At 46.0% G+C, this 60,744-nt stretch overlaps 2 protein-coding genes and 1 long non-coding RNA gene across 4 annotated transcripts; all 3 read left to right on the plus strand.

Annotated features, from left to right (window-relative positions):
- Positions 1-26,945: 26,945 nt before the first annotated feature.
- On the plus strand, positions 26,946-27,488 carry LOC120695828. The gene is made up of 3 exons (XR_005683912.1): positions 26,946-27,037; positions 27,124-27,321; positions 27,409-27,488. It is a non-coding gene; the product is annotated as an uncharacterized LOC120695828 (long non-coding RNA).
- Positions 27,489-33,473: 5,985 nt separating this feature from the next.
- Positions 33,474-35,338, plus strand: LOC120695829. The gene is made up of 2 exons (XM_039979059.1): positions 33,474-33,659; positions 33,792-35,338. The coding sequence occupies exon 2, from the start codon at positions 34,040-34,042 to the stop codon at positions 34,862-34,864; it is 825 nt and encodes a 274-aa protein (XP_039834993.1). The 5' UTR covers positions 33,474-33,659; positions 33,792-34,039; the 3' UTR covers positions 34,865-35,338.
- Positions 35,339-48,598: 13,260 nt separating this feature from the next.
- On the plus strand, positions 48,599-50,735 carry LOC120660694. Of its 2 annotated transcripts, none has more exons than XM_039939325.1 (2): positions 48,599-49,054; positions 49,214-50,735. In XM_039939325.1, exon 2 carries the CDS (start codon positions 49,240-49,242, stop codon positions 50,416-50,418), a length of 1,179 nt encoding a protein of 392 aa, XP_039795259.1. In that variant the 5' UTR covers positions 48,599-49,054; positions 49,214-49,239; the 3' UTR covers positions 50,419-50,735. The 2 variants fall into 2 exon arrangements, with proteins under 2 accessions (XP_039795259.1, XP_039795253.1); XM_039939319.1 differs by having other exon boundaries at positions 48,858-49,054; positions 49,217-50,735.
- Positions 50,736-60,744: the final 10,009 nt, after the last annotated feature.

Here is a 60,744-nt window from a genome sequence, read left to right on the forward strand (position 1 = left end):
CCCTTGAATCTGTAGCACAAGATCTCATAAATCCTTCTCAATCCTTAACCCTAGATCGAGAAAGGGAGGGGACCAAAGAGAGGAATTGAGAGGGAAAAGCAGGGGGTTACTGCAATTGGTCGACCAAGTTGGATGGCTGCCCATCTCCCTCTTCTTAGAGCAACTCCAACAGATTGATCTTCCCCTTTTCTTTTTCTCACCATATAAGGAATTCCCCTTTCTCAATTTCAACATATAAGGAAGAAGTGCTCCAACAGATTGATTTTCCCCCTTTCTATATGGAAAGGGAGATGTGATGTCTCCCCTTTCTATTGGGGATTGGAGAGAAATTATTGGGGATTGAGAAAAAATAAAGGGGAAAGGGAGATGGAAAATCAATCTGCTAGAGTAGGTTTTTTCAACATCAATCCCCTATATTGAGAAAAAATGGAATGGGGAAAGGGGAAGATCAATCTGTTGGAGTTGCTCTTATCCTCCAAGTCTCCTCCAGAAGACACAAATACCTCTACGTTATTATTTACAATAACCGCCCACGTAGGGGCAAATTTGTTCATCTTTTTACTGGAGCCTCGGACAGACACGCCGCCTTCATGACTTCGCTTCTCCTTGACGCAAGCTTCGCGATGACGCCACGTGCCCTCCGCCCGGACCTTGACCGCGCCAAGTCCGCCCCCGGTTTTGAGGCCAAAACCGGTCAAACCCGTCTCCTCTGGTTTTGAGGTCAAACCGGTCAAATCCTCTCGCACGCCGCCACACGACGTGATTGACTCCCCGGTTTTGAGGTCAAACCGCCGATGTCGACGCATGTCCGACCTCCTGCCGAGCCTTGACGCCTTCGAGTCGTTCGCCCGCGCCCGCCGCACGGGCCGCCTACTTGGCTCGCCATCGTCCTCGCCGACTTGGCCGACGCCGTCTTCATCACCATGTACTTTTTCTCTTTCGTGCACCGTGTGGACTGCCCATGGCTCCGCACGACCTCCTCGGATCCCTCGGTCCAGGCCTACTCACATTCACCCTTCACCGTCTTGGTCCCTCGGCATGAAACTTTCGCTTCTCCTAGCCTACTCGAGTCCATCCTTCACCACGGTCCTTCAGCATAAATCTTTCGCCTGACCTTCACCATGCGCCGTCGACCGCCATGTCGCATCCTACACCTGCACATCACGAGCCAAGAGATACATCAAATCCACACGATGTTGTCAATCACTCATCATCCAAGGGTGACCACCATTGGTCCTCAGTCTCCAACTATCTCGGTTGCATAACTCTCCTGCTGGTCCTCAACCATGACATGAGGCACGTAGCCAACTGTCACCTCCAGAGGTGGCTGCCGATGAGTCATGATGCTTGTGCTAGTTTCATCAGATGAGCTACACATGCTGAGCTCTACTGCTGGAATGGGACATGTTATACTGAAAAGAATAACTTGCTCTGTAAATCTGTGTGATAGCTCTGACAAGACAATGCTCCTAACAGAAGGTCTCTTTTCATCTTCCTTGCAACATACTGGATCTGGGCGCCAAAACTGAGTACATTCGGTATGCAACTCTTGCATGCCTGCCATTGGAGGATCACATGATTGGGACATGTCATGTAAATTAGCAAGCAGCATGAGTTCCCCTGTTGCAGTTTCTGCTGCAAGCAGGTTGAACAGAGATGTTAATGACTCCAAGCATTTAATAGCAATTCCTACTAAGTCTGTGCTTTCTGAGATCCGTAAAATAAAATTTGTGCTGAAACTTTTCTCTAATCTCTTTCGATCCATATACAAGTATCGTAGTTGCGCTTCCACACCTCTCTCTTCGAAACATATGGGCCATAAATGCAGGGGCGGGCCCAGGATTTGAGACTTGGGTATTCAAAATTTTCAAAGGATAAAATTTGTACTGATGCAATTTTTTTTCACAGTGTTAAAAGAAAGGATTCATAACACAAATTTGAGTAAAAACAACACTAATTTATAAAATTAACCATAATTTGGAATTGTTCAATATAAAGATGCACTAAATAATCAACATATCAAGTGGCAATATCTAAAATAAGTAGAGCATGAAATAAGAAACGAGAAGAAAACATATTATTTCTAGATTAACTTTTGGATCCTTACTACTTTGGAAATAAGTGATGATATCCTTATGACCAAACAGTCATTCAAACAAATTTTGAATCCTATAACGACTTGTATTTTGGGACGGAGGTAGTATCTTCTAAGCCGAAAGCAAAATAACGCTGCAAGTGATTTAACAGACCACGAGACTTCGATATATAGCAAAAGGGGCCTATAAGGAAATTAAGTAAAATTTGTCCCACCTGTCTTTTATTTCTAGGTTGGACCAGGCCAGTTAAGAACAATGCAGTGCCACAATAGCTAAAATTTACAGGCATATATGCTTAGCAACTTGTTCTGTTCCATTACTTCTGGTCGAGTTGCAAAGCGTCCGAATTAGTACTAATGCGTATCACATGCTCAACTATAAATTCTATATATAGCCATAGGTGATAGGTGTTTCGAGTTGAATAGCTGATGAACCGTATGCATGGTTCCTTTCCTTTAAGATAGTTGTGGCGAGTAATGACTTACCTGTTCTCCAATCTCAAATTAATCGGAGATGGCTAGAATCGAATCAAGCAGAAAATGTAGGGAGAGATGGGGAGTAGGACACGGGTGTTCACCTCAAGCAAGCGCACGGCCTCCCATCTCTGATTCTTCATCAACCGTGCCGCGGCTTCACCTTCTCCGATCCTCATCGTCGCACCCGCACGGTGGTCCGTAGGGGTGGCAATGGGACGGGGGTCGGGTGGAGTGTCTGGGCACCCAAAACCGAATCATGAACTTAAAATCCGAACGCGCCCGAATACCGATTCGGATAAAAATTCATTTCCAACATTAAAACCCGCGGAGGCCCAAAACCCGACCCGAAACCCATTTTATATGGCAACATAGCAAGAGCAATAAGTACTTCCTATAAACATATACATGAAATATAAATAGTAAATAATTTTCTAAGAATAGTCTAAATAAACAAATTCATTATTAAGTATAGTACAAAACATAAGTTTTTATTCCAAGTAGTTATTCATTGGATATCGACGGGTGAAAAAACCAAACCCAAAAATTGTAGCTAAAAAATTATTCCCGAATCCAAATCCGCGGATATCCGACCTGAAACTAAACTGTTGCCCTCCTTAATGGTCCGCCACGGCCCACGGCGAGTCGTCGAGGATCGCCGCCGCGTCCCTGCAGAACCGGGCCTTGAAATTGAAGCACCTCGTGCAGGCCCAGGTGAAAAGTCGATGCTGTTGGCCCGCAACGTGTCAATGATCTATGGGCCCGCCCGGACTTTGCTGGGCCAAGCCGATCTAATGTTTGCTCTCGATGGCCTTCTGTGCGACTTTTTTCTTTTTTTATATTTAAAAAAATACAAAATTTCAAAAATATATGGCCGTTTCAAGAATTTCAAAAATGGACCCCTGTCGCCCATGGGGGGCGACATGCCCCCTGTCGCCCGCCCAGGCAACAGTGTAAGGATCACCGGGGTGCCCGACCCTAGAGGGGGAGGGGGTGAATAGGGTCGCTAATCGCTTTCTATCCTAGGGCTCAATCTATTTGCATGAGATAAACCTAACACGTCCTACACATGTTAGTTATGACTAAGGTTTATCTATGCTACTCTCTACTTACCCCTAAAAGACTTGCAACCTATAGTCAATCCTAATCAAACTAAATAGGAAAGTAAAGGCACGCAAGATAGAGTAAATGCGGAAACGTAATACGGTAAGTAAAGAGGTAAGGGAGAGAATATGCAAACTCCCGTGAAGACACCAAGACACACGATTTAACGTGGTTCGGTTAGGACACCAAGTCCCTCCCTACGTCCACGGCCACTTGTCCAACAAGAACAAGTGTGATGCCAAGTCTCTTCGCTTGATCACCGTCTTGCGTTCGCCACCAAGGCTCCCGGCAAGCAAAGGCTAAGTGACCCAAGTCACCAAGACAAGGCCACCGCCACCGTCTCTTTCGAAGCGTTACCAACGGCACCGTCTTCACTATTAGAGCTTCTCACCAAGAGGGGTCTCCTTCCCCGCACAAAGTGTCGTTGCCTCTCCACACCAAGTCGGAGGGTCACACGACGAGTACACAAGATGCTTGCCGCAGCAAGACTTCTCTCAAGGGAGCTCTCGCAAGAACTAATCCCTATTACAAGCACTAAGCACTCTCACAAGTGTGCTTAAGCCTATATGATGTACAATTAAGCTCTACGGTGGTTGGAGGTGTTCTTCAAGTGTTATATGCTTTCTTAGTCTCCAGCAACCTCAAATGACCCGGCCTTGGGAGTATATATAGCCCACACACTACAAAAGTGCCGTTGGGAAAGGCTGACAAAATTCCTTAACGCCGGTTAAACCGACGCTCTAGTTTTGTCACCACCGGTTTAACCGGTGAGTGTACTTTCCCTTCTTCTAGCCGTTACAGTCTTCCAACGGCTACTTGATCAATCGACCGATGCTCTTGAAATCACCGTCGGTTTAACCGGTGAGTGCATGCTCAGAAACCCCCGAAAAATGGAGTCTCTGGACAACTGCACCGACGCTCAATTTTGAACATCGTCAGTTTAACCGGTGTTAAACCCTAGCCTCAGCTTCCGGGTCCATTGCACCGACGCCTTTATTTTTCCTGTCGTCGGTTCAACCGGTGCACTCTGCTGACTTGGTCTCCACTGAGCCCATTGCACCGGTGAGTACAATTTTCCTATCGTCGGTTTAACCGGTGATAGCAAATTGTCTCTGTCTTGATTTCTTTGACATGGATTTCTTCACGGCCGCAACCACCGTAGGGGCGGCCCTTCGGGCCTAGCTACACCTATCTTCTCTTTGTCATCACTTGAACCTAAAAGCCTGAGAATGGTCATCTTAACAATCATATTAGTCCAAGTGTTGTGTTGTCTATATCAATCACCAAAATATTAAATTGAAATATGGCATGAGAGGCCATTTTCGCTACAAACAGACGACTGGGACCTTTCTGTAATTTTTTTTTCCAAACTTGTTTTTCCAAACTTGCAAACAGGTCCCCGGCGGGGGATGTGGTGCAGGGGGGGCCTGTCGCCCCCCCCCCACTGGGCGACAGGGTCCCCCCCTCTATATAACGCCTTCCCTCTCATTCCCTCCTCATTTGAGCCAAAAAATTCCACCAAAAATCCAGAAAAAAAGAGAGGGGTGAGGAGAAGGGAAGCGGCGAAGCCCTGCCGGATTGCGCACTTGTGATCTGCAGATAATTATATTTGAATCCATTGATATTGTATAGTAATTTAATTTAATTAGTGCTATAGTAGAACAATTTAAGTACGAGTTTGAGGATACCTTAGTTGCGTAGTGCGAAATTAGATTTGGTGCTACAGAACAATCGTTTCGTATTACAATTTCAGTACTATTACATACTTGTTTTTAAATTAGTCATGAAGTAGAATAGAATTAATTTTTGGATAGTGCAATATAGAATTGTAAACTTATAATGACAGTACCTTATTGATATTGCAGCACAAGGCAATGGCTGCCTCCAATTCTGGAGGATTTTCATGGACCGAAGAAAAATCTAGTATAATACTTGATATCATGACACATCTTGTAATCAGTAAGAAGTTGGATCCATTAGCGGATGATACGATAAGGATGGTGTTGTCCAATGTAGTAGAATTTAAAGATTTCACAATATTTCGAGGTATTACAAAGCAAGATGTAAAGGGACACCTGCTAGAACGTCAGAATATATACATGAGAGTATGTGAACAAGCGAATCATCCTAATGTCATTGGATTCTTACAAAGTTCTTGTAAGATATGGATGCAGCCAGAGGTGTATGAGATGCACATTAAGGTAACTCTCATTCAGTTCTAATCCCGTCCGTCATTTGAAATCCATATTTATGAAATAGTAAAATTGTTGTTTAATTATATGTTAGGATTACCCCGAGGACACGGAGGTGATTAACAAATCGATACCAAATTTCCGTAAATTGGTATGTATCTTCGGTGGACTTATGACGCAAACTAGACGAAGGAGTTGGAGAAGATCTTCGGGTGATAGTACTTGGCCTCCGCAAGAACAGATGACCGGAGGTTCGTCAAGTCATGGTGCAGCACCTCAAGCACCAACTTGTGTTAACTGGGATGACGACATTGATGACTTCATGCCGCCCAAACCATGGCCTCCAACACATGATGTTCCTCCCCCTGTACATGAACCTAGAACCAGAAAAAAGAGAAAGGGAAAGGCAAGAGGTTCGTCAAGTCATCCTGCATCACCTGCAGCACAAACTTGTGTTAACTGGGATGACGACCTAGACGACTTAATGCCCCCCCAAACCATGGACTCCAACACATGATGTTCCTCCCCCTGTACATGAACCTAGATCCAGAAAAGAGAGAAAGGGAAAGACAAGAGGTTCGTCGAGCCATACTACACCACCTGCAGCACCACCATCAACTGGGATGACGACCTAGATGATTTCATGCCATGATCTATAACATATGATGTTCATCGGTCTAGATTGTACCTAGAAGATTGTCTAAGATGTATTCGCATTTAGTATTATTAATGTTGTATTATGCTTGTATGTATGTCCCGTACCTAACTTGCATTGGCTCCCACATGGCTGTGTGGCTAATTAAACCACTAAAGTGAGGCATATTGCATATATAGTCTTTTTGTTGTTGCATTTTATGGTCATTGGTATAAGTTTGTTGGTTCGTTTCGAACCTTTGTTTCAGTCACTGGACATGTACATAATGTCGAGTTTGAATCGTAGTTAGTCCTAATGGAGCATCGAAGCATAAACATACCATCTATCGTATGTAATGGAAAATACGAGAGTGAACAGAGGCGAACGTTGAAGTTTACAAATAAGCGGTCCACAGCTATATCATTACAAATAAACATCAGAGATACAAACATCGGATATATCTAACAACCCCTATGCCGTCGGACCCTCTTAGCCCTCTGCTGGGCATGGACATGGCCCTCGGAGTAGGTGTGACGATCCGGAGACCTCACCTGTCACTCAGGACGCAAAGGGGGCTGCGGTGTTTGCTGCTGAGAGATCCCAAGTGGTGCTCCTCCTAGCTGTGAATACCCCCAAGACATCGGAGTCACCGTGCTCACCAGGTGAGTCTGGAGTTAAGCTGCCGAGTTCGTCTAAGGTGATGCCCTCGTTATCTGGAACGAACGTACTCGAAACAAATCCTGCGTAACATATAAATGTAAACCAACATATGTTGTGTGGTAAATTAGTGAGTGTATTGAGAGAGTGTTTTGTACCAGGTCGAAAGGAGGAAGAAGGTCCGGCGCCCGCATCGGGGTAGAATCCTACGCATAAAATGCAGACATTAGCGTACGCTCGTGTCTGTCGTCATGACATGTAGAAACCGAAATACGAAACATAAACTAACCTGTGTAGGCCGGTGTCTGTGGCCCCGGTACCATCCCTGAGTACGGTCCGCCAACTGGTGGTGCCCCTCCAAACATTCCAGTATGGCCGAACACAGTTGCGGGATTGTATCCTGTTTGTGATATTAGTAAATATATAACAACAATTAATATGATTTTGAAGAGATATCTACGTTACCTGTAGTTGTGTAGTACTGAGACGTCGGCTGGTATTGAGACGTCGGCTGGCACGCGGAAGCCGCCACCACACGCGGACCTACAGCCTCCCCGACGATAGGGAGGCCGAGGAGGTAGGCCACGTCCTGCAGTGTCGGAGCTATCTCCCCACATGGGAGGTGGAACGTGTGTGTCTCCGGCCTCCATCTGTCAACGAGCGCCGTCAGGAGGGATTGATCGAGCTGAACAAGCCCACCCTCGGCAAGACGGCCCAGAGTCAGTAGACCGGACTCACGTAACCTGCAATAAACAAAAATGTCGAAACAAAGAAAGACCAACGAATACACAAGTGATAAATAATAATATTTCAGTACACACCTGGCAACCCAATCGTGGTGTATAGAGATCTGCTCCCCAGGTGGACGAGGACGTAGCACTTCGAGGGAACGGTGCTCAATTGCTGCAAAGAAAGACCTGTGGCTCGAGTCGATAACTAGGTCTAGCAAGGAGTCCATACCTACACTCAAAAATATAATAAGTGTTGGATCATATTACGTACGAACGATTATTACATATTACAGATAAGTTCAATACAAACTCAACGCACGATTAGTACCTAGGCAAACCCCACACTGTTGGATCATGACACCGAGTGCCTTCCACGAGCAATTCTCGCCGATGGTGGTCTGAACGTAGGAGGTGCTCCATCTCTGGGATTTTCGGAAGGACCTGCGTCAGCAGCATCGTGAAGTGCATTCTGAGGACACTTCTTGTAGTTGTGACCCAATGTAAAAAGCCCGAAGCAAAGGGCACGCGTCAGTACCCATTACAAAAATTAATGTACATGTATCCGGCCAAAGCCTATGAAAGAGTAGTGATTTGGAAGCTACAAGCAAGTACCACTACTGGAGAAAGCCACATTGGTACCAGCACGTTAGTGCCGGTCAACAAGCAGCCGGCACTAACGTGCCTGAACAGTACCCGGCGGGCACGTTAGTGCCGGCTAGACATCCCAGCCGGCACTAACGTGCCATCCCCCAACGGTCAACACAGCAGCTACAACGGCCAGAAGACATGTTAGTGCCGGCCGGGGAGCCCAGCCGGCACTAACTTGGCACGGGCAAATTAGTGCCGGCTGGTGTTTCTAGCCGGCACTAAACGTCAACACTTAGTGCCGGCTAAAACCACCAGCCGGCACTAACTTTCATATGGACCCATAGTTGTTCCTCTGTTTCGTTGCGAATGGGTGGCTGGAGGAGGCGTAACGAAGGACTGGTATGGGATGACCATAGTCGATTTTAAAAAGATTGGATATAAAGATAAACCATTCGTTCTAGCCAAGGATGTGACACAAGTATTCTATGTGAAGGACATGTCGAGCAAACCGAAGAAGAAGTTGGATAAGACGCCTGAAGCAGACAAGGCTGGAAATGAGCCGAAACGGCACATAGTTCTTCCAGGAAAAGAAAAGTTGTTGGAGTTGAGGATATTTCGGACAATTCAAAAGATTATGACCAGATTGATGACCTTCCTCCATTCTAAGTTGACGTTGACCCTAGCATCCTCTTATCCAAAGAGGACACACCTTACTTACGCCGTGATCACGCTCAAGGCACTTTCGTCAAAAGGAAGATTATCAATATTCCAGTAGATAATGATAATGAGTAGTAGTTTTATATAAGTTATATATTAATTGAATTCTCTGAATCAGTGATGTAATGTAACGCACCGCATCGTATTTATCTCAATTCTCGATACTATTTGTCCAATTATGATACAATATCATCTTCAGATAATATTATATTTTTGCATAGTATAAATATTTTTTACGTTCACTAATTTTGCATTACTAGAAAAATTGAAACATTAAATTACAAATAAAAAATCAAATAATATGCGAATTGATTACATCATTGTATAGGCTACTATTGAAAAGTTTTTTTGAATATTTTTGCATGGATCAAAATGAAATGTTTTTGATTTATTACGAATAACAGAAACATATACACGTATAAACCCTATAAGCTACACATAATTGATAATGGTTGCATATTCGTTAAATTACTTCGATTACTATTATTAGTGTGTAGATATAATTAACAATATGCTAAAAAATTTAATATATCAATTTTTGTTATATTATTCTAATTATTAAGCCTATTATGAATAAATTTTTGATATATTATTGTAAATATTAAAAATTTAGGGTACAAAAGAATTGGCACGGCCAATTTTGGCTTCACGCCAGATGGTACATGTTAGTGCCGGCTGGTAAACCTAGCCGACACTAACTGGAGCAAGTTAGTGCCGGCTAGAATTATCAACCGGCACTAACCTGCACCACCTGACGTCACGGGGCAGGTTAGTGCCGGCTGGAAAGGCCAGCCGGCACTAACGTGCTGCTCTGCCCCCAAAACAGAGATCGGCGGCCACACTTGGTTCATTCTTTCAGATCGACAAGCCTCGAACGCTGCCGCCGCCCTCGGCTCGTCCTCGCCGCCGCCGCCGGTCGTCCCCCTCGTCCTCGTCCTCACGTGCTGGCGCCGCCCGGGTCGTCCCCCGCCGTCCCGACCGTCGCCCGCCGTCCCGGCCGGCCTGACATCGCGCGCTCGGCTATCTCCTCGTCCTCGCGAGCCCGCGCCGCCCCGGTCGTCCGCCGTCCCGACCTTGCGTGCCCTCTTCCTCGTCCTTGCGCGCCCACGCTGCCCCGGTCGTCCGCCGTCCTGGCGCCTCGTTCCCGACGCAGCCTCCCCGACGCTACGCCTGCCCTCGCCGCCGCCCCAACCTTGTCGCCACCGCCCCCGGCCGGCCAGCTGCCCCCGCGCCGCCTCGACCTCACCGTCCTTGGGCCCCGGCCACCGCGCACCTCGTCGTCGTCCAGGCCCTGCCGCGCGCCTCCTCCTCGTCGACCTCGTCCAGTCATCCTCGCGGGCTACGCCCTAAAAATAGGTATTTGATTTGACAAAAACGAAAGCTGCATTCCTTAACATCAATTGGTTCGACATTGGTTAATTTTCAAAGTGCCGAACATTGGTAGAAAACTAAAACTGCAAAATATGCACTAAAGAAGGTCTGAGATTGGTTAATTTTCAAAATGCCGAACACAGTCAGAGTGAGTCTTGTGGAATTCAGAAGGTGTTCTAACTATCAATTTATTTTGCATCACCTTCTGAATTATTGACTGTAAGTTTAATGCTGTCCAAGTGATCCATAACTCTAGGACTACAATTACATCAATTCTCGGCTCCCTTTAATTCCTAGAATTAATCTTGTATCATGGAGCAACCTTATTTCTCCTTTGACACTACTTACAGTTCTGGCATGCACACGTCCTATATGTCAGAATGAAAAATAGTAATCCTTCAAATCAATCTGCATTGGTTGTATTATACTAAACAATTATCTCCATGAAGCCCCGGTGAAGTTCCTTTTGGCTGTATTATACTGAAACAAACCGATTTATTGTTGTTATGTTCTATTATCAATTGGTTTGAAGCTGAAACTCTGTGCTTCTATCTTTGGATTGCTAGCTATATTCTAGAGTTGTTAGTGGGCAAGCCTTGGTGGATTTGTCTGGAGGAAGATGATAGATTGTGTTTTTGGGCAGGGATAGAATTATGGGATGCTCAATTATGTTTGAGCGATAATGTCTGGTTTAGTGGGCAGGGATAGAATTATGTCTGGGTTTTGAGCGATAATGAGCGGCATTCACCTGGACACTATGTCTATTCATTGCTGGGCAATCAGAGCTAGCCATTAGCAAACTTATAAAGCGTCCTCTGCTTATATATGTTCTCTCCAGTTAAGATATTTGGATTCTTACCTGTAGTACCAGTGCATATAGTCGTTTGTTTATATATAGCTAAGTAGCTGGGTCTGCCCCTGGAATGAATAGAGTAAAGAGAGTGAGAGGATAATTTAGCATCAATCTAAGTGATATTTTCGAGATAGTTGGTAATTCTCTTGCTGCTGCTACTGAATTTGATTGAAAGTGTGGTCAGCTGGCCTTTTATGGTCAGAAAATGGATTGCCATGGCTAAAAGAACTGAAAGACTAGTTGAACTGTGCAAACTGTGCTTATGGCTTTATGCTTTTAATATTTTTTTTGTCAATAGAGTGCTGAATTCAAACAAATTATAAACATGTTTTCAAATTCAGCCATGATTTAAATTGAGTTTAAATTCAGCCATGATTTAAATTGAGTTTAACCTTTGTTGTCTATGCCGATTGAATAAAAAAAATCCTATGAGCATTTATGATAATGTCCTTTGTGCCCTTTGTGAACCTTTAGTACTTGTGATCTGTTGATCTGATAATGTCGTTGGTTTATATATAGCTTGTCTATGATTCTGATGTTTGCAGCATAAAGCCCTTGATAGGGTGCTTGAATCTAGTGGAGTGTGAATCTAAGTGCTTGAATCACAGGTAGGGAAATTTTTGCTGTTTCAGCTACATGCAATATTTGCTTATGTTTATTGATTATTGGTCCATTGTTGTAATGTGAACTGGTTGGAATCAATAAATTGCTTGAATCTTGAAATAAGCCTTAGTCTGTTTGAATCTTGAAGAGGCATTCGTGGTAGTTCTCTGCCAATTGAATAAAAAAATTGACGAAGCATTTATGAATATAAACTAGTGTACAATATTTTTTTAAATACATGTGTGCCGCACGCACATTTTTATTAGTAGTAGAAAATACTTAATGTTTTTTTATTATTTCAGGTACTGGAAAATGGATCATACGGACAACCAAGACAGCTAATGCATGAGCTCATTCGTGGTAGTACTGGGTACATTGCTCCAGAGTTTGATGAGGACGAGAACGATGGCAGCCAATTTTTAAAATTGCATTATCATGGCGGCGAGGAGCAAGATATTAGTGGGGAGGAAGAAGAAAATGTCGAGGAAGCCGAGGTATAAAAGTTTAGATATTCTTTCAGGCATCAGGATAAACGTTCAAAGATTCTTGTTTGTGACACATGCGGCCCAGCTGCGAACTATTTGTGTTATGTTGCTAGCTTTATTGATGATTTCAGTTCTTGTGTAAGCAATCGTGCTCCTGCTAAAAATTCTCATGAATGTTTTAGTCAATAAGTTACCTAATATCATGATAATTTTCGATCTGGAACCCTTGTTCAAAGGGATATCCATCATTGAATGTTTACTTAATTGTTCAACATTCAAAGATTTTATGATGTTTTCGAAACAATATGTACAAGTGAACCGTTGTGAAGAAAAAAAGCTAGCTAAACTTGTTTGCGGGTTATGCGGGTTACGCATACCTGCCACGACGTCCACTAGTTGCTAGCAACCCGCTTGATTAATTTGCGGACAGTCACGAACCCGCTTATATATATATATATATATATATATATATATATATATATATATATATATATATATATATATATATATATATATATATATGCGTGGACAACTTGTATTAATTTTTAGATATTCTTTTAGGCATCAGGATCGACGAAGCCTAAATGGAAACGTGGCTCCAAGAGGAAGATGGTAGGATGTACGACCATCACGGAGATCAACGAAGCAACCGGCGAACCACTAGCCCCTGGTCAAATTAAGACGACATTTGTAAATCAATTGGGATATCTTGTTAGGGAAAGCGTCCCCATAAAGTACAAGCTTTGGAAGCGAAATAAAGTCTCTGATCGACCTGAAGATATCGTGCCAAATTCAGAGAAAGATTTTTTATGGAAAGAGGTATTGTTGCACTTCAACTTTCCCCCAGGCAAAGCTGACAAAGTAAAGGGATGGGCATTTAAGAAGATGGCAATTCAGTTCGGCTTGTTCAAGAAAAAATTGGTGGCAAACTTTGTCAACAAGGGCCTCACACCAGTTTTTGATTAAGTCTGGAAGAAGCAACGAGAGTGGTGGAATGAATTCGTGAACTACAAGCACAGTGCTGACAACGTTGCAGCCTCGATTCAAGGCAAAACGAATGCTAGCAAGAAGACAAACTTCCATAGACTTGGGCCTGGAGGTTATAAGGTTGCTGTTCCAAAATGGGAAAAGATGGAAAATAATTTAATTGCAAAAGGAATCGTACCGCAGACCTTGAGTTGGCCCAAACGAGCAAGGTATTACTTCTATGCTCATGGAGGCACACTAGACCCCGACACTGGAATGTTTGTGACTAGCGACGTACTAAGAGAGGCTGCCCAAAGACTCGACGACGCAATGAGACGTACGGAAGAAGGTACCTTCCAGCCCAACAGAGAGATTGACGAGCTGACTTACGCTCTTGGTAATGCGGAACACACTGGATGGGCCCGAGGCGTGGGCATAGTTCCATGGAAATATGGCTTTTCCGGAGATCTCGAAACCTACCGAAGCCGATGCAGAAGCAAGGCAGTAGTGGCAGAGAAGATCCATAGCCTAGAAAACTGGATAATGTCACTTGAGGCAACAGTTGGGCAACGCTCGGACCAACCAGCTGCCAATGTGGAGATCAGCCCCCCTCTCAGCGTCGTAGCAGTGTTGCTTCTACGGAGCACCCTAATCTGGGTGCCGATAGGCCGAGGGACCCCATTGACGACATCACCATTAGGACCCAAAGTGAGCTTCTGGTTCTTTATGGGAAAAAACTCAAAGTTTGTGCTGAGGGTTATGCGGAAGTCCAAGAAGAAGGTGGGACAATACATTGCCAGCCGATTCCTAAAGGATTCGCCAGAGTCGTTGTTGACCGAATTACTGATGAACGCTGGGAAGACATGGACCTCCCGATCCCTATAGGTCCTGAAGAAACAGAACTACAACATACCGTACACACATGGATCGGTGACCAAAGCGCGACATAAGATTGGTGCAAGCAGCCACAGATTCCGCTCGGTGCTCAAGGCAAAGATCACCAACGCCAGCTGACAGGAATCCTAGTGTTGGCCCACCTTCTCCACCGCCTGCACGGGACCCCAGCATGGATCCGCCATCACCAGCCGCACAAAGCGAGCCAATTCCGGCATCATCACCAGCCGCACAACAGAATCAGAGTCAGCGACATAAGGCATACACGGTACCTTCGGTCTAGCCATCTCATAAGCAGCAAAGAAAGAAGAAAGCGAAGGCTTTAGAAGAGGAAGAGGCTGAAGAATCATTTCAAACCTTCTTGCTGAAGCGCAAGCTACTGAGGGAGGCTGCGAACAAGAAGCCAGAAATAGATCCGGTTGCAAAGGCACACTTCATTAAACACTTCATTAAAGATCCCACCAAGGAGAAAGAAAGGGAGTCGGATTATGATTGGCAGATCAGAAAGTGCTACAGCAACCCCAAGAATCGGCGGATTAATGCAAAGACCGTTCTAAGAATCGGCGGATTAATGCAAAGACCGTTCCCCAGCTCCGAGAGCAGTCCAAACAATCGATCCCTCCGTTGATAGTGCCACATGAAGAATGTCCCGATGAATCAAGAGATTCGTTGACCATGGCAGGGATGATATTGCAAACTTATCTAACAAGGGCTCAATTGCTTGGGGAGGCCCTACAGAATGCCCGTGGCAAGAAAAAGTTTGTACTTGGTGAACCTTTGATATGGCCAGAGTTGCTACCATTCCTACCAACGAGAATGACCGAGTTACACAAATGTATGCCATGCAATCTAAAGCTAATGAATTAGAGATGTTCCCAGCTCGGATTAAAGATGAGCATTTCTGGCGGGGGGCAGATGATGTATATATCGAGTTTGCAGCACTTTACGATTTATACCATCAAGATGCCCTTCACAAGTCCCTCATCAGTGTATAGTGCATGTAAGTATTGTCTCTCGTTTCATTATTTTAGCCTTGTGTGTTGACTGATCCCTGTTTTTCTTGTGTCCCGTAGGTCAAAAATTCAAATTTACCGAAAGAAGAACTTCCATAACGTCGGGTTCTTCGACCCCGATGTTATACACGAGAAATCGGTCAATGTTATATACAGGGGGTTGCGTAAGAATAGTATGTGTCCCTTCATTCTCTTGCCATACAACCATCAGTGAGTCGTTCTTCGTTAGCCTCTTTTTTTTCAATCCCTTAGTATTAATAATACTATTTAATAACTATTATAATCAACATTAATTGGTTGTGCATATGCATATGCACAGCTTACATTGGATATTGCTTTGTATTCGAATTGAAGAGCACAAGGTCTTGGTGTACGACTCGTTAAGGCAAGATAAATCAAAGTACCAAGATCTCATCGAGGTGGTAAATATTGCATGGAGTCGCTACCTCCGCAGACACATAGGCTTGCCCATAGGTGAAATCGAGCCTCTTCGTTGGTTCACTGATTTTCCGGTATGAATATACTCTCGCTACTAATGTCATTCGCAATAAACATCAGAAAAATTCTATATCGTAACCCACATTTGTCCATAGTGTTGGAGACAGGACCAAGGAAATAACTTATATGGATACTACGTATGCGAGTGGATCAACTCTTTTGCAAGTGAAAAAGGGCAAATGACAGTGGAGGCATTCAATGTACGTGAGCACAATCACATCTGCTCATTATTTTAATTCATTATTTTTTATTCTCATGTTTTTATCGAAAAATGTGACAGCATTGGTGGATGAAAGAAGAACTCATTGAAATGGCTCGGGTCAAGGCAATTCAAGAAGCTATATGCAGATTCCTCACTATGGGAAACCGCTAATTTGCCGTGTGTCTCACGTTTGCCGTGAGCAAGAAAACGGGCACACGGCAAAGAGATTATTTGCCGTGTGCCCAAGAAGTAACACACGGCAAATAAAGGGCACACGGCAAATTAGCCTGTTTGCCGTGTGCTTGGCAAGAAAACACACGGCAAAATAATACACAAGACAAATTCTAGGTTTTGCCGTGTGCTACGTGCACGACACACGGCAAAACACTTGAAAACGTAACGGCTGCCAGGATCCCGTAACATTTGCCGTGTGTCCCACAAGGCACTCGGCAAACCAAATGTGTTGCCGTGTGCATATTTACTTTGCCGTGTGTCTCTGCCCAAGCACACGGCAAAGTAATTTTCAAAACTGTGATTTGGCAATCCAAAATTTTTCAGATATACACTTATTACATTTGGTACTTGATGTTAACATATAGTATTTTTTCTTATCTCTGTGCTATATTTAGTCATTTATTTTCAGTAAACATATTTTTTGGAATTAAGTCCAATTTGAATTGCTAATGATTTCATTAATAGAATAAAATTCATCAAATAATCATATTCATGTCGTTGAGTCCAATCTGAGGTCGTATCCATGAAATGAGAGGCAATATTGAGTTCTGTTTTCCCGAACCATGACCAGTAACATGAGGGCGAATCTTTTTAAATTTTTATAAATAACAAATAAAGTCTAAAAATCATAAAATTGATCGTGATACCATATTTTACTGTGCGGAGGCTATGATAAAAAATGGAGAAGGTTTCGCGAAAGTTTGACATACGCTCCTTACTGAGTGAAGCATATCCGGTGAAGATCCGTAGTGAGAGGAAATTGTTCATATTTCGAGTCAAAATGATGGTCCAATAATATTTTCACTTCAAAACTTTTTCTAGATGCAATACCCAGCTTTTTTTCTTATTGCAAAATTTTGGTGATTTTTCGCACCTACTTATTAATTTCAATTTTTTTGCTATTAAACTATATCATGTTGGTATACATTAAAATTGAGCTATATGTACATGAAATTATGGATTTTTTCGAAGACCTCATCAAACATTTAATGTTTATGAACTTTGGGAAAAAAGAAGTTTTAGAATTATGTTAAATCATATTTGGTTCAACCTTATGGAAATATGCTTTGGGTGATACAATTTGAAACGCATGAAATAATACAATTTTTTTTCTTAGAATCATGAAACATGGATTTTTAGTGTTTTTGGCAACGTATTTTTAATGTTCATTGGATAAAATATTATAAAACTACCTTTAATAATTAATTAGTTCATAAAAACTCAAATTAGGGTAAAAAACTTTGCCGTGTGCTTTGGATCGGGGCACACGGCAAACCCCTCCTTTGCCGTGTGCTTTGGATCGGGGCACACGGCAAACCCTTGCTTTGCCGTGTTCCCTGGATCTAGGCACACGGCAAAGAAGTCCCCCAGGTACTTAGCCGTTGTGCAGCTCCCAACCGCGCACACACACTGCCACATGCTCACGCCTCCTCCCGCGCCCGCCTCCACCCGCGCCGCCTCGCCGTGCCGCCTCCACCCGCGCCTCGCCTCGCCATGCCGCGTCGCCTCCTCGCCGCTAGCTCGCTTCCTCGCCGCGGCCACCCGCCCACGCTGATGCCACCGCCACCCGCCCACGCCGAGCCACCGCCACGCCGAGGCGTCGCCCACGCCCACGGCGCACGGCCAGGCGGGCCACAGCCGGGCCGTCGTCCCTGCGCCGTGCGCGCGGGAGGCCGGTGCCACCACCCCATCGCGCCCACGCCAAGCCGCTGCCCATGCCGAGCCGCCGCCTCCCGCCCACGGCGCACGGCCAGGCGGGCTACAGCCGGGAGGCCGGTGCCACCGACCCGCCGCGACTCCACCCGGCCCACCCCGACACGCCTTCCCGCGGCGCCCCGGCCCACCACCCTCCGCGCCGCCCCGGCCCACCGCAGCAGCGGCCGCGGCCGGCCTCTCCGACGCCTTGCCGTGCCGTGCCTGGCTGCCTCAGCCTGAGCAGGTCCTCGTCCCTCTCCGACGCCTTGCCATGCCGTGCTTGGCTGCCTCGGCCTAAGCAAGTCCTCGGCTCTCTCCGCCGCGTCGAAGCCATCATCGTCCCGGCCGCCGTCGTTGTGCCCCTGCCCACGGAGAGGAAGGTTCGGCCTAGTCGCCCTAGCAGATTTACTTCATCCTATTCATATATACTGTGTAGAATTGTAGAGATTGTCAATTGGTTGCCGAATTGTAGAGAATCGTAGTTGCTGCCGACATTTTGAAGTGACACAATTGTAGTCATTTTTTTGCAGGAGAGCCTAGTGTCATGTGGCACGCCGTCGTAGAGCCGTGACGCAATCCGTCTGCACCGACACACGCATCATCGCCTCGCCCGCCATCAAGCCCTAGGTGTGCACGTGCGAAAGGCCCCTCGCTCTGTCTCTTGTTCGTAGCTCCTTTAACCAAGTTAGGCATCTCCCGTTCGAAGGAGATATAGTTCAAAATATGCAGATCTTTGCATATGTATGACCGTATCTGTTTCGAATTGTCCATGCTTTTTGGACAGCCCGATAGGGTGCGTAGATGGAGTTAGTTCTCATGGTCTACGCCGATCCGAGACGGAGTCTCGGCATCATCTCCTCGTTGTTCTCCGGATACACAATCTCCTTTTTAGGGATGTGTATTTGGAGAACAGCGGGGAGGTGCTGCCGAAATTCTGCCTCGGATCGGTGTAGAGCATGAGAACCAACCCCAGCTACGCATCCTCTCGGGTGGGATTAGGGCCTATCTTAACCTATTAGAAATGGTAGACATCATGTAGATGCAAAGATGATATTTTATATTATATTACTCATTGATATGATAGAGAATGGATGACTGTGCGTGGATGTATACTGGATGGAAATGTGGGTCAGTTGTCCGGGGAGTGGATTGACAAGACCGAGGCTTTCTTGGACGGAGCATTTGCAAAGCTCAAAGGAGGCAATACAATCTGGTGTCCGTGCAACAAATGTGCAAACACGCGTCGACAAACACGCGAAGTCATGACGAATCATCTTTGCAATTATGGATTTACGAGAAATTATACCCGGTGGACCTACCATGGCGAAGCCAATCATATGAGAGACGAAGTTGTTAGGCAATGCATCGAAGAACATGACGCTGATGCCGGGGTTGCAGACATGGTAGATGACTTTCATGAAACACATTTTGATGAAGGACGTAGGGAGGAGGAGGAGCCAGAGGCAACCGCGAAGGCGTACTATGACATGTTGGCTGCAGCCCAGCAACCCCTTCACGGTCATACCAAGGTTTCACAATTGGATGCCATTGGCCGCCTAATGGCCGTGAAGTCCCAATTTACCTTGAGTCGAGACGCCTTTGATGTTATGTTACAAGTTATTGGCAGCATGCTTCCAGAAGGGCACATTCTTCCAAAGGGCATGTATGAGGCACAGAAACTCCTTCGTGCACTGAAGATGCCATATGAACAGATACATGCTTGTACCAAGGGATGCATCTTATTTAGGAAAGAACACTCTGAAGCAAAGTACTATCCAAAGTGTGAATCCTCTCAGTTCGTGGAGGTAGACTCTGGTGATGGTCAGAAGAGGCAGCTCGCGGTCCCCGTGAAAGTCCTACGGTACCTGCCGCCCATACCAAGAATCCAACGTCTGTTCTTGACCGAGGAATCCGCGAAGCAGATGACATGCCACAAAATGGGAACTCGTTACAATCCTGATAAGCTTGTGCATCCATCCGATGCTCAATCATTGTAACATCCCAAAATCCACTGAAATAAATCACGCGCTAAAATTTTTTTCAAAAGTTTTTCGTCGTTGAACTCGAACCATTTTCCCGCCCGATCTCCCGATCTTTCGAAGGACCCGATCTTGACATTTGAACCCCGCGGTCACATCCCTATGTTTGCCCTCGTCCTGCGTGTCACGCCCAACCGCGCACGCGTGACCGACGTCGTGCGTGGCCGACCGGGACCGCGATCGCCGCCGGCGCGCATTCGCCCCCTTTTCCTTTTTCCTTTTTCCCATTTTTCTTCTCTTTTTCTCCAATTCTTTTTTTCCTTTTTCCTTTTCTTTCCTCCTTTTTCTCTTTTACATTTCTCTCTTTTCCTTTTCTCTCCTCTCCCCCTCTCTCTCCTTCCTCTCTCTCCCCTTCTCTCCCGCGCGCTGCAGAGTAGCCGCTCACGCCGCGCTTGCCCCGGCCGCTCCCAGCCCGACCCTCGCGCGCCTCCACCCTCGGCCCGTGCACCCCGCCATGCCAAGTACCCCCCCCCCCCGGGGCTGTGTGCACGCGCGCACACACTCCGAGCCGCGCACGCCGCGCCGCCCGCGACGCTGCCCGCCGCTGACGGCCGCCCTGCTCGCTGGCCCACGCACCCCCGAGCTACTTCGTACCACCACCGCCCCTCTGTGCCACCTCGCCGTTCGCGCCACCGCTAAAACAGGGCCGCCGCCTTGCCGCTCGCGCCGCTCGGCGATAAGCACAGGGTCCGGCCACCCCCCCCCCACGTGCCACCGTGCCCGGCGCGCCGCTCGCCGCTGCCCGAGGGGTCATGTCACCCCTGTGCCGCCGAGAATCGAGCTGCCGTGCCTCCAATCGCCATTAATGGCGCCCGTGGAGCTCGCTGGCCGGCCGCACCACGACCACCACCTCACGGCTCTACCCGCCGCCTTATTTCGCCTATAAAAGGGACCCTCGTGTCGCCCTTTACCTCCACGACCCTCTCACCGCCGCTCCAAGTCTCCTCCCGAGCTCCCAGCGTCTCCGCCCGCCATTGCCGCCGCCCCAGGACACCGGCCACCGCGGAACTCCCCTTCCCGCTGCACCCCAGCCCAGACCGAGGTGGGCACTAGAACCCCCGAGGTTCCCTTCCCCTTTTCCCCCTAACCCCGGCCGCCGCCGAGCCCTGTAGCGCCGCCACCGCGAGCACCAGAGCCTGCCGCCACCCACCGCCGTGGCGCCGCCTCTACGGGCCGCCACCCCTCAAATCGAGGGGGGGGGAATCGGTCCCCAGTGCTACCCTGCCCTTCTCCCCCCAACTCCCAGCCGCCGCCATGGCCCAGGGGCCGCCGGCCAGGCGCCGCCAAGCGCTGCCTCCCCCAATTTTCCCCCTCCTCTGTTTCTTGCGGTGTGAGGAGGAAGGAGATGGCGGTTTTGCCCATAACCCCCTCCCCTTTCCTCTATTCAATAAAGAGCCCCCACCCTTTTAAGCCTTTTTGCAAAATAAGCCCTTCCTTGTGTTATAATTCAAAATAAACCCTTTCCCATATAAACATATTTCTAACTGAACCCCTGACCCTTTTTAGAATGACCCAAATAGTTTCTAAAATACAAACCAATCCCCTACCTTCTCAAATATAATTACAAACAAGTCCCTGGACCCTTATTTAACCCCTAAACCTTTATATAACCTATCATTTCATGCGCCAAACGACCTCCGATCGATCTAAAACTTTATCACGCCTCTCATAACATAGTTTTGACCATGCCATTAGGAAACCACCCAAGAATATTACTCCGAACTCCATATCTTAACTATTTCCGACTCGAGCTCAAAGATAAAACTTTTATTTCTGTTTCTTGATTGTGTGCATTTTGTATGCATCGTAGGTCACGGTGTGAACGAGGGAGAAACCGTCGACGAGCAGTACTATGAGCAGGCGAACGAGGACCAGTTCCGCGACCCTGAACCCGAAGGACAGTGCTTCGATCAGGACCTCCCCGAAGGCTTTGAAGACGGCAAGTTCAATCCCCCCTTTAATGCATGCTTTTGTCCTTGTTTTTATAAACACAACTCATTGGACTGTTTTACAAAATTGCATATGTTTTGCCTGTTGAAAACACGGTTGGATAGCCACCCCTTGATTTGTTATAACCATTCCTTGACTACCTAGATTAATATCTGAATGTGTTGTTTGGACGTTAATCACTGCTAGAACGCTACGCTTAGGACCTTAAATTCAATATAATTTGTTTTATAAAGAAAAGGTGTGTGTGTGGGAAGGGATAAAAGTGGAATTTTCGAAAGATAAGTTTAGACGGAATGGATGGCATTTCTGTGTGATTTGCCGATTGGTGTGCCCGTGCCTGTGTGGCAGAGCAGGGACGGGAGATATCCATCTTGTCACAACTAAGGACCGAGTTGATGTGTCGTCTCACCTAACTCCACTATCGTGCAAACCACTCGACCGTTGAATGGGCAACGGCTTAGCATAAACCCCACTAGTTAGTCTGATAGCCATCAGGAGAGCTGAGAGCAACGGGTGATCAAGGAAAAGGGATTAGCTCTGTGTGACTTATGCCCCGGTTAAAACCTCTGTGATAGGTCAATAACCCCTTGGTGCATCCCGTGATGGCTAGTTAGGTCTAGCTAAGGTGGGTAATGGCTTTGTTGGGATCTGCACCGACACTAAGGTGATCGAGTTGCGGTACCCCGCTTGTGGGTAAAGTTGCACACCTCTGTAGAGTTAAGAATCTATTCGAATAGCCGTGCCCACGGTACTGGGCGAGTTACGGTGTGGTCACATAACTAGTATTTATTTTGGGATGGGTTGGTGTGAGTTGTTTTGGAAAAGTGTCCGGCAGTTGTGCCGTGTGCTACGGCGGATGAGGAGTCCGGTAGCAGTTTAAAACTTGGATCATGTGTGGAAATGCTTTCTTTCAAATGAACCCCTGCATAAAATATTGCTTTCCGCAAAACAAACCCTAGCCTTATCCTTGAATTACCCTGTGCATTATATTCTGTTTATACCCCCTCCGTGGGTGTGGTTGGACTTGCTGAGTACGTTTGTACTCACCCCATTCTTTATTTTTACAGAAGAAGATCCAGACTTTGTACCTGACGACGTTGAGTAGGGGTACCATCCTGCACCCAGCCTTGCCTGTGGATTTGGGTCACCTGCAGGAGATTCCGCATGGTGCAAGACTCTGATGACCCTCTTTTTATAATTAATATCGTTGTGTGGGTGTGGGTTGTAGTCCTCGCGATAGTGGCACTTCTCTGCACCCTACCACGTAGAGTTGTACGGTAATGAACCATCTGATGTAATAAATGTGTCATCAACATCCTAGGACTGATGTTTGTATCACATTTAAATCTTATCTTAGGAGGGAACGCTTCAATCATGGACCCATTTCGACGGGATTCATAATCACAAAGCTTTGGAGGCTCGTAATGTACGTGTTGCGCTGGCGACAGATGGCTTCAATCCCTATGGAATGTCGGCTGCCCCTTACACTTGTTGGCCCGTGTTTGTTACCCACTGAATCTCCCACCTGGCGTTATTTTTCAACGACAGAACATATTCTTGTCATTGATAATTCCTAGATACCCTGGAAATAATATGAGTGTGTACATGGAGCCCCTGATTGACGATTTGCTCCGTGCTTGGGATGATGGGGTTTGGACATACGATCGAGCTACAAAGACAAACTTCAGAATGTATGTTTGGTACCACTATTCCCTGCATGATCTGCCGGCGTATGGGATATTCTGTGGCTGGTGTGTCCACGGGAAGTTCCCTTGTCCAGTATGCAAGGCAGCATTGATGTTCATTTGGTTGCGGAAGGGTGGCAAGTATTCTTCATTCGACAAACATCGACAATTCCTACCTCTTGACAATCCATTCAGACGAGATAAGAAGAACTTTACAAAAGGTGTTGAAGTTAAAGACCATCCACCGTAGATGATGATGGGTGCCGACATTCGTGCTCAATTAGATGGTCTCGTGATCAATGCTGAAGGTGGGGGTTTTGTGGGATATGGTGAGCAACATGCTTGGGCGCAGAAGTCGGGCTTGTGGAGGCTCCCCTATATGGCTGACCTTCTTCTTCCACATAACATTGATATGATGCACTCCGAAAAGAATGTCGGCGAGGCATTGTTCGGAACAATCATGGACATTTCAGATAAGACAAAGGATAATGTTAAGGCTAGAGTGGATCAGGCAACGTTATGCGATAGACCAAAGCTAGAAATGAGGCCTCCCGGATCAGGCAAGGCGTGGAGAAAGCCTAAGGCCGATTTCGTTCTGACGAGGCCCCAGAGGAGGCAAGTCCTAGAATGGTTCCAAACCTTGATGTTCCCTGATGGGTATGCGGCGAATCTGAGAAGGGGAGTGAACTTGACCAATATGCGAATCAACGGGCTCAAGAGTCATGACTACCATATATGGATCGAGTGGCTACTTCCAATTATGGTTAGAGGCTACCTCCCTGATCAAATCTGGCAAGTGCTGGCAGAGTTGAGCTTTTTCTTCCGCCAGCTTTGTGCTAAGGAGTTATATCTAAAAGTAGTTGAAGAAATGGAAAGAATGGCGTCTATGTTGCTCTGTAAGCTGGAGAAGATTTTTCCACCCGGCTTCTTCAATCCGATGCAGCATATGATTTTGCACCTCCCGTACGAGGCACGAATGGATGGGCCCGTGCAGCACCATTGGTGCTATTCAATTGAGAGATGTCAAAAGATACTTAGAACTAAATGTAAAAATAAATGCAAAATTGAAGCTTCCATCGCAGAGACATATATTCTGGAGGAGGTATCAAACTTCACATCAAAATACTATGCTGACAACCTTCCTAGCGTCCACAATCCACTCCCTCGTTACAATACTGCCGAATCTAACTCCACCCTGAGTCTTTTCCGAGGCTAACTCGGAAGTGCAAGTGCTGCAACCATCAAGACCTTGGATATTAAAGAGTGGCGTGCTATCATGCTATATGTGTTGACCAATCTTTCCGAAGTTTTGCCCTACATAGAGTAAGTTCTCAGCATTCATTTAGTTCTCAAGTCATTTCCCTTTTCTGCATCCAACCCTATCATTCGCCTTTTGTATAGAGAATTTCATATGCAATTCTGGCATCGATCAAGGGCGCCTAGCCTCCATGAAACTGAGACCCTACTTAGACAGGGCGCGGGAAATATAAGTCCTGATTTCATTTCTTGGTTCAAACAGAAGGTAATGTCCAATTCTGCTCATTTGTAGTATATGACATTACAAGTTGCTCGTACGTTCGAATAATATGACGAACTTGCAGGCAAAAAACGATACGTCGATGAGTGCCGAGTTGCGGCAGGTTGCCAATGGCTATGCCTATAGGGTCAAGTCATTTGGAGCTTATGACGTGAATGGATATCGATTTCATACAACAAAGCACGAGCAGATTCGGCCCAATCGAAGAACAACAAATACCGGAGTTTTCACGCCAGGAGATGATGGGCTCGAGTACTACGGAACACTTGAAGAAATATACGAACTGTCATTTCATGGGTCCGTACCTCTGAAACCTGTCACATTCAAATGTCATTGGTTTGATCCTCAAGCTGTGAGACGTACCCCGAATATTGGGCTAGTCGAAATTCAGCGGTCATCCGTGTACCCAGGTGACGATGTGTATGTTGTAGCTCAACAGGCGACACAAGTTTATTATCTATCATACCCGTGCCAAACTGACAATCATCTCAAGGGTTGGGATGTTGTGTATAAGGTGTCCCCTCACGGTAAACTACCTGTCCCGAACAATGAAGATTACAACATAAACCCAAACACATATACAGGAGAGTTCTTTCAAGAAGATGGGCTACAAGGGACTTTCCAAATAGATTTAACCGAAGCAATTGGAATGGAAGTAGACAATGAAAGTTTTGTTCACGACGATGCCGGGGATGAGGTTCATAATGCGAAGGACTTGGAATTACTTCAGCGATTACGTTTAGGCAATGACAGTGATGATGAAAGCGTTCCTCCTTTGGAGCACGCCGTTGATGATATTGACGGACGTGATAGCGATGATGAGACTTACGATCCAGCTAATCCCGATCTTGAAGAGTATTTCTAATACATGTAAGATCCGTATTTGCAACAATTATATCAGTTTTTCACTTGTTCTAATTATGTTTGTTTTTTACTACTTGCAACAATTAATTTGTAATACATGTTCGGATTATGTTTATTTTTGTACTACTTGCATTAATTAATTTCTAAATATTGTTCTGATTGGTTTGCCCCTTTTAATTTCAAGTGATAGATCAAAGATGGTGGGGCGCGGCGGAGGTATGATGCAGTCATTGGAGGCCGTGCTGCGCAGAGTTGCTGGGAGAGGTGAGTCCTCCCAGATGGCTGGAGGGAGGACGAGGAGGAGGAGGGGTGAGGCAAGTTCATCGGTGCCTCCACTAGATGAGGACGCCGGCACGTCACAGACGACGACAAGGAGTGGCAGGAGTAGCAGGAGCACGAGGGGGCCTCGCGCGAGGTCACCCTCCCTTGAGGACGAGGAGGAGCCGCCGCAGCAAGAGGAGGAGAAGGACTAGGAGCAGGACCAGGAGCAAGATCAGCAGCAGCAGGACCAGGAAGAGGAGGAGGAGGTCTCTAGTGAGGAGGACGACGACCAGGGAGGGGTGGCAGGAGACATACCTGCCGTCTGGATGCGAGGCCCCGCTCGTCTCCCGAACCGACCTATACCGCTCGAGCAACGGCCGATTATTCCGCCGGACGGTAAAAGGTAAGTAACTTTTGCCTATTTCATTACGTTTCGTACTTATATATTTCAATTCCAATTTTACACAAATATTTTTGGCAGGAATTTTGTGATCGTCGTTCCAGGTGTTCACAAACGCATCCCCAATGGCATTCTGGGCCTGGTTTGCAAGGACCACTACCCTGGTTGCATCGAGATTGACGGCCGTCTTCAGCCGGGGTCGGCTTGGGAGCACTACATCCATGCCATCGATAGACCGGACCGGGAAGGCAGGTGCTTTGCGAGCAAGGCAGAGCGGGTGTTGCAGGAACTGTGGGTAAGTCTTGTATGCGCTATAATTGTCAATACATCTCATTAATTGGACATTCTTGATATAATGGCTTCGTTCATCATCATGTGCAGGATTTCTACAGGTGCGAGGAGGGAATGATGACCGTGGCACGCGAGGTGGCAAACACGGCCTGTCACAAGCTGGTGGCGGATATGCTCTACGAGGCGCGCATCCAGGCCAACTGTGATTACAAACGTCGCATCGAAAAAGTGAAGACCAACAAAGGGGCTGTGCGAAACCTTAGGCTAACTCGGGAACAATATATGAGGGTAAATATACAATATTATTAATATTGACTTTTACTAAAATGAAGTACGCTACAGTTGATCTTCTTATATGTCATGTATGACCTGCAGGTGATTCCTTGGTGGTTAGCCGCGAATGAACAGTGCTGGGACATGATAATCGACAGGTGGTATGCGAAAGGTTGGGTGGAGATGCACGAGTCTTGCCGGCAGCGGCGTTTGATGATGCCAGGTGCACTGCACCATCAGGGCAACAGTCACCTACGACAGTACGCGGCCAGATGGGTAAGTGAATTCATTTCTTCATTTTAACGCTCAACCGTACACAATTTGTAATCATCTTTCTTTTTTCACAGTCGGCCCCACATGGAGGCGAGCCTTGCCCCCCCCCCCCCCCCCCGATCAAGGCGTGGGATTTGGCCCACAAAGGGAAGGCGACATCGGATATCAACTACAACCCGGCGGACCCCCCAGAAGCGTACAGCAACGCGACTGTCCACAATCGCCTCAGTGAGTACAACTCGATGGCAACGGAGGTGAATGGGCCGGACTTTGATCTGAGCACAGAGCCCATTGATGCAGAAGTCGTGATGAGGGTGGGAGGAGGGAAGAAGCATGGCCGGTACTGGATTGGAGACAGCTTGATTGACACCGCCAGTACTCCTACTCTCGCGCAGATTCGAGCCAGGAGCACCAGCTCTAGCCCGGCCATATGCCCACGTCAAAGCACTACGGAGATCCAGATGGAGGCACTGAAGGTTATTTCTGTTACAACAAAGGTTTATTAATTTTAACATATGTTTCTTGGTACTCTAACCATGCAATCTAATTTTGTATGCCCAGATGCAACGGGACTTTGAAGCACAGCTCCTAGCACAACAGCAGGCGTGGGCGGCACAGCAGCAGGCGTGGGCGGCACAGCAGCAGGCGTGGGCGGCACAGCAGCAGGCGTGGGCGGCCGAGCGGGAGAGGATGCAGCAAGACCTTCGGCAGACACAGGAAGTCTCCCAGCAGAATCAGATGCAGCTGGCCCTGGTTTTTCAGTTCATGCAGACTCTTTCACCACCGCAATTCACTCAGACTAATATCCCTGCGCGTGCAGCTACCCCTACTCCTGTGAGCGATTTTACAACCTTCTAATTTCATTTATCGTTATTTGACTAATAGACAACTCTATCATGACTTAGAAACAATGCCTTAGAAACAAAGACTTAGAAACAATGTCTTAGAAACAAAGACTTCAAATTAATAACTTTGAATTTGCAGCCTCAATCGGCAGCATCAAATGATGGGCCAACAGAAATGTCCCCTTCGCCGATGCCTCAGAATGTGTGGCTGCCTCCTCAATGGGTGACTTACCTGCAGCAGTTCCAGCAGAACCCTTCGTGGTCACAGCACCCGCCACCGCCGCCGCCGTAGTCGTGAGTTGTGCTTGTATGGACATGCACTCTTTGTATAGACTATCGTTTGAACTTGTGCTTGTATGGACATGTATGAACTACCAGTGCTTGTATGGACTTGTATCGACTACATTTTGGCTTGTATGCATTGCGATATTTGCTATATTTGGATTTGGACTTCTGTGGATTAAATGTGATGCAAATTGTGATATATGAAATGATCGTGACATTTGATGCAATATATATGAATTGCCTGTGATGTTAATTTGATTGGAATATGAAATATTTGTGATTAAACAAAAAAATGAATCTGAAAATTAATTTTGCTGTGTGCCACCATTTTTTGCTGTGTGCCATGGCAAGGCACACGGCAAAGCTGCCATTCTTTGCTGTGTACATGTCCACGTGGCACACGTCACAGGTGGCATTGTTTGCCATGTGCCTAACCATGTGGCACACGGCAAACAGCCCACGTGGCATGCTGGGTCGACGGGGTAATTTTATTTTACCGTGGGCCCGATAAAACACACGGCAATGGCTTTGCTGTGTGCCCGAAAAAGGGCACACGACAAACACCCTGTATGCCAGCCGAGCTTTGCCGTGCGCTCTTTACCGTGTGTAACACACGGCAAATCCTTTGCCGAGTGTTTTTGGATCTTTGCCGTGTGCTTTGGCACACGGCAAAGCACACGGCAAACCCACTGTTTCCGTAGTGCCTGCTCGATGAAGTCATAAATCCTAAGGGCAAATTTCATGGCGATCTCCATACAAGCGTCTCCACAGAAGATCCGACGACGAGGAAGCTGATACATTACTATAGTTGATGCTTAATAATTTGTAATATCTCAAGTACTTTTGAATTATATATATATATATATATATATATATATATATATATATATATATATATATATATATATATATATATATATATATATAATATTAGTGTGATATGCGGTCCTAATATTACTGTGCAATGCAAAGAGTACGACTACGTAGTCACATATGGTAGAAATACGCATAGCCATACGTATAAAAATGAAAAAGAAAAGAAAACATAAAGAAAAAAAAAATGTTAAGTGCCGGCCAGTTATACCAGCCGGCACTAACCTTGCTGCCAGGCGTCGGGCGGTGTCGGGCACGTTAGTGCCGGCTGGTATTTCGGGCCGGTACTAACATGCGCACGTTAGTGCCGGCCATTTAGTGTCGGCCACAGGGACCGGCACTAAGCCGTCCTGTGACCGGCACTGATGTGCCTTTCTCCAGCAGCAGTGTACACATCTCGTTCGAATCCGGGTTCTTAGTCTGACGGTATGTAACTACAAACGGTCATCATATCACAGCTAGCTCAGCTAGCCTCCTATGTAGAAAGTTAGACCCGCATGCATCCATGGCCTCTTGCTTTTCCTGGAGCTTTCCGCCTCGTTTCCGGCCAATCAGTTAGCATAACAAACAGCTGCCTCGCGGTTTCGCATAACACAGTGCTCAAATCGCCCCGTTCTTAGCTATGGCTACTCCCTACGGGACACCAGCTAATTTGCCGTGTGCCAAGACTTTGTCATGAGCCTAATTTCAGGCATACGGCAAAAGAGCAATTTGCCGAGTGCTTGAAAAGGAGCACTCGGCAAACATGCACACGGCACGTGCCTCGTCATGGCACACAACAAAGGTGCAATGTTTGGCCGTGTGCCTTGCCCAGGGCACACGGTAAATACGTCTTCTTCCATTACGGCACACGGCAAAGACCTGATCCCGTCCTGTGGACATGATGCCACTTTTTTTTTTGCCATGAGCCGGTGCTATCACATGACAAATCATTTGCCGTGTGCCCGATAAAAAACCCACAACAAACAGCCTCTTTGCCGGCCGCTGTTTGCCGTGGTGTGACAGACCCGCCGAGTTAAAACGCTTAATTAAGCGTAACCGCCATCATTTGAACGCATCAGGCGCATTAGCTTAATTAAGTGTAACTTGACAGGCTGTTTCCAACCCACAGGCCGATCGAAACACACCAGAAGTCTCGCACGGCGGCGAGCGCAGACGCAACTAATACTCAGCAAGACTTACCCGACTATTTGGTATACTTAGCCCACATATCTAGACATGCAAAGCTTTCTAGCTGGTGGTTTGTTTTGCGGAAAAACACTAAAAGTGAGTCCTTATTTTTTCAAGTTTTAGCTCCCATTTATATCAATAGATTTACTAATCATCTATAATTTGCAAATCTACAATAATGGTGAGCAAACCATTAATTAAATAACATCAGCCCTCATTACATCTCATCTCATTTTATTCCATTTTCTTTCTACGATGTGACCAAGAGATCAGGGCTCTCATAACCGCGAGACACGGCGAATCGATTCGATTTAACCTTGCAAGGTGGACCTAACCAACACGGCACGCATAAGCCCTGTCGGACCACACACACCAACCCTTCCCCTCCCCGCCTCGAACTACAAAACTGCCCCACCTACATATAGTCAGTCGAGCTCAACGAGAGACCACCAAAAGTAAATACATGCATCCCAAATTCTCCGCGACTACTCGACTCGCCCTAAGGGGTGGTGATGAAGTCTTGTACTTTTGAAGCAAGGCAGTACTAGGCTTACCGGTTTCGACTACCTCCTACTCCCGGCATGCGGTTAGTACAGTTCAACTCCCGATCAGCACAGCCGACAACGGAAGAGTCCTTAATCGACACAGATGGAGATACACATTCCCCGTCCGGCCTCCTATCCCATACCTTCCATCTTGAATTTAATACTCATGTACTGAAATATAGATACTTCCTATATCTCGCGAGTAATAGGAAATTACTCGACTTCTAACCTATAGCTCGCGAGTGACAAGACATCACTCGACTTCTACCGAGACCTATTAAGCAGAGCAGTGCTAACGACCTACACATACTAGTATAAGACCAAGGGAACCTAGGGATCATGCAACTAAGGTTTCAAACAACTTTTGAAAACGTAATGCACAAGTAATAGATTTATAATGTTGCATAATTTAAAATAGTAGGTCATGCACCGGGGCTTGCCTGAGGGTAACACTAAGTCCGTGCTAATATTATTTTCGGCCTTGGGCCCTTCCGACCTTGGGCTGGGTCTTCCTGAATTCCTTCCTAAGCCTGCTTGGTTAGCTCCTAGGCTTACGCCTGCTTGGTTAGATCCTGGGCTTCACGGCTATGCCTGTTCCGCAGTCACGAGATCGCATGCACCGGAATCTACACGTATGCACATGATATAAACGAATGCAAATATGATTTATATAATTACAGAGAAACCAATAACCGAGAATAACAATAACAGTTTGCACTCTGTACCTCCTATCAATCCCAACTCGGCTACTGCTAATACCGGTCAGACTGGCCTACAAAACCAGTCAGACCGGTCGTGACTGGGTGAGACTCTGAACCCTAAATTCGAATTATCTGAACGTACTCTCGGAGTATCCGGACTCCCAAGCCCGGAGAATTCGGACCCAAACCCGGAGTGTCTAGACCACTACAAACCCGAAGTATCCGAACAAATGGCCGGACTGCCCGGACTCCTACCGGTCAGACCGGTCCAAGCACCGGTCAGACCGGTTGGCCTAAAACAAACTCTCACTAAGTCGTAAAACACTGGTATAGATTTCTATTTTAATTTAACATAATTCTTCTTAATCGTAAACTATTTCTTAATTTCTAAATATACTAACACATGGAGAAACCAACTCACACCTAACACTATGTTTTCTAGACATGAAACTTTTACAGCAGACTACACATTCCTAAAACAAGCCACTGCCCTAGTTTCATAATTTTTATGCTAACATATTTGCCGAAACTAATTAAACAAACCTAAACTTTAACGGAGGCAAAAAGGTCATTTCACAAGAATTAATATTTTTCCCCTGTAGATTTACATCTAAGCATTCAAACAAAACTAATTTTGTATTTTTAGGATTTTTTCTTCAATTATTATGCAATCTACAAGTTTTCGTCATATAAATAAAAGGGCCCCACCGGTCAGACCGGTTATAACAACCGGTTAGACCGTTCATGGCCAACCAGGCCATGCCGGCGGCGCGCGGCGGCGTTTCGGCGCCGGAATCCACGAAGGAAGGGGCCGGGGAGGATGAGAAGCTCACCATGAACCCATTTTGGGGACTTGTTTGGGCGGAGGACGACCGGAGAGGCGGATCGACGGTGAGGGGCGGAGCTACTGTTCATGGTGGCTTGGAGCTTCGATTCCTGTTGACTCGGCCGAGGAGAAGCTAGGCTGGAGATTGGGGAAGGTGGAGGAGGTGGTGGGAACTTTTGTGCACAAGGAATCAAAGCAGGGCGACCAGAGGAAGGAGATCGATGGGAGGAGGCGGCGATGGGATGAGCTCAGCTCGGCTCTGTCTGAGCGGGGAAGAAAGAGAGTTAAGGGAAAAAAATAAAGATCAGGAGAAGATAAAACTAGGTTGGAAGGCGCCAAACCGGTCTAATCGGATTGGCCTACCGGTCGGACCGGTCCGGACCCGGGGTGTTACACGTGGGCTGTTTGCCTACACCGGTCTTTGCCATGTGCCTTTGGCACACGGCAAATGAGCTGTTTCCTGTAGTGACTTCAGAAAGGTGACTGGAGGATGGTGAGCCACTCAGCTCATAGTAGTTAGGATCAGAGCCGTACGCCCACTGTATTTCGTCGACCTTTCCACTTGGTTCCCGGGCAGCAAATAACATCTTTCTCTGCATCTCTATATAAACAGCTCGACCGGTAATTAAGAAGAACGAGGTACGAAAACAACAACCACCACACCACACTGGCCTCCTCCTGGATATCATTTTCACGACTTGTTCGCTCCCTTCATCCCATCTTCAGACATCATCCGTAGCTAGTGGACACCTGCCTACATTATTAGGTGTTGTGCGATCACCATCAGTTGGATGGTGCTTCGCGGGGCTGCATTGCGCGCAGCAAGAAAACTGAGGTAATTAAAGGATTGGCATTTTTTTATCATCAGTAATCCCTGCACCTACATGTTCTCTCTCTCTTTTTAAATAAATACATTTTCTCTCTTATTTAGGTCAATTTAAAGTATCTCATGTACGTTGTTCTGCAGTCTCAGCAGGTACCTGATCAGCTTCTGACCAGTACTGTGTCCTCTCTAATGGGGTAAATGGTGGCTTCAGCCCTTGCTCAGGAGGGAGTGAGCAGGCTGTCCTCGTGCATCTCAACCAAGCTCGATGACAGGGCATCCAGAGCGCACATCGCCGCAAGGCTGGAGATAGCACTTCATCGCTTGGGGTTTGCTCTTGAGAGGACCGCCAAGATGCCAATAACATAGTCTCGCTGCTCCGCCGCAGGAAGATGCTCAGGATCGCCTACATGGAGGGCTCAGACCTGCTCAGCAAGCACAAGCAGCAGGTGCTAGAAGGCCACAAGGAGGCCAGGCAGCTGGTAACGAGTTCCTCCTACCTTGAACAGATTATTGCTAGTGCTGCGGAATTCTCCATCTCTTCTCTTGCTGGCCTGAACAAGCAGTGCTTGAGCTCTTCGGTCGTCCAGATCTTTGAGTGGTACGCAGATTGTGCTGACAAGTTTGTAGCGGACGTGGAGTCCGGGTGCCCACTCCGGCGCGACACCTTCTTCTGCTACCCATTTGTCAGGCAACTTCTTCAAGGGAAATATCTCAGCTATGAAAGGGTGAAAGGAAGCCAAAAACTTTGTTTTGATATATGGCCTGTGGTTCTAGAAGGGCGCGGCGTGGAAACATGGCTATGGTATGAGCATTTCAATCCCCATAGCCTCGATAAAAGTTTCCGCCTAGTCTTAATATTACGGCTGTCGGAAAGTACGGACATAGTTGTGGCTGCTATAGATTGCTTGCGGTCATCCACATCACTGCTCAACCTTACAGCTCAAGATGCAATAATGGGAGAGCTCACCCAGCTGCCTAATTTACAGGACATTTCAGATTCGTATGCTCCTCCCAGGTGGGTTGTTGTTGGTTATGAAGACGATCTTGCTTTCTTAAGTAAATTTTTTCGCCCAGATCCACTATGTTGCCAACGAAATGGGCACGAGCCTAGTGAAGAGTTCCTTGTCATCGGAGCTATCGCACTTATTCCAGGAGCAAACTATTTATTTCAATTTCAGTTGTTATGCCTCAGCACTAGAGTACAGCTTGCCTAGCGCATCTGATGATGAGGCTGCAGGTAGAAACGTCGTCATGACAGATCAATCACCTGTTAAGCTGGAAGTTACCTTCGCACCTCATTGGTCCAGTTACAACAGTTATGTAATCGAGGCCATAGGAAGCAAACCAGATGAACATTTTCCATTTGGTAGCATACAACAAGCAGTTGATATGACAAGATCAAGATCAGTCAACTGTCTCATCCGTCAGCCAGAGGTGACGGAGTATCGGATGTGGTGGCTCTCTGGACATGGTGCTGCAGGTTTTAAGGTGGAAAAGCCAAGCACCGAAGCGGCAGCTGTGCCTAATAATGCCAGCGGCAGCAGCTACAACACCCGGAATGCTGCAAAGAGAAAGCGGTAGAAGACTTGGGGTCGTGGCTGGGAAAGTCGCGATGATGCCTCGACTAGTGGCTAGCATATATATCGTGTGTTTCTTTTAATAAATGTAATGTAATGAGCAGAGCTCTGCTGCTGTTTGAGAAATGAATGAATGTACTATTTTGCATTATTTTTTATTACAATGTACTAGTTTGCGATGTTTTCTAGTTACCTGACTGGCTGATTATTAGGCTACTGAAATTTTGTGCTTGCCTAGTAGGCCGGCCAAAACCAGGGGGAGGGAGTGGATCCGACGATGTACCCTTGACCGAGAGGTGGGTGATGGTCGTAACAGACCCATACCCGTGCTCCCGGTTACGAAGGTCATGGCGGTGCACATCAGGGCCAATAGCTGGGTTGCCGGCAGGTGGAGATGCCGCAACCGCCTCCGGGCTCGAGAGGATGCCCGGCTCAAAGGATCGATCCCTGATCGAGGACCACTCGATCGAGCTGCTTGTTGACGGCGCCGATCTGCAGCTTGAGATCCTCCACGACCGCGTCCACACCGGGCCGCCAGGAAGCGAACTCTGACAAGGAGGCCTCAACCACCTTGAAGCGGTCATCGAGAGAAAACTCCAGGCCGTCGACGCGAGACTCCACTGCGGAGCTTCTTCATCTCGTCCATGAGCAGCTTTGTGTTGGGGTCCATGGCGCCGCGACTTTTCTAGGAGCGGGTGTAGTGGGGATGGGGAAGGAGATCCAGCACAGGTCACAGAATCGAGTCTTTGATACCAAATGTTAGTGGATCGATAGCAGAAAGGAAGAAGGGACAGAGAATTGGTGATCGGAGAAGCACCAGAGACGGGAAGCGGAGGAGGAGGACGAACAGAGGTCGTCTTCTTCCGGATTATTATCCGGTTACAAAACTGATTAGTCTCCTCTCTCCCTCTCGGAGTACATATCTAACTAGACCTGCCACTCTGGGCCATAGACACGGGTACTGGGCCGAGTGGCACGCTTGGGCCTTGGGCTGGAGTGATCATCAATGCTAACACGGCGCTCTGCTCGGTGCAATCACGCGCGCAGCAGGCTGCAGCGCAGGTGGGTCACGCACCAGGGTCCGTGCGTGTGGTGGTGGTTAGCAAGACCAAACCGGTGCCCGTCATCCGCGGCGTCTACGACGCGGGCCACCATTGCTTGGGCGAGAACTACGTCTAGGAGCTCATCGACAAGGCGCCTAGGTTGGCTTGGATTGCTCATGAGTCCAACAGCAAAATCTTGCCTTTGGTCTAATTGTGGGAATTGCTGGTTAGAGCATTGAATCAGAGTCAACACTTGTTAATTAAGCTTGATGCTAAGGCCTCATAGCTGTGTCTGTATATAACATTGAATTATATACATAGAGTACTCTGTATATAACAAATTTTTGTCCAAAAATATTGGGTATTCGGTAGAATACCTTTGAATTCAGCCGAGCTATAGTCTCAATATATATATATATATATATATATATATATATATATATATATATATATATATATATATATATATATATATATCCAAATTCCAACCCTGAGCATAAACTACACAACCACAAACCACACACCTTCCCCTTCAGTCCATCAGAATTCAGACATCAGTTAATTGCTGCTACCTGCCTAGTCGCCAGATGCTGTGTGATCGATCACCATCAGTTGGTGTGCAGCACGCGACTGCCAGAATCTTAGAGCAAATAAAACATATATAATATTTAAGGTAAATGCTAGGCATCTTCTATAGCATCACCTTATACGGCAAGTTTACTGGGCGTGACCAGAGTGTCAACGGTGGTGGGCACAGCGTTAGGGTGGTGACCATAGTCCTGGCGTGCGTGGGCCTGTGGCGTCGGGCGGCGGCGATGTGGACCTAGCATCGTTGAGGAGTGCGGGCTGTGGGAGGCACAATCAGCGGCGGTGGCAGGGAGACGGTCGTCGGCACAGGCGGCTATGCGGTCGGTCTGGAGGCAGCCAGGCAGATGGGCAGAGGAGCGCAAGTAGCCAAGCAGGCGGGCAGAAGAGCGTAGGCAGGCATGGGGTTCTTATTCGGACATCTTTCACCGCCGGCTCAACTAAGGACTCGCCATTTTGACCGTCAGCCGGGGGCTCGGTGTTGACAACCAATTCTGGCAGTTCAGAGGCCGACCGGTCTGACCGGTCGGGCCGATCGGTCAGACCGGTCTGTCCAGTTGTAATCCGAATAGACTTCGTTTTATTTTGGAAATTCTTGTATAAACCGACTTGGAGAGGGGTACGACCTCCCCGGCCTATAAATATAAAGGCTAAGGCCGATTGAGTTATTCCCAATCAAATCAATACAAAAATCGCATTACTTTTTATCTCTCAAACCCGTCTTTTCCAACCCTAGATTGCTTTCTTCCTTTGTCTCGACGGCGTTTGAAGACGTTCTGAGTGGCCTGCCCACCTCAGAGCAACCCTACATTCACGAGCTCCGACGGGGTCCCTCCGAGCTCGCTGTTCTAGGTCTTCGCGAGCTCCCTGCTTGCACCGGTCAGACCGGTCGGCGAAACCGATCAGACCGGTCCGCCCAGGGTTTTCGCTGTGTTGATCATTTTGACGATCGTTGCGCGTTCTAGCGCATTCGAGTGTGTTGGCGCGATTCTGTGTCAACATACTTTTTGACGACTCCGCTGGGGATAGATTAATCTGGTTTTAAAACCGATCTAATCTACTCCTTGAAGAAGATGAGCTCTTCAGAGATCGACAAGGAAAACATCATCACGGCTACAATGGAGGAGCTCACCGAAGAGGAGCGCAAGGCCTACCTTCCTGTGGAGGAGCACGTCAAGGCACAATTTTTGAAAGGCTTCAAGAAGGATCGTGGTGGCCTCGTCAAGAGGGTGGACGAGTTCGTACTACCGTCTCTCAAGCTTAGCAAGGATAAAATTAAAGAGGTCCCCAATGTAAGCCTCTCTCCCTCTGATATGTTTGATAGAATGTCATCCATAATGGATCAAAAGATTGTTGCTACACAAGCTGCTGCAGGTGACATTTTGATTAAATTGAGTAGTGATGTTGATGCGGTTAAAGGTAAACAACCCATGTCAGATCCTAACTCATTAGATCCGAGTTCGGCTACCCCTGAGTTCACATCTGAACCACTCTATGGTATGCCGTCGAACTAGTTCTCAGGGCAAACCCCGCCACCGTCGACTGTGCACACAGCACCTGCCGGACCGGTCCCACAGACCGATCAGACCGGTTGTCAAACCGGTCAGACCAGTTACTCAGTACCGTCACCGACGCCTCTCGAGACAATTCCAGGTTCGGCTGCCCCTAGCCGAACTAATGAATTGTCACTGTATACACCACCTCGCACTACTACTGTAGCAGGAGGGCCACGAGGATCTGGACCTAACCAAGGACCGATCCCGACTTCTTCACAGATGATGGCGCATGGAAATTCTAATGCACGTCATTTTTCTGAGTTTTATACCAGCCAGCACTATCAGGCCGATCTCCTTAAGTTCAAAGAGGATCTGGCAAATGCGATTAAAAGTAATCTTGGGGTGGATATGGGTACTACACGTTTATATCAAAAATCTTATCCTGCTGAGTTTGATTTTACTCCTTTTCCTGCTGGTTGGCGTATTCCTGAGTTCACTAAATTTAATGGTGATGATTCTCGTACGACTTGGGAACACGTTAGTCAATATGTCTTGCAATTAGGAGAAGCCGGTTTCAATGATGCTTTGTGTGTGCGTTTATTTTCTTTATCTTTGACTGGAACGGCTTTCTCTTGGTTTTCCTCGCTTGCTCCTAATTCTATTCGCAATTGGGCTCAGTTGGAGCATAAATTTCATGATTACTTCTTTAGTGGGGAAACCGAAGCAAAATTGTTGGACTTAACATCGATTAAGTAAGGACATGATGAATCTTCTTCGGATTATTTTAAAAGATTTAAAGAAATTAAAAATCAGTGTTTTAGTTTGACAATTTCCGAAAAGGATTTGGCGGATTTGGCGTTTAATGGTTTATGTTCTTATTTGAAAGAGAAACTCGAGGGCTTTGAATATCATACTGTGAATTTCTTGCAAGTCAAAGTCATGGGTTTAGAGTTTAAACTTAAAAATGCCAAAGATACTTTCAAGTCTCATCGGTCCAACACACATATTCTTGATCATGATTCAGATAGTTCGGACGATGATAGCAAGGAAGTAAATGCTGCTGAGTTTGTTTGGCCATCAAAGGCCAAACCCGGTTCAGTTCCGTCTCTCAAGCCGATTCAAAAGAATCGGCAAGAGGAGCTGAAATTTTACTTTTGATGTTTCTAAGTGTGATCAGATTTTCGATGAATTGCTTAAGAATGGTAACATCCGATTGTCACATGCTATTCCATCTCCCGACGAACTTAAACAACATGCATATTATAAGTGGCATAACTCTACATCTCATGCTACTAATGATTGTAATATTTTTCGTCGACAGGTACAATCGGCCATTAATGAAGGACGATTGGTACTTTCTAAGATGCAAATTGACAAGGCTCCTTTCCCTGTTCATACGCTGGAATTGAACAATCCAAAGGTGCTCATTCGGCCAGAACAAGCCGAAGGAGCTAAGGGGAAGTATGTTGTCATCGGTGATCCAAGACCGATGAATACAAGTGACAAGATCCTTGCCCGGGAAGTTATCAAAGAGAAGACTGATGATGGCAAGGATACTCTGAAGATCATTGTCAGAAATCCCAGACTCAGGGGGCAAGGAAGCTCTCCACCAGAAAATCGGTCTGCTAATCAGGCATGACCAGTCAGACCGGTGTCTCCGACCGGTCAGACCGGTCCGACCAGTCAAACCGGTTCCTCTAGCCGGTCAGACCGCTCTGGTGATCGTCCCCGGAATTTCAAGCCAAAGCATCCGGAAGTGGGTACTTGGAAGACCAACGAGGTGAAGGTGCAGGGAAGAACTACTAATCAGAAGCCCACCTTCAACCAGTTGTTGAACAAGTACACAAAGGCCGTTCAAAACGATCGGCTGCTAAAAAAGAGACCGCGATCACCACCACGTCAAGACCGTCCAGTGTCCACAAGGAGGGAATCCAACAGATGCAGAGGTGATATTGTCACATTGTGTCCTCCCCAGAAGATGTATGCTACCATGCCATGGGTGCCACCGGCGTCAAGTGCAACAAATCCGGCATGGGAGCATGAAGGGATATGGATGCAGTGTTTCCCGATGCCTTATCCTCCACATTATCAAGGGGAAAGCTCCAAGGTGCCCGTGCACGACCGATTGGGACCACGCCAATCTGGTCCAGTGCAGCAGGCTGCACCGGTCAGACCGGTCACCTCTGACCGGTCAGACCGGTCTCACCAGAGGTCGGGCCAGGTTCCTGCTCCAAGATTCGAGTATCGCATCAAGGAAAAAAAAGAGGAGCAGAAGCCTGTTGCTGATTTAGAGAAGTCTAAAGCCGATGTTATTCAAATCGGTCAAATCAAAGTGCCCATGAAAGACACGGGCAAAAAGCCGATGGATATTGAAGAATCGGCTGATGTTCCTTCACAAAGGCCGTTCATGGCTAATGATCATGAGGCCGGTAGCAGCAAGAGCACAGCAGATAAGTACCATCAGCCTAGGTGGTGCCCTTCGGGTTTAACTCATACACAAAAGAGGAAGTTGCAGCGCCTTCGTAACAAGGAAAAGAAGGAGCAGGAAGAAGAGAAGATGAGGGGTGAGGACTTCAACAGATACTGGCCCATGTTCCCTCAGAGCAAGGTTTGGAAGGTCAAGACAGCTGATCAGCCAGCCAGACCGGTCGGACCGCCGCAGCCGACCGGTCAGACCGGTCAGACCGGTCAGATAGACTGGTCAGACCGCTCTGACCAACCGGTCAGAACAGTAGAGCCTACTACGAAGCCAGCAGCCGAATCGGCACCGCCCGTTTCGGTTACTTCTGTAGACGTAGCCCCAGCAATTCCTCTGACCACAGAAGACGAGGAATTGGTGGATTATGAAGCATCTCCGGAGCGCACCAACTTGGAGATTAATGTAGTGCACTTGTCTTCCGGAAGAGGATTTGGCTCATCTTTAGTTTGGGCCCCGTGAAGTTGTGTTCCAAAAGCCAAGCGAGAAAGACAACCATCTGAAGGCTCTTTACCTGAGGGGGCACATCAACGGGAAGCTGGTAACTCGCATGCCAGTGGATGGTGGGGCCATTGTAAATCTTATGCCCTACTCTCTGTACAAGAAGCTCGGTGGCCAAGACGAGGACTTGATCAAGACAAACATGACGGTCAGTGGTGTTGGAGGGAGGGAGCCCCTTAGCGCCAAGGGAGTTGCTTCCATGGAGCTCACCATTGGGAGCAAGACGCTTGCTACGGCTTTCTTCGTCTCGGAGGTGCAAGGTAACTATAATTTGATTCTTGGGAGGGATTGGATTCATGCAAATCAGTGCATTTCTTCTAACTTGCATCAGTTTCTTGTTCAGTGGATCGGAGATGAGGTTGAGATTGTCCATAGGGACACTTCGTCCTTTGTTGCTTTAACCGATTCGGATTCTATTAGTGCACACGACAACGTCAAGTGTTTATCGGGCGTGGATCTGTCCGATTATGATTTGATTAGTTGCACTAAGGATGGTTTTGTTTCTGCTGTACTAAAGCCGATGGATAATCGGCTAAATCATTTAATGTAAATCAGATGAGGACAACAGAAGCTCCAGAAGCGACCGGTCAGACTGCTTGTGCCGACCGGTCAGACCGGTCCTGTCCCGTTCGGTGCACAGAGCCGACCGGTCAGACCGGACACCCCGACCGGTCAGACCGGTCCCACACAGAGTGGTTACAGCAGAGGCTAGATCAGTATCGGGCGCGTACGAACGATATGTGTGAAGCCATTAAAGATTCTGATGATATAGACAAGCTGGGCCAAGGGTTTGCATCGGCCGATCCTTTAGAAAAGGTAGACATAGGTGATGGAACTATCCCTAGGCCGACTTTTGTAAACAAAAATTTATCGGCTGAATATAAAGCCGATTTGGTTAATTTATTGAAGGAATATGTTGATTGCTTTGCTTGGGAGTACCATGAAATGACCGGTTTAAGTCGTGATCTAGTTGAGCATCGTTTACCGATTAAAGCCGGTTTTAGACCTTATAAATAATAGGTTAGGCATTTCAATCCCATTATTTATGACCGAATTAAAACTGAAATTAATCGTTTACTTGATGCTGGATTTATTCAGTCTTGTCATTATGCTGATTGGATCTCTAATATTGTGCCCGTTGAGAAAAAGGATTCGGAGAAAATTGAAGTGTGCATTGATTTTAGAGATCATAATAAAGCTACTCCCAAGGATGAATATCCTATGCCTATAGCCGATATGTTGATCAATGAGGCTTCCGGACATCGTGTCAGTAGTTTTCTTGATAGTAACGCCGGTTACAATCAAATATTTATGGCCGAAGAAGATATATCTAAAACGGCCTTTAGATGTCCAGGATTTGTCGGCTTGTTTGAGTGGGTTGTTATGACTTTTGGTTTGAAAAATGCGGGTGCTACTTATCAAAGAGCTATGAATTTAATCTTCCATGATTTGCTTGGTGTCATCTTGGAGGTGTACATTTATGATATTGTCATTAAATCGGCCGATTTGGACGATCATTTAGCCGATTTGAGGTTTGCTCTTGAGAGGATGCGCCGGTATGGTTTGAAGATGAATCCACTCAAATGTGCTTTTGGTGTATCGGCTGAAAAGTTTCTTGGCTTCATTATTCATGAGAAGCGAATATAGGTTGATCCTAAAAGAATTGAAGCCATGAGGAAGGTTGAAGCCCCTATATGCAAGAAGGATTTACAGAAGTCCTTGGGCAAGGTAAATTTCTTGAGAAGGTTTATATCTAACTTGTCCGGGAAGATCGATGCTTTTACTCCTATTCTTCTGTTAAAAGATGAAACCGAATTTACTTGGGGGGCAAAACAGCAAGAAGTGTTTGAGAAGATCAAGATTTATTTGTCTTCGCCACCTGTACTCAAAGCACCTAGGAGAGGAGTACCTTTCAGACTTTATGTGGCTGCTGAAGACAAGGTTATTGGGGCTGTTTTGACTCAAGAAACCGAAGGGAAGGAGTATGTCATTACATATTTAAACCGACGATTTATTGATGCGGAGACGAGGTATACATTTATTGAGAAGTTGTGTTTGTCTCTTTATTATGCTTGTACCAAATTAAGGCATTATCTACTATCTAGTACTTGCATAGTAGTATGTCAAACCGATGTGATCAAACATATGTTACAAAAACCGATTTTGAGTGGTAGAATCGGCAAGTGGGCTTATGCTTTGGTTGAATATGATTTGGCTTGTGAACCTTTAAAATCTATGAGAGGCCAAATTGTAGCGGATTTTATTGTTGAGCATCGGATTAATGACAAGCATGATCTAGAAGTCGGCTATAGTACTTGCACACCATGGAAGTTGTACTTTGATGGATCGGTTTATGATGATGTTCAAGGGATTGGTGCTGTTCTTATTTCTCCGAATAGTGCTGTTTTTGAATTTTCAAACCGATTGGAAGAAGAGTTTACAAATAGCCAAGTTGAATATGAGGCTCTTCTATTTGGCTTGGAATTATTGCAATCCATGGGCGTGAAGCATGTTGAAGCCTTTGGAAATTCTCTTCTGGTGGTGCAGCAAGTATCCAAAGTATGCCAGTGCTATAATGGTTCTCTAAATGCATATCTTGATAAATGCCTCGATATTATTTCTTCCTTCGATGAATTTATTATCAAACATATTCCGAGGGAAGAGAATGGAAAGGCAAATACTCTGGCTCAGTAAGCATCTGGCTATAATGTTATGAAAAAATATTTCAACATTCGCAAGCCGATGCAAACGAAAGCCGAGTGTCTGGTTCTGGACGCACCGGTCCGACTGGTCAGCGAGACCGGTCTGGACCGGTGATGCAGCTGCTGGTTCTGATTTGGCCAAAAAAGATGATTCAATTATCTCGGCCGAAGCCCAGGATTGGAGGGTTCCTCTTATATCGTATTTGAGAGATCCTGGTCGTGGTGCAGAGAGAAATATTCGGCGTTTGGCTTTCAAGTATGTTTTAATTGACGATGAACTTTATCGTCAAACTGCCGAAGATTTGCTTCTCAAGTGTTTAGACTCGGATCAGGCCCGGGTTGCTATGGGTGAGGTTCATGTAGGTATTTGTGGTACTCATCAATAGGCTCCCAAGATGAAGCGATTACTTAGAAGAGCCGGTTTCTATTAGCCCACCATGCTATCCGATTGTTTCAAGTACTATAAAGGATGTGAAGAATGTCAGCGGTTTGGTGATTTGATATTGGTGCCTGCTGCGTTGATGCATCCTATTATTAAACCATGGCCATTCCGAGGTTGGGGGTTGAATTTCTTTGGAAAAATTAATCCTCCATCTTCAAAGGGGCATCGCTTCGTGTTGGTTGCTACGGATTATTTCACTAAATGGACCGAAGCGGCTCCTTTGAGGAATATGACACATAAGGAGGTAATTGAGTTTATTACTGAGCATATTATTCATAGATTCGGCATTCCACAAACTTTGACAACGGATCAAGGTTCTTCATTTATATCAAAAGAGGTGCGTGCCTTTGCCGAATCTTACAAGATTAAATTGCTCAATTCATCTCCATACTATGCTCAGGCCAATGGGCAGGCCGAGTCTAGTAATAAGATTTTGATCAAACTTGTCAAGAAGAAGATAGAAGAAAAACCTAAGAGGTGGCATGAAGTGTTATCCGAAGCATTGTGGGCTCATCGTATATCTAGACATGGTGCTACTAAGGTTACTCCTTTTGAGCTTGTGTATGGTCAAGAGGCCGTTTTACCCGTTGAGGTAAATCTGGACGCATGTAGATTGGCAAAGCAAAATGACCTCTTCGTTGTTGATTACCATGATTTGATGATGGATAATATTGATGAGGTGACCGACAAGCGTTTGAAGGCTTTGAAGGAGATTGAGAAAGACAAGCTTCGGGTGGCCAGAGCTTACAACAAAAAGGTAAAACTGAAATCTTTTCAGGTTGGGGATCTGGTTTGGAAAATAATTTTTCCTCTTGGGATGAAAAGCAATAAGTTTGGTAAATGGTCGCCAAGTTGGGAGGGTCCATACAAAATTATCAAAGTTATCTCCGGTAATTCGTATATGGTGGAGACGGTGCAAGGTGAGCATCTACCAATGGCTATCAATGGGAGGTACTTAAAGAAGTTCTATCCTAACGTATGGCAAAGTGCATGAGGACAAAGATGGCCAGTATTGAATATCGCCCTTAGTTTTATTTTTTAGACTTGTATGCTTTGTGTAAAACATGTACATCAGGATAGTTCTTGCTTTTTGGCTTGTGAAACTCACCAAAAAGCAGGGGGGTCATATGTTGACAGCCAATTCTGGCAGTTCAGAGGCCGACCGGTCAGACCGGTCTGTCCAGTTGTAATCCGAGTAGGCTTCGTTTTATTTTGGAAATTCTTGTATAAACCGACTTGGAGAGGGGTACGACTTCCCCGGCCTATAAATATAAAGGCTAAGGCCGATTGAGGTATTCCCAATCGAATCAATACAAAAATCGTATTACTTTTTATCTCTCAAACCCTAGTCTTTTCCAACCCTATATTGCTTTCTTCCTTCGTCTCGACGGCGTTTGAAGACATTCTGAGTGGCCTGCCGACCTCAGAGCAACCCTACGTTCACGAGCTCCGACGGGGTCCCTCCCGAGTTCGCTGTTCTAGGTTTTCGTGAGCTCCCTGCTTGCACCGGTCAGACCGGTAGGCGAAACCGGTCAGACCAGTCCGCCCAGGGTTTTCGCTGTGTTGATCGTTTTGACGATCGTTGCGCGTTCTAGCGCATTCGAGTGTGTTGGTGCGATTCTGTGTCAACACTCGGTCCGAGTCCTAGGTAGCTGCTTGATCAGAAGCCTCCTCTGTATTTCCTGGAAATTACCAAAGCTCGGTGATCCCCTTCAAATATCAGTGACAGCTGTGAAGAAGCAAGCATGCATGCTTGCAGTCATGCATCCAAGTGGAATCAAATTGCAGGAGACAGTGCGTCGTCACCCCGTGAACGGTGGTACATGGGGACCAGATCAGGTTGACGAAGACTTGCTAAAGACTGGAGGACGGACGCTAGCTACTGCTGTGACACAGTGACAGCTGAGTGGTTGCTACAACTGACCCACTCAAGAGTATCTTATGTGAGTGTGACTCTGGACTCTGGAGTGCATCTCATCCCCTGTCTCTGCCCGGTCGGTGGCATCCTAGGAGCGAGGTACTGGGTACCACAAGGCAGGAGCCATCTTCCGCATTTCCTCGGGCTTTCCACCTCATTTCCAGGCAGCAAACATCTTGCAGTACAGAGCTCTCTCCTCCGAGTAATTCAGGGGTATTTGGATCCTGGACTAATTTTCAGTCCGGATCACATTGAATGTTTGGATATCAATGAGGACTAAACATAAGCTAATTATAAAACTAATTGCACAAGCTGGAGCTAATTCATGAGGCGAATCTATATTAAGCATAATTAAGCTATCATTGGCATATATTTACTGTAGCACAACATAGGCAAATTATGGACTAATTAGGTTTAATGGATTCATCTCATGAATTAACCTTGATTTATGCAATTTTATAGTAAATTAATATTTAATACTTCTAATTGGTGCCAGTCACCCGATGCGATGTGAAGGACAACAGGGAACAGACGGGCCAGCATCGCACATCAGTAACTGATACCTGCCTCTAGCTAGGTGATGTGTGATTACCATCAGTTGGTGCTGAACGGGACTGCAGCAACCAACATGAAGCTAAACTAAGGTAAAGGATCGGCATTTTCTATCAGCAATCCCTGCCCTAGTACATTTCTTTCTTTCTTCTGTACTATGTCAAATTGAAGTAGCTCATGTACGTTGTTTTGCATTCTCAGCAGGTATATCAGATTTATATCCTCTCTAATGGTGGTAATAATAGTAGCTTCAGCACCAACATTTGAATGGCACGCAGATTGGACCGATAAGTTCCAAACACAGAAGTGGAGTCCGCCTGCCCACTCCGGTGCGACTCCTTCCGCCACCCATTTGTCTGGCAACTTCTTGAAGGAAAATATCTCAGCTATAACAGGGTGAAAGGAAGGCAACATAATTTTGCAATTGAGATTGTACCCTCATTTTTTTTTACTTTGTGATTTTGCCTGCTATTCACAAGAGTCAATATGATTTTACCCCTATTCAATGCAAATTTTACCTCTATTTTAACTAATAATATCAAGCAAGAGTAGTGTGCTAATCTGGCTAGTTATCGAGCTATCATAGCTACCTGTATGTGTATGGATTGCTCGTCCAGGCATTATCGGTACTTATACTTCTCCCCTTTCATCTTTCATTTTGTAAGGTGTTTCACAGGTTTGTCCTGAAACAATTTTCTTTATCTTTGACTAAATTATAGAAAATATATATTAGCATTTATAATATACCAAATAAATGTACTAGTATAACATATTTTATGGCGGATTCAGTTAAACTAATTTGATGTTGTAGCCGATGGTGTATTTTGCTATGAACTCTATCAAAAGTAGATGTAGAAGTTTGACTTATGATAAAATTAGAACAAATCGTAATTTAGAGCAGAGAAAGAGTAACGTTTGTATAAGACAGGCGGGCCCGGCTGTGGATATCTTGTTCATTACTGTCTCAGCTGGTCAGCTTTGATCTGTATAATTGCACGGAGATAGATGCGACTGCTCTCGAGTGGTTGAGGTAAATCTGATACCCGATCGAGTTGCATGCGTAGACAGCACAACAATGCAATAATGTGAAGTGAATCCTGGAAAGCTGACGACGACTGGACAAAGCAAGTCATCACAAGTGAACGAAACCTGGAAGTCCTTGTGGCGTCTTATCCTAGCTAGGCACGGGAAGCCTCCTGTGCATTTCCTTGAGCTTCCCAGCTCGTTCATGGATGGCCGGATGGACAATCAGGCGACGCAGCATACACGGTAGACGATGGATGGATTATTCGACGACCACTGCTCGAGTCCCGTCTCCCGGCCTGCACTACCTGCCATCCATGTTTGCTTTTATTTTATGTACCTGAAAGTCGCTACCGGGTGGAGAGCTGAATCAGCCTCTCAAACAGTAGATGGGAAGAAGCCTGAAACAAACCATGCATGAGTACCCATCAGAAAATTACAAGTATACGTCTCGAATCCGTGTTCTTTGTTTGATGGTAACATCACACAAGTACAGTCATCAGTCATCATCACATCACGTACTCCTTTTACAGAGGCTCTTTGAGATATAAAATTGGGTTCTTAGAACTCTGGATGCATGCGCTGCTGGCTCCAGCTAAATTGATTCTGAGTTCCTTCTATTCACGGTGGCGTTATCGCATGTGAACTTTTCTAGCTGACCATGCCATGGCCATGGATCTACAGTTAAAGTTGGAGCCCGGCCAAGTAGACGACCACTAGCCAAATATGCTGGAGGACGTTTGGAATGAAGGAAGTACCGAACTGACAGGGCGATGACTGGAGAGTGACTGCACAGTGCACACTGTCTCTACGGACTACGGGTCACGCGCAGCCTCCTAGAAAGTTAGGAGGTTATTGATGCATCCTCTGCATTTCCTTGTGCTTTCCGCGTCATTTCCGGCCAGCACACGGTTCTACATATACAGCCTGCACGGTTCGATGAGAAGGAACACAACCACCAACCACCAATACATCACCTCATCACTTCTCCGGCGATGTGTTCTTGATCCTGACCTCCTCGCGCTTGCTATTCATTTCCTCCAGAAACTTGAATCGGAGCGCGTACCCTCGGCTCTGTAGCAATCGAAGGTGAAGAAGATGGCGCAGTAACCTCCATATATAATTAACTTGCATGCATTTGTTTTAGGATAGTAGGGATGATCCATCTCAAATCTTAATGCCGAAGCAAAAAGACAAATCTCTCTAGTACGTATCAACCATTAACGTCACTAATGTTGGTCTTCTCAGCAGGCAGGCATAAGTACGGTGGCTTGATGGCGCTGTCCTCGGCACTCGCTCAGGAGGGCGTGAGCAGGGTGTCATCGTTCATCTCAACCAAGCTCAACGACAGGGCGTCCAGAGCTCGCATCGTCGGGAGGCTCGAGTGGGCACTCTATCGATTGGAATTGGCCCTTGAGAAGACCGCGAGGATGCCAATCACATGCGTCTCACTGCTCCGCTGCAGGAAGATGCTCAAGAGCGCCTACATGGAGGGCGCAGACCTGCTCAGCAAGCACAAGCAGCAGGTGCTGGAAGAAGGCCACGAGGAGACCGGGCAGCTGGTAACGAGTCCCTCCTACCTTGAACGGATTATTGCTAGTGCTGCGGAATTCTCCATCTCTTCTCTTGCTGGCCTGAACAAGCAGCAGTACTGCTTGAGCTCCTCCGTCGTCCAGAACTTTGAGTGGTACGCAGACTGTGCTGACAAGTTTGTAGCGGACGTGGAGTCCGCCTGCCCACCACGGCGTGACATTACCCTCCGCTACCCATTTGTCAGGCAACTTCTTCAAGGGAAATATCTCAGCTACGACAAGGTGAAAGGAAGCCAAAGGTTCAGGTTTGATATATCTCCTCTGGTTCTAGAAGGGCGTGGCGTAGAGGCATGTCTACGGTATTGCTATGAGTGTTTCGATCCCGAGAGGTTAGATAAAAGTTTCAGCCTATTATTAATGCAACGGCTGTCGGAAAGCACGGACATAGTTGGGACTGCTATAGATTGCGTGCGGTCATCCGCATCACTGCTCAACCTTCCAGCTCAAGACGCAATAATTGGAAATCTCACCCAAGTGCGTAATTTACAGGAGATTTCAGATTCGTATGCTCCTCCCTTTGTTGGCTTTGAAGAAGCTTTCGCTTCGTTTAGTACATGGTCGCGCCCGGATCCACTATGTTGCCAACGAGATGGCCATGGGCCTAGTGCTAATAGCACTAACTCATCGAGGTTATCGCATTTATTCCAAGAGCAAATTATTCATTTCAGTTGCAGTTGTTATGTCTCAGCACTAGAGTACAACTTGCCTAGCGCATCTGACGAAGCTGGTGGTAGAAACATCGTGGTAGATCGGACACCTCTTAGGCTGGATGTTGGCTTCCAACCTCACGACCGAATAGGCAACAGTTTTGTAGGGGAGGCCATGGGAGGCAAAAAAAATATTTTCCATTTGGTACCATAGAACAAACAGTTGATATGACAAGATCAAGATCAGTTGAATTTCTCGTCGGTCAGCCAGAGGTGAAGGATGATTATAAGGTGTCCTGGTACTCTAGACATGGTTCTGCATACTTTAAGGTGGAAAAGCAAAGGATCGACATGGCGGCTGTGCCCAAAGCCAGTGGCAGCAGGTACAATACTCGGAGTGCAGCTGCAAAGAGAAAGCGGTCCTAGAAGACTTGCATGTATAATATATATTGTGTGTTTGTTTTACTGAATGTAACGAGCAGAAGCTCTGCTGCTGTTTGTGAAATGAATGAATATACTATTTTTGCATTATTTTTTCTTGTGCCAAGTAGTACATTGCATTATTGTGTTACCAGCCACTTTACTGACTGATTAGCATCCATTTTCGTATTTTTTATTAAAATGAATTACTTATGAATTTTTAGTTTTAACTAAAATATTTAAAATTTGCAAAACCAAATATCACCTTGAAACCAGTTAATGGGCTAAATTTGTTTAGTTTCGATAGTTGGATGGTCACTATTATCCAATTCTTTTGTAGTTAAAGGTTAAAAGTTAGACTTTTTTGATAGATTGAGAGTGTAAACTAAACCTTTTCCTTTACTTAATTAATGTAACGACCAGAAGCTCTGATTCTGTTTGAGAAATGAAATAATGTAATATTTTGCATTGTTTTTTTTCTTGCGAAGTACTACTTTGCATTGTTTACTCGCTACCTGACTGACTGATTCATGTGATTGTGAGAATAAACATGCTCAACGGGAAGTACGAAACACAGCAGAGCTCTATAAATTTTAATAGCTTGAACGGATGCAAAATGCCGAACCTAGTAGAAATAACGTCTAACAAATTAAATGTTCCTTTAATTGTGACGTATATACGCTCACCAACAATTTTTTGAATGTTTCAGAAAGGAAAAAAATAACAAAATCCCCCACTGATGAATGGAAGTTTGGACGACCATGTTCAGTCACGTTGTGACCGGAGTCTCTCCCTCCTCTCTCGAGGCCTTCATGGCCTCTCTACGGAATTAGTTCAACGAAGCCCAGCATCGCAGCACCATTTGACCGGAAAGACCCAGTGTGCAGGTCAGGGCCCATCAGAGGGGCCATTACGAGTCACACATGTGACTGGAAGTCACAGTTATTTTTCTAAAATTATATATCCAAATCAAAATACGACTGCATCACTGTGTTATTTGCGATGAAATCTTCAAAACAAGATCATACATGGATGATTATTTTTATGGAACTACTCTTGAATAAAACAATAGAGTTCAGTAGTCACCACGACAACATTTTTATTTAGAAAACAATAGAGTTCAGTGTTGGCACTGGCGTTTTTCTAGGCGGGCACTATCGAGGTCTTGACACGTGGCATTCTTGTTCTTTTAACTGTTGACAAATGTGAAAAGGTTGGTGACTGAAGAAATTAATTAGCAGACTGAACTTTATTTAGTGAAAGGATATATCTGGCCGAGTCAGAGTAAGATATAGATTGTACAACTCCAACAACACTTGTGACTGTGCAGCATCTTCTGGCTAGCTGTTCTTCATCTTGGGTTCATAGTTTCTCAGGAACAGACAATGCAGCTGGGATTCTGGTTTGCTGTGTTGCATTGCAAAGAGAGCTTTGTAGCTTTCCATCACCATATTGTAATCACCGGACGACTTGTCACAAATAAGGTGCCCATTGTACATATGCTCGGCTGCTCGGCACACAGGTAGATCAGTATCAGTTCCCATCAACTGTGGCCTGCTGATGGCGCTATCCTCGGGCATTGCCCAGGAGTGCATGAGCAGAGTGTCCTCGTACATCTCAAGTAACAAGATCGATGACAAGGTGTCCTGAGCACTCATCATGGCAAGGCTCGAGATGGCACTCTCTCAGTTGGAGTTTGCCCTCGAGAGCTTAGTAGCCATGTTCCCGTTTCTGTTCCCGGAACCGGAACATTCCGGAACGAGGAACATGGAACGAGGAACGTGGCCACGTTCCACGTTCCCGGCTTCTATGCTCAGAGAGGACTGGGAAGATGCCAATCAAGTATGTTTCTCTGCTTCGTCACAGGAAGATTATCAAGAGAGCCTACGTCAAGGGCACAGAGTTGCTGAACAATCACAGGCTCCATGTAAGCCTATGCTGCTTTACTCTCAACTTTGATGAGCTTGACACTTGCGCCGCGCCCAAGAACACAGAGAGTTGGTCCTGCGCAACGCAGCATTTTCTGACTCTATGCTTTTATTTATATATCTGAATTATTTACTGCCTAACTGACCTGAAAACAGTAAAAGACTCTGACACTTAACCAACTCCAAGTCTGCAACTGACAATGACTCAACACCAACAGACACACAATAATCATCTACTGACACGACTAGGATTACTCCAACACTGCAGGCGCTGGAAGGCCATGAAGTGGCCGGGCAAGTGCTGATAAGGAGTTCCTCCTCCTCCTCCCTTCAAAGGATTGCTAGTGCTGCAAATTTGTCCATCTCTTCTCTGCTTGGATTAGACAAGGATCAGCTGAGTTCCTCCATTGTCCAGACGTTTGAATGCTATGCAGATTGCGCAGACAAGTTCATAACAGACGTGGAATCTAGCTGCCCACTTCGCCGAGACGCGTTCCGCTATCCATTTGTCAGGCAAGTTTTTGAAGGGAAAACTGTCGTGTATCAAAAGATGAAAGGAAGCCAGCGCCTTGTAGGAAAAACATGACTTAGTACTTAAACATTTCCAGGATCTAGCACCTAATCAACATGAGCACAACCCAAATGAAATGACAAGTTGTAGATCTAGACCGGAAGAAGTGGCATCGCAGATGCAGCAGATGTTCCGGCCATCTTGGTTGGGGACGAGAGCGACGTAGGGGCCGTAGTCGTTCACGTAGTTGTACCCGACGTAGTGGAAGGAGTTCGTCGCGGGTACCGCCTCCCTTCGGGTCGCCACCGGCACTGCCCAGGGATGGCGGCGGGCAGGTTGGCGACGGCCTTCAGGTGGCTCCAGCGCCGCCATAGATCTGGCGGTTGTAGTGGGGCGGCTAGGGTTTGGACTCAGTTAGACTGACTTTCCAAAGGCCAGGCCCCACTATTTATTAAGGCGCTGGGCGGACCTGGGGCCGCAACCACGTGTATGGTTGCGCCTCCGATCAGGGCGCGGAACGGGATCTAACGGCGTTTCTTATCCTCTTTTTTCCCGTTTCTCATTTTTCTTAATTCCGGCATTTTCGACCACCAAAAATCCAACATTCTCCCCTTTGGTCTAAAGGCCGATAACTAATGCCATACTTTAAAGTAGAGTTATGCAAGAGTGAGTTACAATAGTGAAAGAATCCCACTGCAACACAGTTGTCTACAATGCACAGAACTACTCAAACTAATGGGAGGGTGGTTGTCTTACGACTCTTCCAAGATCACAGGCTATCCGATAATTCCATGCCAGCAATAAGCTCATGAAAAATATTGGGAGGTAAGCCTTTCGTTAGTGGATCCGCGAGCATTTCCTTAGTGCTTATATGCTCTAACTCAATTGTATGATCTTGGATTCTATCCTTTAATCTCGATGTGCTTGGCAGCGCCACTCGATTGTTGTTGTTAGCATAGAAAATTGCAGCTTTATTATCGTAGTAGATAATCTTAGTGGTTTACTTATGCTGTCTACCACTCATAGTCTGGGAATAAAACCCTTAAGCCCACACAGCTTGCCCTACGGCCTCATAACATGCCACAAACTCAGCTTGCATCGTAGATGCTGCTGTAAGCAATTGTTTGGAACTTTTCCATGAAATCGCTCCATTCGCAAGTGTGAAGACATAACCTGATGTGGACTTCTTAGTGTCAACACATCCTGCAAAGTCGGCATCTGAATAGCCAACTACTTCTAAATTCTCAGTTCTCTTATATGTGAGCATGTATTCCTTAGTGCCCTACAAATAAAGCAGAACTTTCTTTACCGCTTTCCAGTGGTCCATACCTGGATTAGACTAAAATCTGCCAAGCATCCGGTAATGAATGCTAAGTCAGGACGAGTACACACTTGTGCATACATAATGCTTCCGACAGCTGAAGCATATGGAATCTAATTGATTCCTGGGACTTTGAAATTGCCTAAACTTATCGCCCTAAGCAACTGGAGCAGCTGTGCTTGAACATTTATGCATATTATATGTCCTCTGGTTTCGGAAGGCGTGGCGTGGAGGCATGCATATGGTATGAGCGTTTCGATCCCGAGAGGTTAGATAAAAGTTTCAGCCTATTATTAATGCAACGGCTGTCGGAAGCACGGACATAGTTGGGACTGCTATAGATTGCGTGCGGTCATCCGCATCACTGCTCTAACCTTCCAGCTCAAGAAGCAATAATTGGAAATCTCACCCAAGTGCGTAATTTACAGGAGATTTCAGATTCGTATGCTCCTCCCTGGGTTGGTTTTGAAAAAAAAATTCGCTTCGTTAAGTACATGGTTGGCGCCCGGATCCACTATGTTGCCAAGGAAATGGGCATGGGCCTAGTGCTCATAGCACTAACTCATCGGGGTTATCGCATTTATTCCAAGAGCAAAACTATTCATTTCAATTTCAGTTGTTATGTCTCAGCACTAGAGTACAACTTGCCTAGCGCATCCGACCAGGCTGGTGGTAGAAACATCATGGTAGATCGGACACCTCTTAAGCTGGAAGTTCGCTTCGCACCTCATGTCGACCCGATATGCAACAGTTTTGTATCGAAGACCATGGGAAGCAAAGACGTATGTTTTCCATTTGGTAGCAATAGAACAAACAGTTGACATGACAAGATCAAGATCAGTTGAATTTCTCATCCGTCAGCCAGAGGTGAAGAATTATATGGTGTTCTGGCGCTCTAGACATGGTGTGCTGCATTCTTTATTGTGGAAATGCAAAGGATCGCCATACCAGCCGTGCCCAAAGCCAGCGGCAGCGGCAGGTACAACACCCGGAGTGCAGCTGCAAAGAGAAAGCGGTCGTAGAAGACTTGGGGTTGTCAACTAGCTAGCATGTATATATATCGTGTTATGATGCCCTATGCTTACATTTGAAACTAGAAAAAGCTAAAAGAAGATAAGGATAATCTATATTTTTTTCCTTAATGGTTGGAAATATTCAAGAGGGGAATGTGATAGAAACACTAAAACCACAATGTTAGATAAAAAAAAGAGCTGAACATTCATGGTTCGAAACCACAAATTAGATAGGCAACACATCTGTTCGTGTAAGGAGCGCAGCTTTGGCAATATTTTTTTTAACGACCCGCACAAGATAGTGCGTGTTTCATTGATTTAGCAGAAAAAATACAAAACTACAGTCCAAATTAAAAAAAAAACTCGTCGGTCGGATTGGGACATCGACGCGGACCACAAACCACCCTCGCCTCGTGAGGCGCGGCACCACCAACATTCACGCCCATGAAATCGTCAAAACCTGCAGATAGGACTCAGCGTCAACAGGAAGCCACGACACCATGACAAGGATGTAAACCATTTTCTAGTTTCCACTGGTAGTCAGTTACAATCAGCTTCAGATAAAGATGGAGTGGTTGATGGCTAGGGTGGGCACAGAACTTGACTAGATAAAGGGCCATGGCAGTGACTTTGACAAATGCAATGGCTTGCGACCTTCCCAGAATTCCCCCATTAAGGAAAAGTTACTAACATTTGCATTGCAGACACACTTTTATGGCATCCTGGGAACTTTCCTCTGCCGTTCATACGATTCTGCCTCTACTGCTATATATACTGCACTCCTTCGCTCGTAAAGGAAGATAGCAATAAGGAGGTCATGGTAATGACGTAAAGTAAGAAAGAAGTACTAGATACAAATATGAACGTTCATCATCTTGGAAACACCAATCAGACACAAGAAGTTCAGATTTTCTAGGTTGCATATGAAGCAACACAAGCCTCTGCCACAGAGTAATTTCCAGGTACAAAGAAAGCCCCCCTAACGAGGATGTAAATGATTTTATAGTTTAATTAGCCACAGGTGACGAGCTTCAGAAAAGAACAGAGTAGTTGAAAGAGTAAATTCCTTATTTGGCCCTATAAAAGTTGGCTCTTCCTTCCTTAGCCTCTTTTTTTCAAGTCTTCCCTATATAGCCTCTTAATTTCAGTTTCTTCCTTTTGTGGCCCTTCTGCTAGTTTTAGTGGTAACGGTGTTAGCAGCAAGGTGAAAAAAAAATCCATTTTACCCGTGTAAAAAATTCTCTATTTGGCCATTGAGGATCTGCAAAGCAAGGGAGGGAGCAGCCGCATGGGGGCACCACCGGGTCAATGCCGCCACATCCACCCGCCGCCGCGCACACGCGGAGGTTGCCCGCCGCCGCGCCCCCGCCGAGCCGCGCGCCAGGTCCGCCCCCCCACCGAGGCAGCCCTCCGCGCCCGCCTGGTCCGCCCGCCGCCGAGGCCGCCCTCCGCCGTGCCCCTTCGTGCGCGCCCGTCAGGTCCGCTCGCAGCCGAGCCCCCGCGGAGGCCACCCGTGGCCGCGCACCCGCCGAGGCTATCCTTCACTGCGCCCCTTGGCGCGCCGCCAAGACTGCTGCCGCCGCCGCAGCTGCTCGCTGCCGCGCCCCCGCCAGGTTCGCCCCGCCGCCGCGAGACCGGCCGCCGCGCCGCCACCGGCAAGCATGGTCCCTGATCTAGGAGGAGGAGGCCACGGGATGGACGAGGGATCGATTGGGGCTGGCTGCTCCTCAATCTTTTCTAGGCTAGGGGTAGTTTGGTCCATTCATCTCAAATCTGACAGTGGGACCCACTATTTTGACAGCAATCACTAAAAGAACTGACTAAGGGCCATAAAAAGAAGAAACTGAAATTAAGAGGCCATATAGGGAAGACTTAAAAAAAAAGGTCAAAGAAGGAAAAGGCAACTTTAAAAAGGCCAAATAGGGAATTTACTTTGAAATGCTGAGCTCACAGTCACGGAGTGGACGAGGACTAGCCAAAGACTACACAATGTTTAGGTAGCTAAGACGACCTTACATGTTGCAAGTCGTTGCATTCAGAATGTACAACGCTTGCAACATGGAAAAGTTAATCCCACTTGCAATTTTATATTGTCTTGCAGCTCTATTTGTCATATTCCTAGGAACTGTCCTCTGCCGTTTCTTTGAGCTTTCTAAGTCATTTTGGATCTAGCCAACGGTTTGAACACTGAGCTCATGATGCCCTCCTATTTATACTTGCATACAGCTCATTTGGTTCCAGTGGAATTATAATCAGCTACCCTGATCAATTGGTCATTTGGCCAAAAGTCCATCCCTTCCAAGAGACTGGAATCCGAAGTAGCTTTTTGCACGTTGCTGAAGAAAGAGAAGATTTAATGTAAGGACTCTGCATCCCATCAACAATGTTACCTAAACATTAGCTCCGTATATTATTTTTCTCTTGTGTGCGTTTAATAGCTCCTGTTGTTACTTTTGTTTCCTCAGCAGGCAGATCAACTCACCATAGTGACTTCATGGCATAAATAGTCATATCAGCTTTTGTTCAGGAGACTGTGAGCAGAGCCGTCTCATTTGTATTGGACAAGCGTGAGGAGAAGGCATCTGAAAGTCACAGCAGTCTGGAGAGGCTAGAGATGGCACTCTCCGAACTGCAGTTCTCTTTGAGAGGACTGCGAACCTGCCAATCACGGACATCTCCCTGCTTCAACGCAGAAAGGTTTTGAAGCTTGCCTACATCACGGCACAGATCTGCTCAACAAGCACAGGCGGCAGGCACTGCAAAAGATCAAGACATCAGGCAAGGGGTGAAGCGCAAACGACGGTGGATTCCTCCTGCTAAGAATTTGACAACCTCATCTTTTGCTGGCTTAAACAGGGATGATGTCAGCGATTTGAATGGTTTGCAGATTGTGCAGGAAAGTTGTAAGAGATGTTGAATCCGGTTGTTCTCTCCGGCACTACACCTTCTGCAACCCTCTTGTCAGGCATCTCTTGAAGGGAAAACTCTCACATATCAAATGGTACAAGGAAACTGGCAACAAGATCTTTATATGGCCCACGTGCTTTGAAGAGCGTGGCGTGGAGGCAACTCTAGGGTATTGTTATAGGGATCACACAGCGGCAGAGAAAGATTTCCTTATTTTGTTGATCCTACGACTATCAGAAAGCACAGACATAATTGGGATTCAGTTCCAGCTTAAAGGCCCCCATTTTGTCCCGGTTGGTGTCTCCAACCGGGACAAAAGGCCTTGGCCCCCTTATCCCCTTCCCTCTCCCCCGCCCGAGCCATTCAGCTCACTTGTTTCTTGCTGTTCTCGGCTCGGGAGAGAGAGGAGTTTTGCTCATTTCTTCACCACATTGTGAAGATCTTTGATTGTATATGAATGGATTATTCTGACACTCTAGTGATGTATTTATTCAGGCTCACATTGAAACCATCTAGAAGCCAAAAAAATCTTTATTTCGAAACAAGTATACGTCGTTAATCTCCATCCAACGGTGATGGCACTACCTTTCAGGGATACACGATGCGCTATAAGCACGTCGCGAATCGGTTGGTCGCATCACCAGCACTTCCGATTGATAAGAAGACAGCATTTGACGCAGTCAGCATGGCAGTTGTTGTACTGAGAGCATATCAACGAGCATGCTGCCTGTGCCAAGTGCTGTGCCTATTAATCGTAAATGTTGGTGCTGCGACTGGCCGATTGGTGACATCCTTGTACTGCACCGTGTCCCCCGAAAGGCAGTGTCATCACCGCAGGGTTGAGGTTACTGACATATCATTTTCAGAAATAAAGGTTTATTTTTCTTCTAGAGGGTTTCTGGATATTGAAAAGAGTGTACTCCTGGAACTGAAGGGGTCAAAGTAATTAGAAGTTATAGAGAATTCTTTCAATTAATTAGAGATTTCTTGAGGATTAATGATACATTCGTCTTTTTTATGATTTCATTGTTATTTGCAAGAGTTATTAATCTGATCATTGTAATTGTAATAGTAAATAATTTTTGCATTGTAATGGTAAGAATTATAATTTTGTAGAAAATAAAGGTATTTTTCAGTAAAATATGGCTTCAGCAGCTGGAGACAGTGGCGCCGGTGGGGGTGATCGTTGTCTTTCTGGAGAGAAAGGGCACAACTCGAGTAGGTCGTCGGACCAAAAACCTAGTGCTTTTCATAGGGCAGCGCTCCGTTATTTGGAAAAAGAATATAGAGAATGCATGGCAAGGGGCGAGGAACCTCCGTTTGATCTTGAGGATTTATTGCGGCGTTACGGTTCGTCACCACCAAACTCGGAGGTTTCAGCTCCGCCATCTTCTCTGCGCCAGCAAGAAATCCGTTAGAGCATTCTGCGTTCCAACACAAGGACGGTTGAAAACCTATGTGTTGTTGACCGAATTTTTAAATTTCATGTATAGTACTCCTTTGTTAAGTTCTGTAATGGATTAAGTACTCCTTTTAATAATCAAGATGTATGATGGATATTGCATATCTTTTAATTATTCATGTTATGTTACATTTAGTTTAATTTAGGTTTGATATATTTTATTATTCGATACGTGTAAAGAATTCAAATCGATTTATTTAAAATGCAGATGGACCGGCAATGGATGTACAATGCTGACCGACGTTCGAAAGCCAATTTGGATTTGTTCTACTATGTAAATATATTGCAAATATGGTCAGGTATAAATGCCCAAGTTTCCTTAGGATCCCAATTCCAATAGGATCCCCATGCTTCATTAGCCCTACTGCTCCACAAAGAATACCTATGGTTAAAAGTAAACCCTAGACTAATGACACGATAACTCCAAGAATACAAATGCTCGGTTAATTGATATTTGTAATAATTTGGAAATGCGGGAAAAGAGGTTTTTTAAAGCACTTCTTTTTGCATACAAATATTCAATCTCACTAAAGAAAAAGTTTTAATTTTTTCTTTTTAAAATTAAAAAAGAAATCGAAATTCTTTCGAAATCTAATGATTAAAAGAGCGGCGGATAATAAGGATCCGCACAAAAGAGTTGCATAGCTTAGTAACATCATACTAACATGCATCATTAACCACTGAGATTGTAGAGCAGGTACTATTATTGTGGATTGATGCATTTCAGTTAAAAGACCCGACGTGGCAAAGCCTTGCGTTAAAATAGTACTTGGCGTAGTTATTGTGCTTAAATCATTTTTCGAGTTCTGTATCTTAGGAATAGTATGAAGAATACAGAGCCCATGAAAGGAAGATCAATGACTCATATAAATTACTTAATGGAATGTCCCGAAGAAACCAACGAGAAACTAAGAATCCTGTTATAGAGAAAAAGTCGTTATCATTCCTTTTTCTGACAAATCACGTAATCCCCTAAGT

The sequence above is a fragment of the Panicum virgatum genome, chromosome 2K (genome assembly GCF_016808335.1).
Source record: "Panicum virgatum strain AP13 chromosome 2K, P.virgatum_v5, whole genome shotgun sequence".
NCBI lineage: Eukaryota > Viridiplantae > Streptophyta > Magnoliopsida > Poales > Poaceae > Panicum > Panicum virgatum.

Excerpts from the sequence above, each read along its gene's own strand:
- LOC120695829 (XM_039979059.1), top strand. The coding sequence starts at position 34,040 with ATGCTCAGGATCGCCTACATGGAGGGCTCAGACCTGCTCAGCAAGCAC.
- LOC120660694 (XM_039939325.1), top strand. The coding sequence starts at position 49,240 with ATGGCGCTGTCCTCGGCACTCGCTCAGGAGGGCGTGAGCAGGGTGTCA.